Source organism: Pinus tabuliformis, chromosome Q (genome assembly GCF_031772625.1).
Source record: "Pinus tabuliformis cultivar Carrire ecotype Pingquan chromosome Q, CPIR1, whole genome shotgun sequence".
NCBI lineage: Eukaryota > Viridiplantae > Streptophyta > Pinopsida > Pinales > Pinaceae > Pinus > Pinus tabuliformis.
The window spans coordinates 118,250,276-118,322,364 of record NC_142296.1 but is presented as its reverse complement, the minus strand read 5'-3'; positions in this window follow the sequence as shown (position 1 = coordinate 118,322,364).

Genomic DNA, 72,089 nt, shown 5'->3' with positions numbered 1-72,089 from the left:
CCTAAGAATTCAATGAGGACTTATGTTTTGCACATAAACAGTTATGTTGCATGCTTCAACCCACAATTGCAACGATAGGCCCTGAACATGTAACATCACCCATGCAACTCCCACAATACTTATGTTCTTCCTTTCATCCACCCCATTCTATTGTGGCTTATGGGGTGCTATTAACTCTTGTTGAATGCCTTCTAATGCACAAAATTTCTTGAATTCATTCGACACATATTCTCCACTATTGTCACTCCCGAGAGATTTAACTTTCCTTCCATTATCTTTCTCCAAAAGTTCTTTAAATTCACAAAATTTAATGAACGTCTGATCTTTTTCAATATGAAGAAAATCCAACACTTACGAGAAAAATAATATACAAATATTACATAATAAATGTGCTTGGTTGTGGAATATGTCGATAATGGTCCACTTTTCCACATCTGAGTGAACTCTTTCAAGGATCGCTCGCACTCGACTGTGTTTATCATGAAAAGTAGCTTTGGTGTACTTCCCCAATGTACACCCTCTGCATGTGTCTATCTACTCTAGTATACCCTTGAGAAGTCTTGTAGAAATTTGTTGCATGATCTTCAAATATCCGTGGTGAAAGTGACCCAATGTTCTATGCCAGAACTCACCGATGTCTCGGATCCGCACCTTCTTTGCTTTTGTGCTCAAATAAACACAGTCTTCTACATCTAATTTCTAGAGGTTCTTCACTTGAACCTCGATTCGCTTCACTTGTCTTAAGGATATGTGATGAAGGAAAGCCTCCCCCTTGCTAAATATCACATCGTAGCCACGGTCCTCCAACATGGTGACTAAAACCAATTCTTCTTCAAACCTAGAACATACATGACATCTTTTAATATGAGAGGAAAACCAGACTCCCTTTGAAAGATAATAGTATCGATGTCGGTTGCGTTATATTTCCCATCAGCTCCCATTTTGATGTGCATCTGGAGGTCCTTATCCTCTAAGTCACTGAATAACTCTTTAATGTCGATCATATGGAATGAGGCTCCATTATCCAGGTACTACACACTACCCATCACGGATGTCATCGTGCAAGTGATGAGGGTGAAATCGAGCTCAAATTGTGAAGCAAAAGCTTCACCTACTGTTCCTCCTGAGGGATTCTTGTCGACCTTCTTGTGCAGACACTTTGTGGCATAGTGTCCCAGCTCGTGACAGTGAAAACGGTTAATCTTTGACACATCCTTCTTATTTCCGCCCTGACTGGAATGGGATAACTTCCCCTTCCTTTTATTCACCTTTCAAGCTAAAAAACAGTTCTCCTCATCATCATGCTTGGATGAGGATCCATCTCTAGTGTTCCACTAAATCTCTTCTTGCACCAAGTTGGACCACAAACACTCCCACTCTAGTAGCTTCTCCCTCACATTAACTGAGTCTTGGTAGTTGTGCCATCTCTTGGGAAGGTCTAGAAGTGCTAGGCTCACTAGATCATCTTTAGTAACTATAACGCTAACACTTCCAAGCTCATCCCAACATTGGGTGAACTTGGTCAAGTACTTAGATATTGTGTCGCCCTTCTCCATCTTGATTTTTCTGAGCTTTTCCTTCAGTGCCACTTTCCTATGGTCACTGTTGTTTTGAAACAGGTATGTCAAGGCCTTCCACATCATATATGGAGTCTCCTTACCATGGAGGTTCAAGACAATATGATCTCGAACTCCTTCTAGGATAATTCCTCTCCCCTTTTCCACACATTTTCTCCACTCTGCTAGATCTTGGGCATCAACTGTTGGGGGCTTAGGAATATCTTTGTCTATGAATTCCTTAAGCCTATTATCTTCCAATATTTCCTCCATCCTATCCTTCCAAGCAATGTAGTTTAAACTACCCTCAAGGGCATATTCGAGTCTCATTCCATAAAATGACATCCTGCTAGCTCTAAAGTATGATATTGTAAATTTGATTTCACCTACAAAAGACAAACTCATATTCTCCTCTTCTATAATGATTTCAATTCTGATACCATGTAGAAATTCCTTGTAGATTCAAACTGCTAATTGTAATATGCTAAAAAAAGTGATTTGAATCTATTCTACTCATCAACAAAAACAATTAAATTATTCCGAAATCATGAAGCATACAAGAGAAATAATTCAATCAACACATAACACAATGATTTCCTAAGGAAATCCATAATTAAAAACCCCTGCTATCTGTGTATTTCATTTGTTAGAAAATATGAGAATATTACAATGCTTTGCTCAAGCTCGAGAAACCTCTGCATTATCTCTATCTGTCTCACTACTTCCTAGACAAGCCTTCGACAATAATTAACCAATTTCTTGCTTGCCTGAGTCCCTATTTCCTTGTGTTGTTCCCCAAGGAATTAGCCCCCATTTAATTGGGAAATTCCTCAATTATGAATTGTGCAATCCTCATAGGCCTTCCTCTGACTGCATGTATCATCTGTACAATTAGGATAATTATACAATTGATAGTACATTATCCCTAAACTCCAATCTCAATTGGTTCTTTCTCTTATCTGACATGCATGAATTAATTATGAGTGAATCTTCATTTTATTGGTTGATCACTAGAGGCAGCACCACACTTCACTTTAGGCAGCACCACATTGCACTTCAGGCAACACCACACTGCACTTCAGGCAGCACCCCACTGTACTTTAGACAGCACCACACTACACTTCAAGAAACACCCCACTATACTTTAGGCAACACCACACTTGAATGTAGCCAGCACCACACTACTAGACCTCCCACTAGTTCCTCCATCAGTTGGAACTAGTTTAACCGATTTTAACGTAGTTAGACTGAATTAATTAATCACAACTCAAAATAAAATTAACCAGTGCTCCTAATTGTAGGAGACACTCAACATGACTCTAGTTATACCCTCAAATTGAATTGACTAAGCCAACTAAGTCAAATTAACTTAGTTAACTAATACAAGTTGTCATGAGATTCAGAAGTACAATTTTATACCCAATTTAATTCAAGGACAAAATTAAATTAGGATTTTCTTGTTTCATTTTCAACATGACCCTCCTAGGTAAGGGTCTAGGCTTATCGAGGACACTAAGTTAGCTCTCCCCCCTGTCTGAGCTCCCAGGGTGAGGAATTGAGTCGTAGAGATCTTGGCATTGAGGTACATCTAGATTTAACAGAGTATATCCTAGTTGGAATTTGTGTTTCCCACCCATCTAGACAATGGGTGCTTGTTGCTTGAGTTAGGCATGATCCTTGCTATTTATGGTAAGTGGAATCTCGCTCAAGCTAGAGATGCGGGTTTCTACCACATGACTCTTAAGAGTCATTGCCAAGAAGATCAGCAAGAAATAGGATGGTTGTGATCCTTACCTAAGATAGCAACTGGTACCTCTCCCATTGATTGCACAATGGGATGGTTGTGATCATTGCTTGGTAAGTGGTACCTTTCTTATTTCTCAATATAGGGTGGTAGTCGGATGCTCCCCTATGTGAGATGACTTGAGGTGAGAGTGTCCCATAGGACCTTCCCCATTGTCGCAGACATGAGGTGATAGTGTCACATAGGCCCTTCCCCATTGTTGCATACATGAGGTGATAGTGTCTCATCAAACCTTCCCCATTGTTGCATACATGAGGTGATAGTGTCCCATAGTACCTTCCCCATTTTCATTGGATTCTGGATGGTAGCATTGGCTCCGCGATGACGAGTTTCTCTGGTTGTAGCATTGGGCTCCCCGTTGGTAGAGATTATGGGTGGTAGCAATGGCTCCCCAATGGATAGAGAGTGGTAGCTTGAGCTCCCTTCCAATGTCAAATTCTTCTTCTTTTAGACTCAAGAGTGTTCTGCATATGGGAAGAGATGAACAAAGACGACATTTGTTGACAAGATATTTGTGATGGGGCATATGTTGCAGTCGGTAATTTCTCCCTAGTTGAGAGGGAGTGTTAATTTGGTAGGTTAGGGACAAATTCTCTCCTTTGGAAAATCTTCCTCAACAAGAGATACCCCTCCTAGTCCTTGGAAGAATGTAATTTGGTTGAGGAAAAATATATTTTTAATATGGAAACCCACATGTGCACAAAAGGACAAGTTGGCCTAAAAGGAAATTGGACACCCTAGGATGGCTATATATACAAGTCAAGTGACTCTCATTTGGAGATCATCATTAAGCATCTTCTTCTTTTCTCTTCTTTGGTTTGGCTTGCATAGGTCTGAGGTAGTTCAGGGAGATTGGTTCATACAAGTCTGAAATTGTAGGGTTGGAAGCTTACACTTGAGAATTAGGGTTTTTTATGTAGCCGCAAGGATGCTACAGATAAATTTCGGCTGCAACCACTTACATGCAAGCATATATGATACTGCATAGATCTCGTATTTTCTTGGCTTCTGTGCAGGTTCTAATTTTGGCATTTGGAGCTGGAATTGGAGCTTACAAGCTAAAGAATGAGCGAAGTGCATGAAGGATTCTAGGTAGGCCTCACTCTATCATCTATTTACTTTAAGTAAAATCATTGTGTTCCTTGTCTCTCTGTTGTTCTAGGTTATCCACTGACCTAGGGGAGATACTTTTGTCTGCAATCATAAATCCCGTATAACATCTATGTTTTGGTTATAAATGTGTATATCATTTCATTCCCTTCATAAATTCAAGATACTTAGCTCAAACTCATTGTCACCCACATCCTTGGTGATGGTGTAGGTTCCATAGCAAACAAGTGAAGCTTCTGATGGAAATTTTCAATTTGTTCCTTCTACAAATGCAACCAAACCTTATCTCCCACTTAAAATTTGTATGGCACCGAGTGTTGATCATCTCGTCATTTGCACTTAGTATTAGATTTTTGTAAGATATCACGGACCTCCTGGTAGATCTATTGAATTCATTCATTAAACTTGGTAACCTTGTCGGCTTCATATTGAACAAGTATAGTTTTTTCTAGTGTAGTTGCAAGGGGAAGTGTGACATCAATGGGACCCAATGGTTGAAATCCCAAGCCCACCTTAAAGGGGTTGTGGATAATTGAGTTATGGAGAGCTCTACTGGAGCCACTACTATATATAGTAATAAATTTAAACATAAAAGTGCTACAGTACGGATAAAATTGGTTGTCCCATCCAAAATCATAATAAATAATGTCATTTTTTAAATTAATCGGCCAGAATTCATCAGTCTTTGGACAACGTGTCTTGAACGTGTAATAATTTCGAAAGTATTATTCATACCATCGCAAGAGAAATAAAATTTGATGATCGTTGCAATATAGATGAAAATCTTTTTTATCTTTTCTTTGCACTATATATGGAAGGTTAGGTTACGTTTTCACTAGTCAACTTTGACTTGGTCAACCACCATCAGAATTTTGACGGTAAGAAAAATTATAAATATGTTTATTTTGAGAGACGTCGCAACATTTTCACTATAACTACAATGGTTATAAAAGTTTATGAGGTCTTCTTATCTTGCAAAAAATAGATTTATTCTTATATATAGCAATTGCATTACAAAATACAATAAATATAGTACGCTACTCAATTTTATAACATAATCATCATTAATTTTTTGTGGGGAAGAATGTTTACAAACATTAGTTGGGGGAGAATCAAGGGGATGATGGTAGATGTTATTGCCCTTGCGGTGAATGTGAGGGCTTACATACCATACGAGTGTTTAGTCAATTTAGTATGTCCTAAATTGCTACATTAATTATCAATCTGGGAGTCATAAACTGATGAAGTGTGATGCACTGTATGTGCAAGACAACCTCTTTCTTACTTTTTCAATTTTATTTTGTTTTGGGGTTTTGTCTTTGTTTGTCTCCTATTGTCAATGGAAATCCTATCCCTAAGTTTTAAGAATACTTTAGAAGGCAAGTATGGATATAGATTCAAGACAAGGTTTTATGTCTCTTATGATAACTTCCAGAGTTTAACACTTCAAAGGATCTCAAAACATACTAGTGATAAAATGAGTACTTGAACAGGAATGTAAATGTGCAACTATTCAAATCAAACAAATGATGAAATACTGATCATGAAATCACTGTCTTTGCTGCTCATCTAAATACAGAAATGAAAATTAAACTATTGCACTCAAACAAACCAAAAATTGCAGACTAATGAAAGTAAGATCAATTGACTTCACTTATAATCCGATAGCTCACCAAGTAGCTTTTTGAGGTTAAGCCATGGGTTTGGAGATAACGTCAATAACATGAAGAATTGATATCTAAATTACCTACTTGTAAATGAAAGTAAAATCAAGTCACTTCACTTATATTCCGATAGCTTGCCAAGTAGCTTTTCGGGGTTAAGCCATGGCTCTGGAGATAACATCAATGAAGAACCTGATATCTAAATTACCTACTTGCAAATGAAAGTAAAATCAAGTCACTTCACTTATAATCCGATAGCTCGCCAAGTAGCTTTTCGGGGTTAAGCCATGGCTCTGGAGATAACGTCAATAACATGAAGAACCTGATATCTAATTGCAGGGATGAAAGTAAAATCAAATCACTTCACTCATAATCCAATAGCTCGCCAAGTAGCTTTTCGGGTTTAAGCCATGGCTCTGGAGATAATGTTAAATGACATGAAGAATTTGATATCTAAACTAACTAACAACAGCAAATAAATAAGACTGAAATCAAAGCATAATTGAAATTGAAAAGCTAAGAAAACAAAGTCAGCAGAGAGGCCAATCACATGTCACTATTTGATGCAAAAATTATATGAAAACGCTCGAGCATAACCTATCCTGAAACACACTGATCAGTGTTAGCAAAAATATACAGTGTTGGAAAATCATGTACAGGAATGAAACATTAACATCATAAATGAATTAGGAAATATATACACAGATGAACAAGCTATGAAATATTTACAATGGAAATAAGAAAACGATACATGAAGACTTTACAGAAATAAAGAAACAAAACCTTAGCCAGCAGGGGCCCTCTGCACGGCCTTGGTTAATACGCTGTCAATCCGAAATTACACTCACACAGTCATAAGAAATAGAGTCTTTATATTGCAAAACAGAGGAAGTATCCTCTCATTACAACAACAGGACTAATGCTACAGCAACAGTATATAAACTAACAACAAGACTATATCAAGACTAGCTACATGCGTTTGCAAACGCGTTATTTATAGAGGAAATTACATAACTATTTTTTCTATGAAAAACCTTCAGCAGAGGACACGTAAAAAGACAGAACCCATGAGCTTAGTGTCTTGGTTGCCATGATCATTCAATCTACAAAAGGTGGATGTTGGATTTGCATCGTGGAGACGGTCTACAGCTGTCAAAAGGGATCCACGGATCTAGGAACGGTCTCAGACCTTTCACGTGCTGAAAACAGAAACCTGTTTGCTGTAGGACTCCTTATTTGACCGTCGTTTGACCAAGGCTTTCCTTTACGAATTTGGCTGAACAGATAGGACCTGGTCCATGTCCAGCTCATTCCTGAACTTCCCACGTGCCTCGTTTTACTTGCCGACACCTATAACCTAGAGATCAATAAAAACAGCTGTGGAATCACGAGTTAGCTGCAGAAAGTGGCTGCATTCCGCAGCTGATGAACAAAATCTAAGTCAAATAGCAAACACAAAAATATAGTTAGAAAACCACTTAAATGCACTCTTATAATCAATATGTAATGATCTTTGATAGCTTATGAGGCACTGGTGAGGGGAAAAAGGTCTAGGAAAGTATGTAGAAGAGAGGTAGTTTTAGGGCTCAACATACCCCCACTGTGAAGGTGTTGCATGTCCTCATGCAACCAAAACTATGACCATCCTTCCTTCAGTTCATTTGTTCTGAGACCTCTGCTAATACATCCAGCCTTCTTTTCTTCTTCCTTGGTACCACTGTCATCCTAGGCTTCCTCATTAGGCACCTGTATTTGAGGTTAATAAGAGCTCTGCTCAACTTCCTGCTCTTTTTCTTCAATTTCCTATTTTTCTTCTACCACAGCCCAAGATGCAACATGGTGTTGTCGTGGATAATTTTATCCAACCTGCTCTGTTCTTTCAATGTTTCATTTTCTCTTTTGATGTGTCTATTCAGGACTTCCTACTTTAGTGATTGGATTAAAACTTCCTGGGCTGTATTAGGCTGAGTAGATGAAGTGCCTTGATCTGTTGCAGTCTTCTCCAACGATTCAATAAAATCATACATTTCTTGCTGGGTTGGATCTATTTCAGGTGTAGCCTTTCTTGGACTGGCCCCAAAATCTGGTTGAGAAGGACTGATCTCAAAATCTGGTTGAGAAAAAGGAGAATGTTGTGGGCTATGGCCAGGAGGGATTGCTAGAGATTGTTCTGGTGTTTCCCCTCCTAAGTCCACAAAGTGGGCCCCTTTAGTTTGTACTTTCTTCAGTTTACCTTTAAGTCTGGAGCTCCTCCTTAGATTCTGTGAGCTGGTGTCTCCTTTCTCTGCACTCTGTTTTTCTTTCCCTTTTCCCTTTGTTGTAGCTGATTGTTCCTTAAGGTAGATTAGTCTTTCAAAAAGTATTTGATCCTCTTCTGAGGAAGGTTCTGGGGTTTGATAGACAACTTCAATATTTCTTTTCCCCTTTAGTTTTCCTTGCTTCCTAACCTCAGTTCTTTCTTTCCTACTTTCAAACAGTTTCTCTTCCTTACTAGTTTCTTTAGCTATGTTAGTAGGAGTATCCTGAATGTTCACACTTGTTTTCCTTCTCCTACTTTTCCTTGATGAGCTACTTTCAAGTGTTTCAGGTGGGTCCTGAAAGAAGTTTCTAATAAAGAACTGTTCCCAAGTGTCCTTTCTTTCCTTCAATTGTTTTTCAATCATAATTTTAACAAGGCCGTGATGGTAAAGGTGAGGTTCTACGTCATTCAAATTCTTTTGTACAGTTGTGGACATCTTTTTCAGGCTACTCAACAGGAAATAACGCAAATTAATGGTTTTATTTTCCAGAAAATTCATTAGTAACCTGATGTGGTACATGTACATGGACCCAAACCGTCCTTCACATGTAATAAACTTCTAAATTATCAATAATAAACTAGTCCACTTTTCCTCTAGAGCAGAGACAGGGATTCCACATTTGAAAATGGTTATATCCATACCAGGATTGCACAAGATAATCCTCCAAGCCCTCTCATCAAAGTCTTTGTTTTTGAACCACCGTTCCCCCTCCTGTGGGAGCTCCATTGCTGCCGCAATGGATTCCTCTGTGACTGAAAATTTGAGATCTCCAACCTTAACTTCCAAGTTGTTAAAAGACCTTGCAAATGTCTTTGTGACTTCTTTATTGTGACCTCTGAATTTCTGGATGAATTGTAGCCACCATGCTTTCCTTAATATGCTTTTTAAATTTGGATAACCCTCCATGAATTTAGGTCCATCTGGCTCTATTCTTACCAAAAGGCCCATTCCTTCCTCCTCCCTTAAAAATACCTCTGTGGGTGATGGACTATAGGTGTTGGATTGATGGAGGTGGAACGGTTGTGTGAGCAGAAGATGGAGAAGGATTGTGGAGCAAACTAGTAGTTGTAAAACAAAAGGACACAGAACATGCAGTGAAAATGAGTTCACGGAGTGGAGGCTTGTATAAATAGGCCAATACTAACAAACGCAATCTTCAATGGGAGAGTATGGAAACAGAGTGGGTCTGGCAGAGCTTTGAATTAAAAGGCTGTGGAGTGGACATTAGCACGTTCATAAAACGACTGCAGATTTGTGTGGCAGAGAAGAGCCGTGGTCAAATAGATTATGTCTTCATAATTACCTGGTTCAACAGGTGGAATGCGGACGTACAATTAAGGACGGGTTAGATTCGGAGACGGATCATGAGGCCGTTAGAAATTGATGCAGAGTTCGTGGTGGAATTATGCAAAGGTCATGGAGGAGTTATGAAAGCTATCAATGTGAATCATTACACATAATTGAGCTGGTGGTTTCTCAACTATATAGATTATGTGCTTTAAAATGCTATTTGAAATAAATTTTGCTCATACCTTAGAATCTTACCACTTCCATCTACTGACCTTTGATTGGTTGTTTCTTGTTGGTGCTTTAGGTGCTAACATATTCAAAATATCTTCCTCTTCCATTCTTGCATTTGGTTTTTATCATTATTTGGCTAACATCTGACTGTCAGTGCTGAGTAACAGAGTATTAGCTGCGGAATCAACAATTAGCTGTGGAATCATAATTCAGTTGCGGAAACTGACACAATGATCATATGACTGAATGGAGATAGATGGAAATGAATGATGATTGAATGAACGATACATGAAAACTAGACATGAAAGGACTTTTATTGGTGAAATGTGATGATGAATGGAATGAAGTGAAGTGAAATGACATGAAATGACATGAAATGGAACAACTATGAATTAAATGAGAGGGATTTCCTTTTTGGAAAATATAGGACGTCAGAAGTTTCTGATTTTCGCCCTTTATTTTCTGTATAAGAATGCCAATCAGTGATTGGCTTTCAGGCTTATACAATTTTTTTTCTTTTCTTTTAAGAAACAATGAAAAGAACAAAGACTAGGCTGGTGGAGAAGAAGGATTCTTCTTCACCAGCCTTATTTCAGAATTATCTTGAAAAATTTTGACAAATTCCTCCTTTGAGAGTGGCTTATGATAGATCTTCAATCTGTGACCATTCACAATGAGAGGAGTTTGATACTCATCAATGGTTTTGATTCTTGCTGCTCCATTACTAAAGACTTCATTAATCTGGTATGGCCCAAGCCAATGAGTCTGAAATTTACCTTTGAAATCTTAGAACTTGGAATCAAATAGCAATGCCCAATATCCTTCTTGAAACTTTTTCTCCTTGATGTATTTTTCATGCCACTTAGCTCTTTGATATTGAACTAGATCAGTTCTTAAGATTGCTTCTTGTCTGATCTCATCTAGTTCATTCAACTGCTCCATTCTATGCTTTTGAGCTTCTGATAGATCCATTCCCAATTGAACTGACATCTTGAAGGTTCTAACTTGGAACTCAATGAGGAGCAGAACTTCTTTCCCATAAACAAGTTCATAAAGAGAATGTCCTATTGTGTTCCTCCATGTAGTTCTATAGGCCCATAAGGCTTCAGGAAGCCTTTCTGCCCAATCTCTTCTATGTAGATGAACAGTCTTGGTAATGATTCCTTCAATAACTTTGTTTGTGGACTCCACTTGACCATTTTCTTGCGGATGGTAAGGAGTAGACTTTCTGTGCTTAACCTTGTACTCTTCCATCAGCTTCTCCACTAGTTTGGATGTGAATTGACCTCCCTGATCTGTCACAATTTCTCTTGGAACACCAAAGCGAGTAAAAATATCCTCATAAAGAAAACTAACAACTGAGTGCTCAGTAGCAGAAAATAATGCTTTGGCTTCTACCCATTTAGTGACATAATCAGTACATACCAATATATACTTTCTCTGTTTAGATGGTGGATTAATAGGTCCAATAAAGTCTAAAGCCCATTTTTCAAAGGGTTCGATGAGTACTTGTGGTTGTAATGGCATCTCATTTGAGAGGGTAGGCTTCCCTACTCTTTGGCAGCTGTCACATCTTTTGACATATTGTTTTGCATCTTTGAAGAGGGACAACCAATAACATCCTAAAGAAAGGATTTTATAGGTTGTCCTCTTGTCAGTAAAGTGTCCGTCGCATGGTTCATCATGACATGCTTTGAGAATATCAGGCATTTCATCTTCCCTAACACATCTTTTGATCACAAGATCTAGCCCTGTCTTAAACAATTCATTAGAAATCCATGAATATTTTGAACTCTCCTGAATAATCTTTCTTCTTTCACTAGGAAATAAATGTGGAGGTAGTTTCCCTGTAACCAAATAGTTAGCTATATCTGCATACCAAGGAATCTTAGTAGTTACTACAAATAAATATTCATCAGGAAACTTGTCCTCTACAGGAGAATATTCTTTAATATTCTAAATCCTAGACAAGAAATCAGCTACTGTGTTTTGTTTCCCTGGTCTATCTAACACAGTAATATTGAATTCCTGTAAAAGTAGGAGCCACCTTGTAACTCTGCCATTAGTAATGGGTTTGTTCATTATATATCTAATTGCAGAATGATCAGTATGAATAAAAGTTTCATAGCCTGTTATATAATGTCTGAACTTATTGATTACATGAACAACGGCTAAGAACTTGTTTTCAATCACAGTATAATTCAACTCAGTGGGAGTTAAATTTTTATTGGTATAGTAAATGGCATAAGGAACTAAATCTTTTTGTCCCAACACAACCCCTAGAGCTGTATCTGAAGCATCTGTAGAAATATGGAAAGGAAGTTTCCAATTTGGTCCTCTCAAGATAGGCGCTTCAAATATTCTTGTTTTCAAAGTTTCAAATGCTGATTGGCAATCAGGACCCCATTTGAATTCACAGTATTTTGTAAGTAGTGTAAAGAGTGGAGATGCTATTTTGGTGAAGTTTTCTATAAATCTTCTATAATATCTAGTAAATCCCAGAAAAATTCTAACATCTTTTTGACAATTTGGAATAGGTAATTTGGAGATGACTTCAACTTTTGATCTATCAACTTTAATCCCATCCTCTGAAATATGATGTCCTAAAACAATATCTTCAGTAAACATCATAAAGCATTTTTCATGGCTTAATGAAAGGTTTGTTTCTTTACATCTTATAAGGACTTTTTCCAAATTTTTTAATGCTTCTTCAAATGAATTACCATAAACTGTAAAATCATCCATATATACCTCTACACAATCATGGATTAGATCAGAAAACATTCCTAGTATTGCTCTTTGGAATGTTGCGGGTGCATTACATAATCCAAAAGGAAGCACTCGATAAGCAAAATTTCCCCATGGACAAGTAAATGCGGTCTTATATTGACCTCAGGTGCTACCTGAATTTGATTATAACCACTAAAACCATCCAGAAATGAAAATTACTTTTTGCCTGCTAATGTAGCTAATACTTGATCGATAAAGGGAAAAGGAAAGTGATCCTTCAAAGTTGCTTTATTCAATTCCCTGTAATCAATGCACACTCTCCATTTACCATTCTTTTTGGGTACTATAACCAAAGGAGAAACCCATCGGCTATCTGAAATTGGGTAAATGAAGTTTACATTGAGTAGTTTTTGGAGCTCTTCTTTCACAATCTCCCTAAGATTTGGATTCATCCTTCTCTGAGGTTGTTTGATTGGTCTACTGTTTTCCTCGATATAGATATGATGGATGCAAGTCTTAGGGTCAATACCTTTCATATCAGTATATTCCCATGCAAATGCAGCAAAGTGTTTTTGCAAGATTCTGGTTAGCTCTTCTTGTTGTGGTTTTTTCAATTTTTTGTTGATATTCAATGTTTTACCTGGAAAAATTTCAACGGTAGAACTACCAAACTCTTCCATAGAGTAAAGATACATTTGCCTTGATGAAAAATATTCAATATTAGAATCTAACTGAAATTGTGTGTGGTCATATTCTGAAGATGTTTCAAAATTTTCTAATGTGTTCAAAATTTGACTATCTCCACTAATTTCAGAGATAGTAAAGACAGGCTGTATAATATCTTCATCATGGACCCATTCATTGTCTCCTGCTTCTGTAATTGCTTTTTCTGGAGGATACAAATTGAATTTATTTGTCGAACTACCATCAGAAATGTACATATCCCCAGATCTACAACTAATGAAAACATTAGCTGTGGCCAGCCAAGGTCTTCCTAAGATAAGTGGGTGTCCTCCTAGATTACTCTTGGGAGTCAAAATCATGAAGTCTACTGGATATTCCCAAGAATCTAAGGAGATTGAAATATCTTCTAATACACCATCTGGTTTGATTATTGATCTATCTGCAAGTTGCAGTAAGGTGGGTGTAAAAAGAAGATTAGGAAGTTTAAGCTGTTCCATAGTCTGTCTACTCATAATGTTTATAGCAGCCCCTAAGTCAATCAAAGTATTTGGAATTTCTATCCCATTTATGTGTGTCTTGACAATTGGACTACCTGGATCCACATATTTCTACATGGTAATTTTTCCCATCATGATATCTGCAATTTTTCCTACCAAGTGGATTCTTTTTGTATCTCTTGGTTTCCTACCTGGTCTTTTGAAACTCAACTCCTTTATTGTTTTTGCTAGAATAGGAATCTCTCTAATGGCTTGTAGCAAGGGAATCTTGATACAAACATTCTTTAATTCATCTAGGAAATCATAGTCAGGCAACAAGATTTGTTTTTCCACCCCTTTGTCAATTTGTAATCTTTCAGGGAAAGGAGGCGTGGATGCAGATGTAGGTTGCTCAACTATAGGAGTTGTGGGGGTTGACTCTTTTTCTTTTTCTTTTTGAATGATTGGGTTTTGAGGAGATGCTTCCTCAGAACCTTTATTGACTCTAAGAGAATCCTCCTCAGAGGCATCTTGCTCTTGAACATCTATAGAAGGTTTTTCTAAAACTCTACCAGATCTGAGTTGAACATCATTAAGAGGAACAATCATATAGGTAGGAAATTGTTGTCCTTCTACCATGTAAGCATTCTGAGGATTTTTGTTGTTGGGATTTGGTAATGGCTGGGCTGGTAGTTGATTTGTCTTTTGTTGAAATGGAAGCAAGAGTTGAGAATTTGGATTTTGTTGAGAAGGTTGTTGTTGTGGAAATGGCAATGAAAGTTGTGGGTTCTGATTTGGAAGTTGTGGATTTTGTTGTTGATTTTGAAAAGATGGAGGGTATTGATAAAATTGAGAAAATCTCCCATAAGGATTTTTCACCCCTTATGCCCATGATTGGTATGGATTTTGAGGTTGGGGCCAAGGCTGTTACCAAGAATTCCAATTTGGGGAGAGATGAAAATTCATAGGATTGTTAAATCCTTGATTTTGTTGCCCTTGCCAAGGTCTTCTTGAAACAAAACAAAGGGATTCTACTGAATTTGGATCTTCCTAAAAGACAGATTTGAGCCCAGGAATTGAAGGACAATCCTTGGTCTCATGACTTTTTGAGCAAATCATACATGTTTCTACAAATTTTGCATCGAAGGGGCATTCCCTTATAGCATGTTTCTTTCTACATTTTGGGCAAAAGATGGCCAAGGCATCAGCTTTTGCTTTCTGCTTGTTTTGAATTTCAAGGGTGTATAGTTGTTCACTAAGGCTCCCTAGAATATCAGTTTTGAACTCATCAAGCATATTGCCAATCTCTGCCCTACTTACTGATCCAGTTGCAGATTTGTTTGCTCTAATAAGAGAAGGATCTCTAGGCCCTTTTCTAGTTTTAGATTTTCCCCTTGAGAGATGGACACATAGTTCTGCTATGTCACAAAGTCGGAGTTGAGAAATGTCTCCCTTCCCCATCATGTTTAAAATATCTATCCATTCATCTCTAATGGTTTTCAATAGAAGGGCTTTCAAGGTTTCCTCGTCTAAATTACTCATTTTCGCTCTCTTTAGGTTGTATTGAAATCTTTCAAGTAAATCCTCCAAGTTTTCATCTTATTTTTGCATTGTTTTGAATACCTCATCCTTATGATTAGTGGGCATACAATAATCTAGGTATCTATCCAAAAATGTTTGTTTCATATCATTCCAAGTCCTAATAGATTGAGTGACTAACCCCATGACCATTTCAAAGCAGCTCCTTTCAATGTTGAAGGAAAAAATTTGAGTTTTTGAGAGTCTTCCATATAGTCATAGGTTTGGCACAAGACTTCAAACTCAAATAGAAATGTTTCAGGATCCTCACTTCACAACCCATAAAAGTTTGGGAGGACAGATGGTGAAATAATTTTCATGGTTGTGTGGGTTTCCTCATCGGCTATAGGGAATCCAAATGAGTCATATCCTTCCCTATTTCCCCCAATATTACCTCTACCTCCTCCATTGTTACCTCCATTATTTCCTCTTCCTCTACCTCTACCCCCTCCTCCAAATCCATCTACTACTTCTTCTGTCATGATAGTTTCCTCGGTGTCTTCTGGTTCTTCTATTAATGGCTGACGAGAGAGAGTTTCTCCCTTTCCTTCTTCTTCAGGTGATTCTACTTCTTTGATTACAATATGTTCCCCTGTAGAAGTGAAGAAAGGTTCTTCTCCTAGATCAGATTTAGTAGATAGTGTGGGAGAATCTTCTAATTCAGCTGCTGCCCCTTGAATTCCAGGAATCCTAAGGCTGGGAGTATGAGTCTGGGATGGAGGTGTATCTTGTTTATGCCTTGAAGTAGCTGGAGTTGTGAAAATCAAACTTTTGGCCCTAGCTATGAACCTTCCCCTAGAATCTCTTGCTCTATGCATGTCATTATATATATATATATATATATAGATATAGATATAGATATAGATATAGATATATATATATATATATATATATATATATATATATATATATATATATATATATATATATATATATATATAGATATATATATATATATATATATATAGATATATATATATATATATATATATATATATATATATATATATATATATATATATATAGATAGATATATAGATATATATATATATATATATATATTTAGTTGGGCTAATAATTCTCTTTCTGATCTTCCAGATCACACTAGGTGCAAGAAGAGAGCATACTCAAGAAATTATTGAACTAATAACTCTCTTTTCTGATCCTCTAGATCACACTAGGTGCAAGAGGAGAGCATACTTCAAGAAGTTATCAATTTTTCTTTTTTTTTATGTAAGAGATCAGTTACCTAGTTACACTTCCCCGGCAACGACGCCAAAATGTTTAGTCAATTTAGTATGTCCTAAATTGCTACATTAATTATCAATCCGGGAGTCGTAAACTGATGAAGTGTGACGCACTATATGTGCAAGACAACCTCTTTCTTACTTTTTTCAATTTTATTTTGTTTTGGGGTTTTGTCTTTGTTTGTCTCCTATTGTCAATGGAAATCCTATTCCTAAGTTTTAAGAATACTTTAGAAGGAAAGTATGGATATAGATTCAAGACAAGGTTTTATGTCCCTTATGATAACTTCCAGAGCTTAACACTTCAAAGGATCTCAAAACATACTAGTGATAAAATGAGTACTTGAACAGGAATGTAAATGTGTAGCTATTCAAATCAAACAAATGATGAAATATTGATCATGAAATCACTATCTCTGCTGCTCATCTAAATACAGAAATGAAAATTAAACTATTGCACTCAAACAAACCAAAAATTGCAGACTAATGAAAGTAAGATCAATTGACTTCACTTATAATCCAATAGCTCGCCAAGTAGCTTTTCGGGGTTAAGCCATGGCTCCGGAGATAACGTCAATAACATGAAGAATTGATATCTAAATTACCTACTTGCAAATGAAAGTAAAATCAAGTCACTTCACTTATCATCCGATAGCTCGCCAAGTAGCTTTTCAGGGTTAAGCCATGGCTCTAGAGATAACGTCAATAACATGAAGAACATGATATCTAAATTACCTACTTGCAAATGAAAGTAAAATCAAGTCACTTCACTTATAATCCGATAGCTAGCCAAGTAGCTTTTCAGGGTTAAGCCATGGCTCTAGAGATAATGTCAATAACATGAAGAACCTGATATTTAATTGCAGAGATGAAAGTAAAATCAAATCACTTCACTCATAATCTAATAGCTCACCAAGTAGCTTTTCGGGGTTAAGCCATGGCTCTGGAGATAACGTCAAATGACATGAAGAATTTGATATCTAAACTAACTAACAACAGCAAATAAATAAGACTGAAATCAAAGCATAACTGAAATTGAAAAGCTAAGAAAACAAAGCCAGCAGAGAGGCCAATCACATGTCACTATTTGATGCAAAAATTATATGAAAACGCTCGAGCATAACCTATCTTGAAACACACTGATCAGTGTTAGCAAAAATATATAGTGCTGGAAAATCATGTCAAGGAATGAAACGTTAACATCATAAATGAATTAGGAAAGATATACACAAATGAACAAACTATGAAGTATTTACAATGGAAATAAGAAAATGATACATGAAGACTTTACAGAAATAAAGAAACAAAACCTGAGCCAGCAGGGGCCCTCTGCACGGCCTTGGTTAATACGCTGTCAATCTGAAATTACGCTCACACAGTCATAAGAAACAGAGTCTTTATATTGAAAAACAGAGGAAGTATCCTGTCGTTACAACAACAGGACTAATGTTATGGCAACAATATATAAACTAACAACAAGAATATATCAAGACTAGCTACATGCATTTGCAAATGCGTTATTTATAGAGGAAATTATATAACTGTTTTTTCTATGAAAAACCTTTAGCAAAGGACACGTAAAAAGATAGAACCTGTGAGATTAGCGTCTTGGTTGCCATGATCATTCAATCTACAAAAGGTGGATGTTGGATTTGCATCATGGAGATGGTCTACAGTTGTCAAAAGGGATCCACGGATCTAGGAACGGTCTCGGACCTTTCACGTGCTGAAAACAGAAACCTGTTTGCTATAGGACTCCTTATTTGACCGTCATTTGACCAAGGCTTTCCTTTACGAATTTGGTTGAATAGATAGGACCTGGTCCATGTCCAGCTCATTCCTGAACTGCCCACGTGCCTCATTTTACTTGCCGACACCTGTAACCTAGAGATCAATAAAAACAGCTGCGGAATCACGAGTTAGCTACGGAAAGTGGCTGCATTCCGCAGCTGATGAAAAAAGTCTAAGTCAAATAGCAAACACAAAAATATAGTTTGAAAACCACTTAAATGCACTCTTATAATCAATATGTAATGATCTTTGATAGCTTATGAGGCACTGGTGAGGGGAAAAAGGTCTAGGAAAGTATGTAGAAGAGAGGTAGTTTTAGGGCTCAACAACGCGTTTTAAGAGAAACAGCTAAAAGACTTTGTAAGAAACATGGGCACATTGAAGGGTGGTCGAAGGAATATCCTCCCTTGGTAAGCTATATATTCATTATCTATTATGTTTATATTAATTGTATTTGTAAATATTTATATTTTTATAATATTTGTTATCTAGGCTAATTTTAATTTGCATTATTGTTTCTAATTATAAAGTCAAGTTAACCCCTTAGTCGGTGTTAAAATTCCTCAAGTAGTAGTAGAAATGTTGTACATGTTGAGGAAAATGGAGAAAATATTGAAGATCAAGTTAATGATCCTATGGAAGAAGATTACAATAATGACATTTCAAGATGACGATACAAATGAATTGATCCAGGACTTGTTTGCTCGACCAATCAATGATGAGGATGAGGAAAATGATGATAATATGCTTGATGAACCTTTGCTAGCAAAGGTAATGACACCACTTTATGAAGGCTCAAAAGAAATTATTCTCTCTACTACATTATTGGTGAACTTAAAGGTTTTGAATGGTTTTTGAAAACTTCTACGACACAGAGCCTAAGGCATGTAATATTTTTCATCACACATTATACATAAAGGTTGATATTTTTCCTTTATTTTGTTAATTAATGTGTAAAATAAGAATGGAATATTTACGATTAATATTCTTTACACTATTTAGCAATTTTTTTATGGTGTACATTGTTAGGTGAATTTATGTTACCATCGTCAAATATGTTACCTCGCACATACTAAGATTTGCGTGCCATTATGAAAGAAATTGGAATGGAAATTAAAGTTATAGATGCATGTCCTAATGATCATATTATATATTATGGACAACATGCATTGAAAACAAATTGCTTGAAATTTCAAAGCAGTAGATATTGAATCAATCAAATAACAAAAAATGTGTTTCAAAAGGTTCTTCTTCATATTCCCATAATTCCACGTTTGCAGCGATTGTTCAAATGTGAAAGCATAGCACAATTTATGGATTACCATGCACATAAGAGAAGTGGAGATGGTGTTCTTCAAATGCCTGCAGATGGTTATCCATTTAGGTAAATTGAGCAAAAATGGCCGCATTTTAAGAATGAACCTCATAATGTTAGGCTTTCATTAGCAGTTGATGGTGTTAATCCATTTGGAGAGCTCATGTCTATTTACTTAGTGTGGCCAATTTTTGTTATCAACAATAACCTTCATCTATGCATGTCAATAAAGAGGGATCACATAATGTTGACAATGATTGTTCTAAGTATTTGTTTACATTAATTTTTTGAATGTAACATTTTCATTTGTCTTGTTTGTTGCACAATATCTTATATTTTTTTATTTACCTATATACATACATATCATGGTATCAATTATGAGTAATTTCAAACAATTGCTAGGTAAGTACCAAGTTAATGATATGAATGTATATATCGAACCTCTTATTGACAAGTTACTAAAGCTATGGGTCTGAACCACTATGTATGACATTCGCAAACCAATAAGGCAAAGACAATTTCAATTCCATGGAATACTAGTATGGAAAATTCATGATGCCCTGGGACTAACACATTTTTGTGGTATGTAACGTTCTAATATTGCACTTTAATAGTATATAATTATTTGAATATATCATGCATGTTTTTTAAATCCTATATTCATATAATTAACATTAATTCATATTTTAATGCATGTCTTCGAACAAAGGGTAATTTTCATGTCCAGTTTGTGGCCCTAAGATGAAATATCGTCGTTCAAAAAGTTTACAAAATGAGTTGTTTGATTCGTATAGGCACTTCCTCTCTAAGAACCATAGGTATCGCACTACTTTTAAATGGGAAAGAAGAGACTAGATTAAAACCATGGAGAATGATACCATGGAAGTTGGAATATAATAGAAATCGTCAAGGTATGCAATTTGTTTATGTATCATATATTTAATGTTTTGAATTTTTATTTTTTTTATTTTATATTGTTTATTTTATTGTATTTGATAATTATTGTTGTGATTTCTTCTATGCTTCATCATGAAGGTCGTGAAGGTATTATTAATGGGCTTCCACAAGGAATCAAAAGTTATCCCACTCAATTCATAACGTTTCTCTACTATGAAGACCTAAAAATAGTTCATTTGTTTGATACAATTCATATTGGAAAGAATGTGATGAAAATGTTATGGTGAATCATAGATGGTAGGAGGGATAAAGAAATAATCTTCAAAATTTGTAGTGACATTCAAGAATCCAATCAGGAAATGCAAAGTGTGATTCGGTCAAGTAGTGATGGGGACCGAAATAGCCTTTCATGGTTATTAATAGAGAAAAAAATGATGTAAAAGAGGTCATTCAAATAATTAAATTATCACAGGTTTTTATTAAAACATAAAAAAAAAATATCTTAACAAAGAAAGGTGAATTTGGTGGGGTAAAAACACATGATTGACATACCTTCATGAAGGTAATTATTTTGTTATATATATTTCAATTCCGGTATACATATTCATAGTTTTTTTTGTCTAGTTTGGATTAAACAAATAACGAATCATTTTTATTGGTGCAATGTGTTCTACCTCTATCTCTCCCAAATGACTTCGACAAGAATATCAAACAAATTATATATGATCTTGGGAAATACATGAGATAAGTAGTGATTTATATACAAAGTGTTTTTTCAGTTTGTTGTTCAACTTAATGACATGTGTTTTGTTTGTAATGTGATATATTATGTTTTGTTGAAACATGTTATTTTCTTGTATCATTTGTAGGTGGTTTTCCTTGAAAGAGATTCATAAAGAAGATATAAATTATTGCAAGAGAGAAATTCCTCAACTAATGTGTGAAATACAAAAGTATTTACCTCCTACATTTTCAATTTGCAACAACACTATCTCATACACCAAGTTGAGGAGATTGAATTGTGTGGACCTATACACACCAGGTCAATGTGGGTGGTGGAGAGGCACTTGAAATCATTAAAGGCTTTGGCTAGACAAAGAGAACATCCTGAGGGTTCTATAGTGGAGGGATATATGTTATATCAATCTATGGTGTATATTAGTCAATATCTTCCTAAATTAGCAGCAAATATGCATGTGGACCGCATTTGAGATGTGAACTTCATTGAAATATTTGAAGGGGAGTGCCTATTAGGGAAAGGTAGAATAATCAAAGTGAGAGGAAATTAAATATTTTAATGTGGATATTATTTATAAAACATATAAATTTTTATTTTTTTAATATTATTCTTCTTTAATTTTTATTCTTGCATTAATTATTAATATTGACCATGGTAACTAAAATTTATTGGTGAATTTTGATTTTTCTAATAAAGTTGGCCATGAGCACCCAGATGCGGGTGTTAATGCTGCGCATTTATGAGGGTTCATTCATTGCAGGCATTTGTCCCTGCACCTGGCTCACGGACGAGGATTGCATATCTCAATGGCATGCGATATCAATTGGACATAGGACGGAATTATGGTCGCACAAATCGTCTTCAATGCGCGCTTGGTTCGAGAGTTTACGCTCGATGTTTTATTCATGGCCTGGTGTCTGGTTCATGCCATTGCCCTCGGCTCTTTTCACCTCCGCCTGATTTTCTTCCCGCACCCCTGTTTCATTCAGGTAGTCTAGAAGCACGCTTGGGTTTTAAGTCTTGCCTGGTTCGTCTGTGCTCAGTCCTTCCCCCTTCAGCTCTGCCATTTTCCCTTACTTAGTTGCTCAGATAATTCAAAGATGCCTCGCTGTCGAGGAGTCTCTCGCCGTGGAGGAAATACTGGTAATAGAGGCAGGGCCTCTCATTCTGCTCCTCAGAACGTAATCCCCATTGCTTCTGCCTCCCCATCCTCTCCGCCCTCCGGCCATGCTAGACCTCTCCTGCACAACTCCTTTCAAACAACCTGCTTCACCTTCCATAGCAGGCTCAACAGGCCAGTGTTGTCAGCCAGTATCACTGTTATTCTTGCTGAGGAGGAGGATAAACCCAGCAGCTCGGCCCACACCACCACCTCTTAGTCTCAGGATGACAGTGTCCTTCAGGGGGAGATGGCTGGGGTCGTGTTTAATGAAGACAACATGCAGGAAGATGGCACTGTTCCTGAGGCGCCTCAGCCTCCGGCAGAATCGAGTCAGCGCGAGGTCCTTGCTTGTGGGCCGGTTCATCATCCAGGTAGCATCTTGAATCTGGTAATTCCTCCAGATGGTGGCATCGAGGGGAATGCAGACAATGAATTCGTCACTTGGATTGCCTCGTCCAGCCAGGTGGACAAGGATGCGCCCGACTCTCCGCAACATGCCAAATGATGATGGTTCATTGCCTACGGGTGGCACTCTTGCCTTTGCTCTGTTTTATTTTATTTTATGTGTCTACGTTTTGGGTCTCTGGTTACGAGTCTGGTCTCAGTTCTCGTCTTGTATCGGTGCGAGCCAACTTGATCTGATGTGCAGCAACAATTCTTGGCTCGGCAAGCTTTGTTTTTGCCTCAATTTTGTCCATGGCGGGTATGACAGAATGTTTACCAGTAAAGCCATTGTAGGCGATAGTAATGCTATGTTAGACTCAGAATAGGATTATTTTTTTGCATGCCAGGGTCTAACAAATCATGTTTTGAAGTCTCTTAATCCTGAAAGGGTAGATAGTAGGATAGGTATGTCTCAGAATCTCTGGCTGAGGGCTGGCTTCTACCCCCTCTAAGGTCTCAACCTCCATGTAAATATTTTTCTCTTTTTTAATAGAATTAGTCTTTACGCAAAAAAAAAAAAAAAAAAAAAAAAAAAAAAAAAAAAAAAAAAAAAAAAAATTGGCCATGAGTGGGATGCACTACATATGTACATTGCAAACAATCTTCACTAGATGAAGGTATGGACTGAAATATGTATACAACATGATGGTAGGTTATCATGGGAAGAGGTGTCTACATTGGTTATAGAAGCTCATCATAAAGGAGATACCAATATTACGCAGAGGGAAATTGATTTAGTAAATAGTTTGAAAGATAAAGAAGCAAGCATGCATTTTCATCCTACAATATTTTATTAAGTTATTTTATAAATGATTAAAGTGAATGAGAGTGTGTTTTTTTTCAGATACTTTCCAATTTATATAAATATGTTTATTAATTGACAACTCCTTTCATTATGTGTTTGGCATATTGTAGTTGAAACACCACGAAGCTATGTGGTACAATGGCCATAAATTTTGCATCAAAATTTTGGATGAAAACATAAAAACTTATGATTGTGGGATAACAACACTCTTCCAAGTCACTAATGTTTCCTCTAGAAGTGACACACATCCACAAGTCTCTGAAAATTGATACTATGGTTATTTTGATGACATACTAGATTGTGACATTAATTCCTTCAAATTGGTTTTGTTTGACGTAAAATGGTACAGGATACAAATGAATAATGTGATCTTGATAGAATTGTTATTTAGCATGATAACAAATTTACCATGGTTAATACAAGGTCATTTGAGTCAGGACCAAATCACTATATTCTTCCAAGCCAATGCGAACAAGTATTTTACTCAAATGTTCCAGGTAGAGGTGGTTGGTATTATGTTGTTAGATATGATCCAAGAGGAAGGTCAGTATAGTATAATGTAGCAGAAGAAGATGACGTAGAGGATCAATTACTTCATGTGTCAAACAAAGACATCTAAGAAGTTCAATAATATGTTAATCAAGACATTTTTTTGGATGAAGATAATATCGACAATGTACAATCAGATGAAGAACTTTAAGAAGTTGAATAAAACTTAGGAGACAATGTCCCTAATGACGATAACGAAAATCATGTGATTGGAAATGATGACATTGATGATGATGTTGATATTGCCAATCCTTTAAACATAAATTCTGAACTAGATGAAATAGATGTTGACCTGGATAAAGAATAAGATTAATGATATCAAAATGTTGAAATGTACGAGGTATGTGATAATATGTTTTCAGTTGATTTTTCCTCATTCATTTGTCTTAAATTTATGTTTTCTTATTAATTTGTAGCTATGCTTGATACTTATTATGTTTCTTTCAAATATTTTTAGGTAGATAAATTAGGTATTAGGGAATTGAGAGTGATGTGAGGGTAGTGGAAAAGGACCATATGAGCTTCCACCTTCACGTGGTTGGACTTTTTCAGTAGAGAATATATTATTCTTGAAACTATGAGAATCTCAATGAGGTATGTATTTAGACTCATCAAGGGTTAAGCGCTCGATTGGTCGAGTACCCATCATCAAAGCACCTTAATTTTCTATTGAGGGACCACAAGTTCAATTCTCTCGACGCTCTTAGGGTCAGGTAAATGTTCAATTCACTTAACATTTGGGAATCAGTGGAAAATATGCTTTGATTAATTGACCCCAAACAATTCAGGGGTTGTGAATGGGGCCAACGTTGAATTTTTCTTTAGTTTGTGTTTGTATGCACTGAAATTTTCCATGATTATAGTAGATGCATGTGTTGACGGTATGTGAGGGTTCCCAGACTCAAATATGAATCATAGAAAGAATTCAAAAAAATTATCACATAAATTTCGAGATGAAATTATTGATTATTTATCATTGTCGTTATCATCTTATATATTTACTAGACTAGTTGAGGCTTAGGCACTCAATTGGTCAAGCACCCATTGTCAAAGCAACTTAATTTATTATTAAGATGTCACAGGTTCAATTCTCTTGATGTTCTCATGGTCAAGTGAATATTCAATTCACTTAACATTTAGGAATCGATGGAAATTATGCTTTAATTAATTGACATCGCATAGAGTTGGGGTTGTGAATGGGGCCAAAGTTGAAATTATTTTACTTTATGCTTTTATGCACTGAAATTTGACATGCTTATAGTATATGCATGCATTGAAAGTATGGGAGGGTTCCTAGACTCAAATATGACTCACACAAAGAATTCAACAAAATTATAAGTCAAGAAAATGAAATTATTGATTGTTTTTTACTATCCTTGTCATCCTATGAATTTACTATCCCTATCAAGGGTTAGGTGCTTAATTAGTTGAGTACCCATCATCAAAGCAGCTTAATTTTCTATTGATAGGTCACAAGTTCAATTTTATTGATGCTCTCGAGGTCAGGTAAATGTTCAATTCACTTAACATTTAGGAATCGGTGGAAATTATGCTTTAATTAATTGACCTCACTTAGAGTTGGGGGTTGTGAATGGTGCCAACATTGAATTTTTTTAAGTTTGTGCTTGTGTGCAGTAAAATTTGACATGCTTGTATTAGATGCATGCATTGACAGTATGGGAGGGTTCCCATACTCCAATATGACTCACACAAATAATTTGACAACATTATAACATAAATGTCAAAGAGATGAAATTATTGATTTTTTTACCATCCTTATCATCCTATGTATTTAGTAACCCCATCAAGGGTTATGCGCTCGATTTGTCAAGTACACATCCTCAAAGCACCTGAATTTACTATTGAGAGGTCACGGTTTCAATTCTCTCGATGCTCTCAGGGTCGGGTAAATGTTCAATTCACTTAATATTTAGGAATCAGTGGAAATTATGCTTTGATTAATTAACCCCGCACAGATTCATGGGTTGTGAACGAGGCCAACGTTGAAATTTTTTCAGTTTGTGCTTGTATGCACTAAAATTTGAAATGGTTATAGTAGATGCATGCATTGATGCTATGGGAGGGTTCCCAAACTCAAATATGACTCACACAAAGAATTCAACAAAATTGTAACATAAATGTCGAGGAGATGAAATTATTGATTATTTTTTACTATCCTTAGCATCCTATGTATTTACTAGCATTGTTGAGGGTTAGGCACTCGATTGGTCGAGTTACCATCATCAAAAAACCTTAATTTTCTATTGAGAAGTCACAAGTTCAATTCTCGCATTGCTCTTGGGGTAAAGTAAATGTTCAATTCACTTAACATTTAGGAATCAGTGGAAATTATGCTTTAACTAATTGACCTCCCACAAAGCCAAGGGTTGTGAATGTGGACAATGTTGAAAAATTTTCAGTTTGTGCTGGTATGCACTAAAATTTGACATGATTATCATAAATGCATGCATTGATGGTATGGGAGGGTTCCCAGGCTCAAATATGGCTCAAACAAATAATTTGAAAATTTTATGACATAAATGTCAACGAGATGAAATTATTGATTATTTTTTACTATCCTTATCATCCTATGTATTTATTAGCCCCATCGAGGGTTAGGCACTCATTTGGTCAACTACATATTACCAAAGAACCTTAATTTAATTCACTTAAAATTTAGGAATTGGCAAAGATTATGCTTTAATTAATTTAACCCACACAGAGTCAAGGTTGTGAATGGGCCAAATTTGAAAAAAAATTCAATATGTGCTTGTATGCACTGAAATTTGACCTCCTTATAGGAGATGATGCATGCATTGATGATATGGGAGTATTCCAAGACTAAAATATGAGTCACACAAGGAATTCAACAAAATTATAACATAAATGCCAAGGAGAAGAAATTATTGATTTTTTTACTATGCTTATCATTCTATGTATTTACTAGCCTCGTCAAGGGTTCGCTACTCGATTAGTCGAGTACCCATCTTCAATGCATGTTAATTCGCTATTGAGAGGTCACGGGTTCAGTTATATGGACTCTCTTGAGGTCAGGTAAATGTTCAATTCAATTAAAATTTAGGAATTGGTGGAAATTACGTTATAATTAATTGACCACGCACAGAGCTAGAGGTTGGGAATGGGGCCGACATTCAAATTTTTTCATTTTGTGCTTGTGTGCACTAAAATTTGACATGTTTATAGTGGATGCATGAGTTGATGGTATGGGAGGGTTCCCATACTCAAGTATGACTCACACAAAGAATTCAACAAAATTATAACATAAATGTTGAGGAGATGAAATTATTGATTATTTTTTATGGTCCTTATCATCCTACGTATTTATTAGCCCCATTGATGGTTAGGTGCTTGAATGGTTTAGTACCCATCACCAAAGAACCTTAATTTTCTATTGATATGTCATAAGTTCAATTCTCTCGACACTCTCGGGGTTAGGTAAATGTTCAATTCACTTAACATTTAGGAATCGATGGAAATTATACTTTAATTAGTTGACCCTGCACAAAGCCAGGGGTTGTGAATGGGGCCATTGTTGAAACTTTTTCAGTTTGTGCATGTACGCATTGAAATTTGACATGGTTATAGTAGATGCATGTGTTGGAGGTATGGGAGGGTTCCCATAATCAAATATAATTCACACAAACATTCGATAAAATTATAACATAAATATCGAGGAGATGAAATTATTGGTTATTTTTACCATCCTTATCATCATATGTATTTATTAGCCCCATCAATGGTTAGGCACTTATTAGTCGAATGCCCATCATCAAATCACCCTAATTTCTATTGAGAGGTCATGGGTTCAAATATATTGACACTCTCATAGTCAGGTAAATGTTCAATTCACTTAACATTTAGGAATTAGTGGAAATCATGCTTTAGTTAATTGACCCCACACAAAGTCGGGGGCTGTGAATGAGGCCAACGTTGAAATTTTTTCAGTTTGTGCTTGTATGAACTAAAGTTTGACATGGTTATACTAGATGCATGTGTTAACGTATGATAGGGTTCTTAGACTTAAATATGACTCACACAAAGAATTTGAAAAAAATATAACATAAATGTTGAGGAGATGAAATTACTGATTATTTTTTATTGTCTATTGTCTATTAGGTCCCTATAATACTAGTGTATTCCCCTTATTGTTATTATTAATGTATCCCCCTACTGTTATTGTTGTGCCCATGTATCCCCCATGTTGTTATTGTTGTGCCCTTACATTATTATTGTTATGTAGTTGGCTCTAATTATATTGTGACCCCTTAGAAACCTATATATACCAAGGAGGTCGTATCATTTGTATCATACAATAATTGTTCATTTATGTAATGTAAAGGACGTTTACCCCTCAAAGAGGCCAATTTCTAAATAGGTGATCTATATTTTCTTATATTTTGTGAGTTGGTTGCATAAGATTTGGTATTAGAGTTTTGCATTCTAGGGTTTTGCTTCTTCAAACATACCATATTGGAATTTTCACTATAATTGTTTTTCTATGATGCCTCAGAAGCTAAAATTGTAAACACATGGAGCAAAAATATTGGTGAACATTTTGTATGAATTTCAGATCTTGGTTCGCTATATTTTTGGAGATATGATATGAGTAAGTTAGTGTTTTTGCAGGCTCCAAAATTCCATCTCAAACATGTGACCTAAGTGTTATGTGGAATTTTGCATTTACGGATAAATACAATTTCCCTAGGTGGGTAGCTACACCTAGAACAACAAATTTAAAGTGTTTATCCTTTTTCTATAGAAGATAAATAAGACAAGGGATCTACTTGTTATCTTTTGCTTTCCCTTTGTCTCCTTTGTTTGGCTCCCATGGCTCCTTCTCGAACTTAATCTGCTTGACAACCTGCAATCATAAATAGAGGACAAAAACCAATCAAAGATAGAGATATATCTACTATAAGCAAATGGAATCGAAAGCATGTACACATATAATCATCATACATAAAGACAAGAATATGGGAAAAGGTGTAAACAGCTTTATTAAGTAGAAGGAAGAATTACAACCATGAAGTCTGATCCATTGTCACTCCTCCAGCTTGGGTTCCAACCAACATCACATCAAAAGCACAACACTCTAGTAGCATAACAATACTTTCTTACAATCTCAAACCTCACACCAATAGTATCTCCTTACAAATTCTCAAAGCCCAGCCCCTAATCACTTAGTTGAGTGCTCAATTTATAGGAAAATGGAGGAGGTTTGGTCATAAATGAGGGTATTGAATGGACTTTCAAACTGTTGTGGCCAGCAACAACCCCCCTTTTTATTTAGTTTTATTACTAATACCAAATAAATGGGGACCCTTCTAAAAAATAAAATGTAGCACTTATATTCCCCTTTGAATAAAACATACTATCATAAACTTAGGAAACCACCCGCAAAACCAAAAGAACTTAAGTTTTATGATAAGTTCTGAATAAAATCATTCTCTCTACAATAAGACATCACATCACAAAGGGTAATGGAGGGCATCATATAAGCAAACTACCAAAATTACGAAAACGCGATGCGAGATCGCATGCCCTGAAGACTCATCGTGCGTCACATCTTTCACATGCCTCAAGTATCACTTAAGGTAAAATATCCCGACCCAGCAATATGCGATAGGGCATCTCGCAAATCACATCTCGCAGAAACATGTGGATAAATGATTGTTATGATATTGCGATCTGCGATATTACGAAGCAAATTGCAAAATCGCTTTATCACAGATCTACAAGGCTCATCGTTCGATAAAGTTTATCTCATAATCCGATACCAAGTTATATGCATTAATGTCGATTTAATGGGTTAGTTGATGGTCATTAATGAGATAAGATTTAGATCTGATCGAAAGGTCATTTCACGTAGGGTGATATATTTTATATGATTTCGGCATTAAGAGCTTTCCTGTCACCTTATCTCTTATCATTATTCTTTCCTTACTTGTAAATTTGCAGGAGCGGAAAGCAAAAAAATATACGCAGCAGTTTTCAGAGCGTAATGGGAAAGAAGGGAAAAGCTCCAGTTGCTGAGGATAAAGAAATGACGCCCTTATACACAAACACCACCTGTAACAGAGATGTCGGCATAACTACTTGGGAAGGCATGTACAGTCTGCTCGAAGAAGAAAGTCCCAGAGTAATGGAGGTTAAAGCAACAATAGACTCACGCGGGTCGTCTGAGGCATCAATCATAGAACTTGCATGTTTGTTCTTGCACCGGATAGCGGCAAGACCTAAGATTCTTCCATACACAGACATGGTTAAGTGGGTACTAGACAGTGCTGATATAACAGACAGATAATTCAAGACTCGGAGCCAAGACCTCATTGGGTCATTCTCTCCACAAGATTAACGATTTATGTATCATCTACCAAAATCGTGCAAGAGGTGAAACTAGCATCAAGGAAGCCCGGATCGGGAAAAGGAGGCAGTTTCCGATGCGCGATTAGCAAAGCCCCTCGAGAAGGAAAGCCTCTGATCGCTCAGTCACCTGTAAGCCTGAAAAACTATAGGAAAAAGTGCTAAAATCTAAAGGCGAGACCCTACCACTGACCCTACTAAAAATCTCACTAAGTTATCTCAGATCACAAGAGCCTATGCTTCTGCTACCATTAACAAAACATCCGTGGTACAGCAATTACTGAAGGATAGAGAGGAACAAATACAAGTTTTGCAGCAACAGTTATAGCAAGCTAGTGCCAACCGCGAAGCAAAGGAAAATTTAGAAAAGTTACAACAAGATTTTCAACAGATGCAGCTGGGATACCAAAAAATTTAGCCGAAAAAGAAAACCAATTGCAGCTTATGCTAGAGATGCATAGAGATGATCCCAAGCTTACAAAGTTTGTCACAGAAGCCCTTGCCTTAAACAACCAACTCTTGCAACAGCAAGAAGCATTATGCCAAAGAATATCACAATGGAGTTCCCATTGCGAGATGAGAGACAGAATTACCAATCAAGTTGTGGAATTGTGACATGATTATGATTTAATTCACAAAAGAATTTCTGATTATTTGGCTTGGCAGGAATCGAAAGAAGGAAAGAAGTCAGGCACGCTCAGAATCAACGAAGCCCACAAAGAAATGCTCTTTCATAAGTGGGACACACAGATTAGGAAGGCAAAACAGGCAGCAGAAGAAGCAGCTACAACGGCAAATAACGTCATTGACTGTGTCAATGAAAACTTGCACAGAGAAAATCTCATACCAGACACCGCTTTGGGATTTCTCCCAAAGGCATAGCATCTACAGAAAAGCTGGAGACAAAAAGCTAAGGAAAGAGCAGAGTCCATCAAGAAGTTAACCAAGTTGAATTGGGATTCTTACTGGCAGTACTTGGTTAAACCGCACAGTCAATGCATGACTCTCAAATGCCTTACAAACTCTACCGAGAAGATAGCGCCAGCGCTTGCCGATTATGTTTTCGCAAGGCAACTAAAATCGGAGGTTGGCCAACCGACACTCCTCAAGCCGATTGTTATAGACAATTTTGTGCCTTACAGCAACAGACATGAATTGTCAATAATCCAAGGGATCCAAAGTTCCCTAAACATGATGTTCCTACCCCTAGAGGAACAAGGTCAGCAAACCAACAGCTCTCAGATCAGTTCTCCACCTGAAAATACTCAAAAACAAGCAATCCTGAAATCAAAGCAGGTGCTCCACTAGGTTTCTGCGCTGAAACTCAGTTGCTCCATGGTGTACCTGCGTTGCAAAGCAAGTGGGACAAAGGCCACCTGCGCTGAGCGAGATGGGACAAGTGGCACAATGAGTCATTGCTCTGGAATCTTCCAAAAATGACACTTGGATCAGGGATTTCGCCTTGTGATGAGTCAGAGGCTCTGTTTCTCCAAGTGGAAGCAAGGTTCTCCAAGTGGACTCAAGAACTGAAGATCAACTAAAGATTAACTGAAGAGAGAGAGGACACAAGGCAGCTACACATCAGTTGCAAGCTGACTCATCCTTTCTCAATTCATCTATATATTGAGCTCTCTCCTATGAGCTCAGGAGGCTGGAATTTGGTGCAAAGTAATGATATGTTGTTGGTTTCATTCTTGAGTTATTGGGTGATTGTTTGAGAGAGGTGAAGAAGAGCAATTCTTTCTGCTGGGAGGTGTTGCTGGGTTGGAGCCTGCAATGGTTGTAATCCTCTCAGAACCTTTATTTCTTCATTAATAAAAGCTATTGAGGTTCTTCTATGTGCTCTTGTTTCAGTTATATATTGGGATGATTGCATGTTTGGTTTACACTAATCCATGAACCAGTTATGATTGCATGCCTCTTGTAGTTTCCTTCTTTGTCATTGTGCAGGATCTCATTGTAGCTGGGCGAGCAGAAGGACAAAGAGCTAGGAACAAGCGGCCAAAGAGGAGAGTTTGGATTCGACATTAAGCGCAAGGCAACGGTTAGTGCTTTCTCCATCCTCTTTTTCTTTCATAAAGAAGTAAACCTTCAGTAGTTTGTTTTACAGTTGTTGCTAAGGAACTGTCACCCTTAGAGTGGGTTAGGGTCATCCGAGTCGGATACTTTTCCCTACAACAAACTGGCAACTCCACTGGGGATCGTATCCGTTTGATTGTGTTTGTAGTATCTTTGCTATTCATTTCCTGAAGAAAAGAGTACCAAATCGAAAAGCTTTTGACTATATCAAAAGCGAAGTAGAGGGCAGCTACTCTTGCTCATTTTCTGAGCAGATTCATGATTTGAAGAGCTGATCTACAAAGATCCTTGTAAGCTCTTAGTGATAGCTTTGTACCTTCTAAATCATCCCTTTGAGTATGCTTGACTGAATGCTTCTGATTTGAGCAAAAACCGTGCATTTTTGAGAAAATTATGACCCGGAAACTGTGAAAACGCAACTCTCTTTTTCCAAAGCAGGTAGTACACAGGCTACCTGCTTTGCAACGCAGGTCCCGAACTAGCTACCTGCGCTGAGAGCCAGTTTGACTGTGCAGAGCCTGCGTTGACCCAAATTTGCTTAGTGCATTTGGGGTTTCCTCCTTTCTCTTGCCTGTTTTCACTTAGTTTTGCTGCTAGGTGTCAGTCTTGTGCCTGTTTTGAAACCAATATTACTTGCCATCATTCCGCCTCTGTTATATAACGAAATTGTACTTGTTCTTTGTATTTCTTACTCATTTACAATTTCCCATAACGAAAAGTAAACTAGTCATGCTTTAGGCCTCTTAGATCTGAACCTGTGTTAGGCGTTTTGCTGGTCTAAAGAGTTAGCTTGTTTGTTGTCCATAGCTGATTAGTCTTTTTACTTTCGTCATTATGGTTTGATTTCATGTATTTCCAGTGATTAAACAAGTAAATCTTAAGGTGTCTTTTGATTTTGGACAAGCTTGTTTGTTTTCGCTTTAAATCGAAATCAAAGTTAAATAACAACTTTCTTTTTGTAATACATCAACATTAAAAAAGGGAAAAGAAAATACATGCATTGTGCATTTTGCATTTGAAAAAGTTTGCATGATGATTTAGGAGAAAGTGCATTAGTTTGTGCTGTATGAACTGTGTGAAAAGATATGCCTTTCTTCTCCCTCAGTAGTTAAGATTTTCATCAGTCAAAAAGATTTGAAAAAGCTTGCTTCTCATCTTAGACTGCATTTAGGAATTTGTATCAAACATCTCGTGGTGATCCTTAAAGGCAAACTGCTAAACAAGATCAACATTAAAATAAATTCAATTTACATAACAACGCTTTGTAACATAACGCAAACACATAGAGGTCTAGGTAGAGACGTGTTCCGGCGTCGTTAAACATAGTGACTGTCGATCTCTACGAAGGTGGGTGATTCCTCCGGAGAGTCGGTGGCACTAATACGGACTTGTGCTCCCACGTACCGTCGCGTATATATTGGGAGACCCCTATAGGAACAAAGCCTTTATCCATAGGAAGCCGTGTCGGCCGCCCTACTGATCGCGACGCAGTGAACACAGCATTCACGAAGATCGACCACCCGTACCGTAAAACGTATTCTGTGGTTTCGCGAAACGTTTGGCACACCCTCTGTCTAGAACTCCAGAGAAGTTTCTTTTGGCCTTTTTCAAACTCTATAACTGAAAAAGTCCATCCGAGCATTTGTCACTTCGGGCTCGTTAAAACATCGAAGGAGACTAGAGTCATCTTTAGCTTTTTCTCGACTCTTAAAACATGAAAAAGCAAAGTTGTGTCTAAAGCGTCGTTAATAAAATTCATTTTAAACGGAACATAATCACCTCCTATTCCTGTGTTGATCTTCGAAGTTAGTCTTTTGGCATCGTAAGTTCTTGTAGAATCGCTAAAATCTTTTGGATAGACTCAAAATGTCTGAACAACCGTCAACATCTAGGACTGTGTCGTCCGACACAGCAACAGCAGAGCCTCCTGCTGCTACTCCAACGATGTTCGCTGGTATACCATCTGTCCCGGCAAATTGTCAACAACAAGCCAGAGTCCCATCAGGGATGACAATATGGTTAGTTCCTATTTCTTCATCCGGATTATCATCTGGTACTTCTTATGTTGAAACTCGACAAATTGATCCAATGTGTCTTCAAAGGCCAATTTACCCTTTAAGTACTGGATTTCCACCATATGGAGGGGAGTATGCTCTTTCATTGTTCCCTCCTAGAGAACAACCATATGAGAGTTTACAACAAGGATCAGGTCAAACTGGAATTACATCCAGCGGTCGGGTACCAATGCTGCCTCAACAATCAGGAGTTGCATATTCAATGCAACCAGTACACCCTGTGTCGAATATTCCCACCACACCTGCTATGGCGAATGCGCCGCAAGCACAAGCGCTACCTGTTGTAATACAACAACCTCTTGTCTCAGCGGCTCAATCACAATCTCAGGGTAGTGCCTCCTTATCTGGAGCGACTCAGGCTCAAACAAGTACTGTGACTCCTCATCTTGGTCAACAGCAAATGGTCCAACAACCAGAGCTGGTTCAATCTCAACGACCGCCATTCCAGCAATCATATCAAGGACCTGAGCAACAAGTCTTTGTGAGTAATGGGCAACCATGCTATAATGGTTATACCCATCAACTTTGTCAAAGTTGTCAGCATTATGCTGGTCTGCAAAAACCCATTGCTCAGGCGATACCATCTTATCCTGGATATGCTTCGCCTAACCTGAGCCAACAGTTGCCCTTTGTAGCGACTCTAGAATTGCCAGATCTAAACCGGCTGACGAATGATCCAATTGCTTATGCCCCTTGGTGGCCAGCGATTCCGCATAAACTTCCATCGGACATCCCTAAATTCAATGGAAATCCAGGTGAAGATCCGTCGAATCATGTGATGACATTCCACCTATGGTGTTCATCAAACACCCTGAATGATGATTCGATAAGACTTCGCCTCTTCCAGAGGACATTGACAGGTCCAGCGGCTAAATGGTACATTGAATTGCCAAGAGCCTCTTTCGACAATTTCAGCTCCTTAGCCACGACTTTCTTAACCCATTTTCAATTACCGATAAGGTATGAAACAGGAACAGAACTCCTTACCAACTTCAAACAGACAACGGCCACTCACATATCTGATCATATACATGAGTGGCGACGTCGTCGTAGGATGGTGAAAACTTACGTTCCTGATCAGCTGTTAGCTGAATGGTTTATAAAGTCGTTACTTCTGGCTATAACGGAAGATGTGGCCAAGGGAGGAGTCGTAACAGAGGAGCAAGTCATTGCTCGTGCTCAATAATTAGACTTAGTATATACTCAGTCAGGCACGCTTTACAACAAAATACCTGACGCCCCTAGACCTGAATTTTCAATTCCTCCCCCTCCTGAATCGAATACTAACTCTCACGCCAATAATGGCGTGACTGGCAAACGCAAAATTTCTAGTCAAAATGCAAATGAGGAACTTCTTGCCTCGGAAGTAAATGCCATGTCGACCGACAAGGGCAAACAACTGAAGCAACCAGGGGGCAAGAAGATAAAGAAAAGGAAAGGGAGACCCCCGACAGGGTGTCATATATGCGATGAGGATCATTGGACGAAAGATTGTCCACATATACCTGAAGTTAAGAAACTCTTCAAGAGTTCAAAAACCCCAGCAGTATTGACTGATCCATTCCCTAATCCAAGCCAAAATCTGGTTGCCAATCAAAATGCTTCCCGATCCCAAGTGCTTATGTTGTCCACCTCAAAGCAGCAGAATAATGCTTTGACAAGGAATAAAGGTTACCGGAATCCACAGCGGTCGAATAACAAGGCTGATAAACAGCCTAGCAGTTCGACAACAACTTTGAACGAAGTTGTGCCACCCATCGTTTCTAAACCAATGATAAAGTCACCAAAGGGAGTAGTACACAAGTCTACATTTAATCCTCGTGAAAAAATAACACAGGATTATAATATAATAGAGGACCTGACCCAATCGTCGTCCGCTATGTCGACACTTGAGGTAGCACAAAATTGCACCTCCCAAGAGCAAGCTTTATTATCAGCTATAGGTGGGATTGGCCCAATGGATTCCAATCTTGTGGCCTTTGATCATAAAGGATATGACCCTAAGTTACCAGCTCAACAAGCTTTCCTTATTAAAGTGAAAGCCCTCAACAAAACTGTTCATCGAACAATTATTGATGAGGGGGCATCTACATGTCTTATGTCGATGAGTTGCTGGAAAAATTTAGGCTCACCACCCTTGTCGAAATCGTCAACGACATTAAAAGCATTTGATGGACGATCATACACTCCATACGGGATTTTAAGTAACTTGCAAGTTGAACTGGGGGGCAAAACAGTAGAAGTTGATGTGGAAGTAATCGACGGAAACCTCGATTACAACATCCTACTGGGAAGGCCTTGGATATATGCCATGGCTGCAGTTGTGTCGACCTACTACAGGAGAATTGTATTTCCTTTTCAAGGAAAAATTACAATCGTCGACCAACAAACATTTCTCCCCAACAGTTCTCAAGTTACGGGAAGCAGCACAATGATCCATGAAAGTAATCAATCACTCCAAAATATCGGAGTAGGTCTCCTAAAAGACCCTGCCTTAATGGGTATTTTGGCCCTACCGCCGGCAAGTAATCTGGCGGAAGTAGCCACAGTGGAAACCTACAATATGAAATCTTCTATATCCAACGGATTCAGAAGATTCCTAAATATTTTGTCAGCATGGATCGTCGCCCTAATGGAAATACTGTAAATACAGTGGGCTCCGAGGACGGTTCTTATCTCATGTCAACCTCGTTAAAAAATGAAACAAGGAGTCATGAGGATAGTTCTTTTACTGTGTCAACCTCATTAAAAAATGAAACAAATCCCCTTTTCAAAATTCAAAGGTAAACCTTCATTCCAACCACCAAGTTGAATGCAATGAAGCTTGGGGGGCACCCTCCTTTGACATGCGTTATTATGATGCTGGGGGCATGCAAAAGAACGAGCAGTTTTGGCATAGTTCATGCTCGTTAAAAAATAAACGCAAAATCGAGCAGTTTTAGCACACAGTTCATGCTCGTTAAAAAATAAACGCAAGATCCGAGCAGTTTTAGCACATAGTTCATGCTCGTTAAAAAATAAACATAAGTTGTGAGCAATCTTCCCCTAGAGTTCAAGCTCACCCAGAAAAAATGAACCGGTAAATAACCTTGGTAAATGTAACCTTTGACAGCCATATTAAAGCCCTTGGTCGTGTTCTTGCAGTCTCACCTCCATCCGTTCATTTGGCCAATCGTTCATCTCCATATGTTTGTTTACCCATTTTGAGGAACAGCTGCGAAGAGTGATTTCACTTAGCCATCCTTGTGACACTACCGTGATTGGAAAATTCCAACCTGTACCTGGAATCTGCTGCCATCCCTGTTTATCACTCGTTCCTCAAAAGACGAGTCTTCTTTGAGCTCTTTTCACTGACTCGTAAAATATGAAAAGTTTGCCGAGTTTTGGCCTTCCAGCTCGTTAAAAGGACCGGAAGAGCTATCCCTCCTCTAGATTTTAATCTTTTTGGACCTGAGGGATTATTGCACAAAAAGACCGAGCGCTTGTTTTGTTCGGCTCGTTAAAGAAATCGAAAATTCATCCCTTTTGTATTGTTTTATACTTTTTCGGACTTAAGGGATTAGATGACGAAAAAGGAATTTTGGAGTTAACTTTCCGTACCTTTTCAGACTCTCTAAAAATGAAAAGGACCGAGTTTTCCTTGTCGTTAGACTCGTTAAAATGATTAAATAGCGACAAACTTGTCTTTAGACGAGAACGAGTTTCCCTATCGCTAGGCTCGTTAAAACATAGCGATGGGCTTGCCCGAAGGGCAGGTTATAGAACAAGCATATGTTATCCTCCTCAAGCTTGACAAAAATAAAGAGGTACTGGTCAGCAATGACTGGGGAAAAATTGGGAGAACCTCACAGCATTAATGGTAGCAAGTCGCTCTTGAACATGACACTTTGTCCTCCGTATCACATCGGGTTGGGTTGTTTCATTCACCGGTCTCATAACCATGGTCCTCGCCACACCATCCGCAATTGGGGTAATGCTACCAATCCATCACATCAGTGTCGTTATATGTTCAAGAGATGTGGTTCTGCAAAGAGTCAACCGTGTCCCATCCACTGCCATACATTATCCTTCATCCACTTCATGATCGCCACCCTGAATCATACATCACAGTTTGTTTTCACCTCATCACAATCACTAGCTCCGTTCCGTGTCACTGATGTGGGATTCATTAAGGCCCTCCTTTGACGGATCGCTCCTTGTCGACATCAGCTCATTATCCAAGGAGTTGATCTAGGAACACCCCCTTCAGTACTTTGAAGCTTGCATGCCTCAATGGCAAGTTCCTCACTTCCGGCGACAGGTATACATCAATGACCTTCGACCAGAAGATTTTGCATGGTGGTCGACGCCAAGTCATTTATTCCCGCCATGTGAATTGTACTGCCGTACCTTGAGGGTCATCATCCTTATCGGTGATTCCTCTCGCGCTTGTTAACGGTTTACATCATTGACCGGTAATCAAGCGATGTCTTTCCATGTTCGACTTCAAAAAATTCTCACATGGATCGACTTGTACATCGAGTGAAGATCGGAAGAGATTGAAGACCCCGGATCTAGTTTCATCCATCCGAGCTGCGATATATATTCAGGACATAAAGACATTTGATATGTACATCATTACAGCAGATGATCATCCTTCTCAAAGGATGATAATTTCAGCAGAGAATTATCAGTCTACAATCAGACGATCGTCTGTTCTATGTACCAAAATGTATTTATAAAGCTGAGCATGGGAATGCCCGCCTCAGCTAGATCATGAAAATGTATGAAAAATAATGTATTGTATTGTATCTTATTACAGGACACTTCTCAGCAGATTGAATGAACTTCGGATCCTCTCAATAAAGCATTTCACCCGATAAACGACCTCATACTTTAGGGGGCATCTGTTATAGACAATTTTGTGCCTTACAGCAACAGACATGAATTGTCAATAATCCAAGGGATCCAAAGTTCCCTAAACATGATGTTCCTACCCCTAGAGGAACAAGGTCAGCAAACCAACAGCTCTCAGATCAGTTCTCCACCTGAAAATACTCAAAAACAAGCAATCCTGAAATCAAAGCAGGTGCTCCACTAGGTTTCTGCGCTGAAACTCAGTTGCTCCATGGTGTACCTGCGTTGCAAAGCAAGTGGGACAAAGGCCACCTGCGCTGAGCGAGATGGGACAAGTGGCACAATGAGTCATTGCTCTGGAATCTTCCAAAAATGACACTTGGATCAGGGATTTCGCCTTGTGATGAGTCAGAGGCTCTGTTTCTCCAAGTGGAAGCAAGGTTCTCCAAGTGGACTCAAGAACTGAAGATCAACTAAAGATTAACTGAAGAGAGAGAGGACACAAGGCAGCTACACATCAGTTGCAAGCTGACTCATCCTTTCTCAATTCATCTATATATTGAGCTCTCTCCTATGAGCTCAGGAGGCTGGAATTTGGTGCAAAGTAATGATATGCTGTTGGTTTCATTCTTGAGTTATTGGGTGATTGTTTGAGAGAGGTGAAGAAGAGCAATTCTTTCTGCTGGGAGGTGTTGCTGGGTTGGAGCCTGCAATGGTTGTAATCCTCTCAGAACCTTTATTTCTTCATTAATAAAAGCTATTGAGGTTCTTCTATGTGCTCTTGTTTCAGTTATATATTGGGATGATTGCATGTTTGGTTTACACTAATCCATGAACCAGTTATGATTGCATGCCTCTTGTAGTTTCCTTCTTTGTCATTGTGCAGGATCTCATTGTAGCTGGGCGAGCAGAAGGACAAAGAGCTAGGAACAAGCGGCCAAAGAGGAGAGTTTGGATTCGACATTAAGCGCAAGGCAACGGTTAGTGCTTTCTCCATCCTCTTTTGCTTTCATAAAGAAGTAAACCTTCAGTAGTTTGTTTTACAGTTGTTGCTAAGGAACTGTCACCCTTAGAGTGGGTTAGGGTCATCCGAGTCAGATACTTTTCCCTACAACACCGATGCTGAATGCTTGTGATTTCAGAGAACAGATACATAGATAGTTAATTTCTAGATTCAGTTTTAGTTTTAGTTTTGATTTATTTTTGCATTAGATGAGGACAGTCATTTAAACCTCCTCCTATATTTTTGTAATAAACTATTTTTAGTATTTAGTTAGTAGTATTTTAACTAGAGAGGGGTCCTGAAATTTGTCAAAAACGTTTCCTCAGAACATGCACTTCTGCACCCTCGGAGGAGGTTTTGATGAATGAATGGAACGAGATTTATTGATATCTGTGTTTAATGTCTGCTACTGAAATGCACTTTTGTACTCTTAGTAGATGTTGAATTAGGAAGAGATAAATCTATATTGCTGAAGCTCATGAGTAGAACTTGTTATTAATGGTAATTTTATCTCTTAATGATTTCTGCTTATGTGTTAAAGTGAAGTTATTTATATATGAACGCTTGAATGTTTGAGTTATCATTTGGCACTTTTGTACGGTGATGACTATTATGTTCATGCTTAATGTCTGAATGACTTATTATGCGATATGCTTTTCAAAATTGTTTCGACTAACTTTTTATATGAAACAATTTATTTTTATTGAATTCTCTTCTCGTAGCAATTGAATGATCTTTATTATCAATTGCTGTTAGAAATTACTTTAGATCGCATAACTGAAAATTTAAATCCCAAGTTAGTTTTAGAATAGATATTTCTCTTCATTAGAATACAATTGCATGTTTTAAATTAGACTTATATTAAAAGCATTTTAATTAGAAATCATTGGAAAGGAAATATCAATTCTCATCACACACACAAATTAGGAAACTGGTCCCATTATCCCCAGTCGAACCCACCATCCAAAACGGAAAAGGAGTTGCTTTCAAGGTCCGAACCGGGTGGGTATCCCCCTTGTTGTAGACCCAATTTTCGGGGCTTCAATATAATTGGCGCTAGAAGGAGGGCCCCGAACTATGAATGGCTAGTAAATCCAAATCTAAATACCATTCTGAGAGTAAATTGCCCTCAACATCTCCCTCGACTTCTCCATCGCACTTCGAAACTTTAAATCTTGAGCAAGAAGTCGATAAAACAACAACCACTACCACAAACCCAAACATTTCAGAGAAAGCTACTGTTGAACCTCCTGAAGTTGAGTCTTTGATTCATCAACTTCAAGGATTTTCCATATCACTGCAAAAGTCTGAAATATCTCAAGGTAGTGTGACTTCGCATTACAATCCTTCTCATCCCCTTACCAGATTGCAAAGTGAAAAGTTTGGTATTGAACCAACTGAATTACCTCTACCTAAAAGGAAAAGAGCAAGGAAGTCACCTAAAGGGTCTGATAGTGAGACTCTTTCATCATCATCATCCATTTCAACTTCTCCATTGTGAAGTCAACCATTCACCCCTCCACTTCAAATTGTTGTCCACCAAACTACTGGAACTTCAACATCTGCTTCTCAATCATCTAGAACTTTAATATCCTCATCTTCCCAACCACAAGGAACATCCTCTGTGCTTTCCTCTGTTAATAGTTCAGCGATGGCCCAAACCCCATGGAATAACCCAGGGGCAGTCTTAATGCCTGCGCCCTTGAGTCAAATACCAGCCCATCCTGAAAAATGGCTGCCAAATTTTAATCCTGAAGCAGGCATGCTAGCAGAAGAACACATAAACAACTTTATGTTATTTGTAAATATAAATGGGGTTACTAATGAAGATGTTGTTGTCCAGCTCTTCCCTTACACTTTACAAGGAGCAGCCGGATCCTAGTATTTTTCATTACCATCAGGATCCATCACTAGTTGGGACATTTTCCAAGAGAAATTCTTGACTAAGTTCGGTGATGATAGATCTACAGCAACACTGATCAATGATCTATCGAATCTAAAGAATGAGTCGAGAGAACCTATCAAATATTTTAACTTGCATTTCAACAAGCTTTTGAATAAAATTCCGACCGCTTCCAAGCATAGTGAAGAAGTTCGAAGTGAATGGTACATATCTGCTTTACCATCGAACATAGCGATCTTCATTGATAGGGATGCCAAGACAACATTGGCTGAAAACATGAAGGAAGCAATAGCGGTAGAAAAATGTATCTTAGCTTTAGAAAAGAAAAATATTTTCGATGAAAGAAAATCTAAGAAGGTTACTTTTAGAGATGATCCTAAGAAAAAGCAATCAAAAGACCCATTTGATTTAGAAGGATTGCAAAAAGTCCTAAAAACCATGTCTAACGAAATGGTTGACATTAAGAGACAAGTAGTAGAGACTTCTTCTAAAAAACCCTACAAGCCTTATAGAAAAAATCCTTCAACTGATTCAAAGTCGCCCAATGCTATAACAAATGTAGAATTTGAAGGAGAAGAAGAGGAAGTTTCTAACGAGGAACCTACTAATGAAGATGAAGTTGTAGAAGTACAGGGAATGTGGGACTTCATCCTTCCAGACGAAGAGGATCAAGAGGCATCACCAATCAGTACCAGAAGTAGAAATCAGCTTGATCCTCCACAACCTAGTCCTAAACATAAGAGAGCAAGCTCAGCATCCAAAGATAAAGTCACAGGTAAGAAATCATCACCAAAAGCGACTCAAACAAGCCCAGTCCAATCCAATTCACCAACTCCGTCTAAAACACTGATTGTTTCTGATGAGATGGAGTATAATATTGTTGAAGACATGAAGAAGACTAGGGCTAACATTACTTTTCATGAATTGAGCAAACTAAAATATCAACAGAAGCTACTTTTGAAAGAGTTACATGCAATTCTCGTTGCACCTCTTCCTGCTACTGTAATCTCGCAAGCTTCTCATGAGATGGGAAGACATCCAACTAATATGGCAAATAAAGTTGATCCGAATGATATTGCTTTAATTGGTGGTTGGTCAAAATCTCATACTCCATTCCTTCTTATGAAATTTTCAATAAAAACTTTCATAATTGTTTGATAGATTCAGGAGCTTCATCTAATATCTTACCTAAAACAATATGTGCAAAAGTTAAATGTCCAACCTCAAAAATCTGCAGTATGCATAGTTCAGCTGGACCGATCGCAAGTGGAAGTAATCGGTGAACTAAATCAAGTTACCATAAGGTTGTCATCTAATCCAAAGGTATGTCAAGTCATTGATATTCTAGTTGCAGACATTCCTGAATTTTATGGATTAATTCTTAGTAGGGACTAGTCTGGAAAGCTTCATGGATACTTTGCGACCGACTGGTCACATATGTGGCTCCCTTACAATGGTAAACCGAATCAGATAAAGGTTGAGCGAGAAAGACACCAAAAATACATAGTGACGGAATTGGAAGGAGAAAATGAACCTGTAGCATACAGCAAAAATATAAATGGAAACTATTCTGTTGACTCTTTCTTAGGAAATTTCAATGCTCATACTTCGCCCTACTTAGAACATTTTGTTCTGTCTCAAGTAGAAAAATTTTCTCAAACAGATAGTTCTAAATGTGTTAATTTTATAGATAGTTGATGAGCCCCAAATTTGGTAACATTTTGGGCTCATTTGGCCTAACTACCCTTGCTCAACTCTTCATTTTTCATAACTTATGCATCATTTTTTAGTATATTTATGTCATTTGTACGAATAAGGGCAGTCACTATTCCTAGGTGGCTAACACGTGCTTATTTCAGGTTTTTTGACATTTAATGGAGCAAAACCACGCAGATGAGGGCTAGGAGACAGCCAAGATGGGGTTGAGGATTCATAGGAGGGTTGTCCACAACATTAAATGGCCTTCCTCGGGATTTTCACCCCCAACTCCGAGCTCTGACAGCCACCACAACTGGATCTAGAAGGCAGCCAAATGGATTTTGAGGAAGCAGCAGTTCACTCCTAGTTTGGTCAGCCAAGCCCCGCTGATTTAGGAGGCCAGCTTGGGGCCTCGAGATGTATAAATGATAGGGATTTAGCCTTCGAAAAGGACCTTTGAAACCTTGTTGCACATTCTGGACTACAAGCTGCTAGCTCTGTTTTGCTCTTTTGTAGCCATTATTGGCATGTTATGTGACTTATGATTATTATCTTTTAATGGAAAGCAGGCAGATCTGAGTTCAGTTCTGAGTTCTTAAAGGAGCCATAGCTCTCGGGGTTGGGCCCAACCTGAGAGCCTAAGGCCTCCTTCTTCTGTATTGTTATCCTTTCCTTCAGCATTATGGTTTTTTTCCCTTTTCATGCATTCAACCACAGTTTGTTGAGTTAGATTTCTTGGTGTGGTTAAGTAGGACATTGGTAGAAGATAGAGTTGCTTTAGCCATTTAGAATAAATTGAAGAGATTGGAGTTGATAAAAGTTCCAGAAAAGGGTTGCTTGCACTCTCATTTTCACCTCTTTCTAGGGGCTGGAATTGTAGACAGTGCTACCCACCAAAAACATCGGTTTACATGTTCATGCAATCTTTGATGCAATATCTTGTTTGTAGAAGTGTCCATGCATTTAGATCTCTCGAAATGTTTCTTTGTTTCAGTACCATGCATGATTCTCCTTAGAAACAATGTTGTTGTTCATTGGTTTTATTAAACAGTTAGAATAGGTTAATAATATTTCAGTTATGTGCAGGACGTGGATGATTTGTTTCGTTTACACTGTGAAACACTACTCCCTCACTCTCTTGTCCTTCTAAGACGTGCCCAGGCCAACTACTCATCTCTCAACTAGACCTCTTGTCTTTCAGCTACTCTACTACCCACATTATCCTACCTTTTTCGGCCTTCCATTCCCTCTACCCTCCTTTAGACAAGCCAGCTTAGCACACCCCCTCTTCATCTCATCTCTCTGTCGCTGAGTCATTACAAACTCCCCTCCTACCTCCCTATCCATCCATGCAGCCTCTTCCACTCACCCATCACCCAAAAATCCGATTGTAGAACATCCTGTAGGAATTACTGAACTTCCTGTAGAAATTCTGAACATCCTGTAGAACCCCTGCAGACTTCCTGTAGAAGCTCATAAACACGGTTGCTTGGCATCCAAACTTTGTGAAACTCTCTGAAAGGATGTTAGGGACTCCTTAGACCCTCTCTGAGCCTTCCTGACCTCTTCCAAGCATTTCCCCCCTTGACCTACCCCTGCACAGTAAAAATCCAGTTAGAATCACATGCATAATAATTCCAACAACTTGAACAAAAAATACAAAAATATGTTCTCTTCAGATCAAAGTAGTCTAGACACATGCATCTCACCTTCCTAGAAGTAATGGCATCTCTTTCAGTAGTTTGCATTCCCACCTTTGCATCAGTAGGAATAGCTGGTAGAATTAGGGTTTGCTAGGGTTTGTGTTCCTTGTTGGCTTTCAGTTCCTTTCTGCAGTAGGTTAATTTCCTTTGAGTTAGCTTTCGTTCATCAGTTAAAAAGCTTCTTCTAAGAGCTCATAGAAGTTGGCTTGAGCCCTAGCGGACTTGTGCCAGCTGACCAAGTGACAGCTGCGGCAAGAGCTAGTACTTGTGCATACAGCACCGTCGCTTCCAAGTTTGTTACGAACTACCGGGTTGATAAAATTAGAGAAGGAAGCTCCAGGAGTTGTAGCATTATTGCTACAATACTGGAGCCCACCATCTTTTTGGCGCCGTTGCCGGGGAAGCGTCAGAGTATTGGTGATTGTTGCTTTTCTTCTACTTTCCTACTCTCGCCTTCTGCTAAGTAGTATTTCATTTCCATTCTGCAATTTCCTTTCTGCAAAAGTAGCATAGACATTTCCTGCTTTCATAGATTAACATTTCAATTCCGCAATTTCATTCCTGCAAGCATAGATTAGCATTTCAATTCTGCAAAGCATAGCTTAGCATTTCATTCCTGCAATTTCATTTGAGCAAAATAGATTAGTTCTTTCATGCTTTCATTTCAATTCCACATTTCCATTTCAGCAAGATAGTTAGTTGCAGTTCAATCTGTTTTAGTTTTGCAGGTACCAGAAAAACAAAAGCAATTAGAAGTCTTTTCATTTCATGCCTCGTAGAAACCGAGATAAAACAGGCAAATTCCTACCCAACACCCCCACCACATCACTAAGTCACCCTTCTCTCTTCTTTGTTGACAGTGATCCAAAAGAACCTATAGGTGAACCTCCTGAGATATACGAAGATCCTATAGCAGAAGAAGAGTTAGAGACCACTCCATCTGAAGCTATGGCTAACAATAGGGGAGAAGATGAGAGAATTGAAGGTGCCTTCCCCATCCGAGAGACCAATGGGGACATGAAAATGAAGAACATCAACCCCTCCGCTTTACCTCACTTCCATGGGCTGACTACTGAAGATCCTGATAACTTCCTGTTTGAGTTTGTCGTCCTTTGTCGAACCTATGACTATACCGAGGATGAGCAAAAACTGAAACTCTTCCCCTCTACCCTTAAGGATGCAGCACTACGCTGGTTCATGGGCTTACCTGGGAACAGTATCACCACTTGGGCCCAGATGCAGCAAGCTTTCAATACCAAGTATCGGGACTACTGTAGGTCCAAGGAAACCAAGGGAGAAATCTTTCGGATGACCATGGGGAATGATGAGTCCTTAGAGGATTATGAGGAAAGGTTCCAGCTTAGCTATAAACGGGCCAGGTGCACACTTGACCCTGAATCTCTTAAGTTGGTCCTGCTCTGAGGAGTCCCGGAAGACCTCTTAGATACCCTTCACATGCTAGCTGGAGGAGATATTTACCAACTGCCTTATGAGGACATAAAGACTGTGTTTAGAAACCACTCTAGGGCAGCCCAGAAAAGAGGTAGAGGAAACATCCTCTCAGCTGGTATTCCTTTCTCCAAACATGAGTTTGCAAATCAATTAGAGGATCTCAAGAGTGAGGTGAGACAGACCATCGCCATGTAACTTGATACATTCCGAATCCAGCAGAAGAAAGAGGAAGCTGAGAGGGCTTTGGCTATTTTCTGCCCTAGGTGTACAAGGAAACACCCTAAGAACGAGTGCCCATTACATTCGGTTGAGGTATGCTTTGTCTGTGAGGAGGACCACCCCATGAACCAATCTCCAACCTTACCTGGGCTTAAAGCCATGTATCAAGGGATAGAAGCGCCCACTGAACCTCTCTATTTCCTCAACCAAAGGAGGCCACATGGACCTAGACCTTACCAACAGGGGATGCAAGGGACACCCCAAACCTATTACAGCCCCAACCAATCTGCTCCTATGCCTTCCTGGGGACCCCCTGTTCATCCTTCCTGGTCTATACCTCCTCCATGGTCTTACCCACCTCAGTACCATACTCAGCCCACTACTCCTCCGTTTCACTCACATGCCCAGCCACAGCCTTAGTGGAATGCACCTCAACCGGGGTGGAGGCCCCAGTACAATACTCCTCCTGCCATTTTGCCTCCACCACCGGCTCAACCACAACCATTACCTCCTGCTCCTCCAAGGCAACCCCAAATGCCTGCTCAACCGAACCCGAACCCCAACAACCGATAGGCCCAGCAGGTATATACTGGGGAAACATCATGCCCTACCTATGCTGTGGAGATCCAAGAGATCAATCTGCGATCGGGGAAGACTCTTCCGGATCGCTAACCTCCTCCCCCAGAGGACAAGGAAGATAAACAGGAAAGTGAACCAAAGGCCATTCCACCCTTTCCTGAGAGACTAACAGCCACCACACAACCCAATCCAGAGGAGGATGAGCTTCTGGGAGAGCTCAAACAGTTGTGTGTGAAAATACCACTTCTCCAAGCCATCAAAGATGTACCGATATGCAACAAACTGGTTAAGGAAAAGTGTTTTAGACACCCAGGCAGGCGAAGAAGAGATGCTTCAACCATCAATGTCATAGGACAACTGTCTGATCTTATGTTGGGACAAGTCATCTGCCCAAAGTATCTGGATCCTGGGAGTCCTGTAGTGGATGTACACATCAATGGCACCATCATACCTCACACATTGATTGATCTGGGGGCTGCCATTAATGTGATGACCAGAGATACCATGCTCAAACTCAACCTTCAGGGTTCCCTGAGAAAGACCTCGACAGTCCTACAACTAGCAGATCGCTCCACTGTGACTCCCGAAGGGATCGTAGAGGATGTATTGGTCTCGGTTGACTCTTGGGAGTACCCTGCAGACTTCTTGGTTCTGCAACCAAAGGCAAAGCTTACTGGATACCCTCTCATTTTGGGAAGGCCTTGGTTAGCCACTGCAGATGCTTACATAAGCTGTCGTGCAGGAAACATGACCATCAAAAATGGTCCTATGTCCAAGCAACTAGTCCTGTACCCTCCTGCCCAACCCTCATTAGAGCATGACTTACCACTTTGGTTGGAGGAAGGAGAAGAGGATGAGGTGTACTCAGCACCTTTGTGCACCCTAGACACCACTAGGGGAGGCCTCCCAACTGAGGATGATTTGATTGAGACCTTGATCCAGACTCCACCTCCCAGTGCATTGTCCTTAGAGGAATTGGTGGAGGATGCCCAAGCCAGCACCTTAGTGGACCTTTCTGTGACCGACCCTGTCACTCCCAAAGTCAAAAATGTGGAGTTCGGTCCTGAGAGAACGTTAAAGATCAGCTCCTCCCTATCTCCTTCCCAGGAAAAGGAGTTGTGTAGTCTGTTGGCCAGTCATCTAGATGCTTTTGCTTGGAGCTATAAGGAGATGAAAGGAGTCCATCCTGCGGTCTGTACCCATCACATCTACATCAAAGAAAACTATAAACCGGTTAGGCAACCCCAAAGGAGAATGAATCCAGCCCTTAAGGACATCGTCAAGGAGGAATTACAAAAACTGTTGGATGCCGGATTCATTTACCCCATCTCGGATAGCGAATGGGTGTCCCCTTTGGTGTTGGTTCCCAAGAAAAATGGGAAATGGAGAATCTATGTGGACTACCGAGAACTGAACAAAGCTACCAAGAAAGACCATTTTCCTCTACCTTTCATAGATCAAGTGTTGGATGGACTGGCAGGAAAGAAGTTTTTCTCTTTCCTGGATGGGTTTAGCGGGTATAACCAGATCCAAATCAGCCCGGAAGACCAAGATAAGACCACCTTCACTTGTCCTTGGGGTACCTTTGCTTACCGAGTTCTTCCCTTCGGACTATGCAATGCTCCTGCCACCTTCCAGAGAGCCGTCTTGAGCATCTTTTCTGAGCTAGTCCATGATTCGGTGGAAATCTATATGGATGAATTCACTCCTTATGGGTCCAACTTCCAGGAAGCATTGTCCAATTTGGGAAAAGTCCTAGCCAAGTGCATTGAGATGAACCTATCCCTTAGTCCTGAAAAGTGTGAATTCCTGATGACTGAAGGGACCGTGCTAGGCCATACCATTTCTTGCCAAGGGTTACAAGTGGATCCTAACAAAATTGCTCTCATAAAAAAGGTTCCACCCCCTCAAAAGGTAAGAGATGTTCGAAGTTTCTTAGGATTAGCAGGATATTATAGGAGATTCATTAAAGACTTCAGCAAGCTAGCCTCGCCATTGTTTAGCCTCTTGGCAAAAGATGTTGAGTTCAAATGGACTGACGATTGTCAGAAGGCTCTGAATGAATTAAAGGACAAGTTGGTGTCTGCCCCAATCCTGAGAGGTCCAAACTGGGCCCTACCTTTCCACATCCACACTAATGCCTCGAACAAAGCCATAGGGGCAGCCTTAGGACAAGTTGAACAAAAACTTCCATATGCCATCTACTTTGTCAGCAAAAACTTATCCAAGGCAGAACTTAATTACACTGTAACTGAGAAAGAATTCCTGGTCGTGGTCCATGCACTGAACAAGTTCCGACATTATATCACTGGCTATCAAACATTTGTACATACTGATCATGCTGCAATTAGATATTTAATGAATAAACCAGATGTGAATGCTTGTATTATTAGATGGTTACTTTTGTTGCAGCAGTTTGATTTGACTATCGTTGACAAACCAGGTAAAGAAAATGTTGTTGCTGACTTTTTGTCTAGATTGGATTTACCTACAGATGAGGATGGAACAGTGGATGACCAGATGCCCGATGAACATCTGTTTGCTATTTCAGTACTCTCTCCATGGTTTGCTGATATAGCAAACTACCTTGTTTCAACACAGTTCCCTCCGCACTTATCCTCAAGAGAAAAGAGCAGAATCGTCAGAAAGAGTGCCTCATTCACTTGGATCAGGGGCAACCTGTTCAAGCTTGGCCCTGATCAGATCTTGAGGCGTTGTGTAAGGGAGGAGGAAGTCTTTGATATCCTCCTCACCTATCATGACAGGCCTTATGGAGGACATTTTGCAGCAAAGAGGACTGCCTTCAAAATCCTGCAGGCAGGCTACTATTGGCCCACGCTTCCTCAAGATGTCAGAAGGTATATCAGCCAGTGTGACCGGTGCCAAAGGATGGGGAAACCGACTCTAAGGGATGAAATGCCTCTCCAACCTCAAGTGACTCTTGAGCCATTTGAGAAGTGGGGTATGGATTTTGTGGGTCCAATCAATCCTCCTTCGAGGCAAAGGTCTTACATCATTGTGTGCATAGACTACCTGACAAAGTGGGCAGAAACCAAGGCAATCAAAGCAGCAACAGAAGAAAAGGTGGCCGAGTTCTTAAGAGAAAACATCTTCTACAAATTTGGCTACCCAAGAGAGTTAGTCACCGATCAAGGAAGCCAGTTCACCTCCAACTTAATTGAAGACCTACTAGCTCATCACAAAATCAAGCATAGGACTTCCACCCCCTATCATCCTCAAGCAAATGGGCAGGTGGAAGTCACCAATAGAGCATTGGAAGGGATCTTGACTAAAGTGGTGAGCAGCAGTAGAAAAGATTGGGCAGATCGCCTGGTTGAGGCCACGTGGGCTTACAACACCACTTGGAAGACCACAACCGGCTTCACACCTTATGAGTTGGTCTATGGGAAGAGAGCTTTGCTGTCAATTGAGTTTGAATACAACACCTTGAGGATGGAAACTCAGCTGGACCTGGATCTCAGCCATGCCCAACAAGAAAGGTTATTGCAGTTGAATGGATTGGACGAGCACCGAATGCAGGCCCTTCTTCACTCAGAAGTGGTTCAACTTCAGAGGAAGGTGTGGCATGACCAACACCTCAATGACAAGCAATTTCAGCCGGGAGATTGGGCACTGTTGTATGATTCCAGGCATAAAGATTTCAAGGGGAAGCTGAGAACCAGATGGCTGGGACCATATGCAGTGGAAAAATGTAATGACAATGGATCTGTTATTATTCAGACCATTGATGAGGAGGCCATCCCTATGCTTGTCAATGGGCATCGGTTGAAGATCTACAGAAAGCCTCTGTCAAGACAAGAATCCATCAAAACTGTGGAAAAACCAGTGCTGGTCATCGAGAAGGGTTCTGCCTCTGTTTTGGGCATACCCTGAAGATATTAAAAAAATAATAATAATAATAAAGATCCTTGGGTGAAAACCTCTCTGAGGCTCCCAAGGCAGATGGTAGGGGTGAAAACCTCATAGAGGCGCCCCTGCTGTCTTTCAAAAAAAAAGGGGTTTGAAAAATACCCTTGAGTGAAAACCTCTCTGAGGCGCTCAAGGCAGATAGTAAGGGTGAAAACCTCATGGAGGCGCCCCTGCTGTCTTTCAAAAAAAAAAAAAAAACAGGGACAGCAAGTTCACAATGTGGCAATGCATGCAGGTTGCAGGTATTCTATGAAGGAAAAGAGGTCCCTCAACTCAAAGACAAGGGTCCTTACTATGTTACCAGGTGACCTCACCAGCACTCCCTCCAGAAACACTCATCTCTTCCAAGATTTGGGCACGATTTGATCACAATTTAGTCTTCTACAGGAAGCTATAGGACTTTCTATAGGAAGTTCTGTATTTCTACAGGAAACTTCCTGTAGAAGTTTTGGACGGCCCAGAACCAATTGTGTGGGGAGATCTAATGCCCGAGGTCCGACACGAAGGCATGCAAGCTGATATTTTCTCCATCACGCACTGCTGTCACCTCCTTCTACCACCCTAGTTGCCATGCAATGGAAATACCTGCACAGTCAAATCAGATCACTGAATTGTCAGAGGAAGTGATTCTCAAATGGGAAAATGATGCAGAGATACCATGCAATACTTATCAAAGCCATCCGAGGGCCCTGCGATCATGACCGTGATGCCACTGTCTCCACCGTTCAGCATGCACCCGAGGAGGAAAAACTGCTACAGGACATCCTACAGGAATCCCGTAGCAGTTCAGCCAGCTAGAGTGTACACCATCAAGACGCCTGCAACACATAGAGTGGGCACCTGCAGCCGAGTCACAAGCGTCGTAACCATCAGCAGTCTGCGAAGAGGAACCCCCGTTCCTGTGCATGAAGCAGCAACGAGCAAATCTAATCACCATCGTCCTGAAACCTGAAAATCATGTCGCGGCCGCACAGGTAAGTGCCTCGCCCTTTCTTTCGTCAAATTACATGAATACTACTCTAGAATGTTTGCAAGTATGGAAATGAATGGGTTGAGCAGTCGAATGGCCATTCAACTGGCCACGACGACCAGTCAGATGGTCTAGTCGGATTTGGAAAGTGGTGGTCGTGGCAAGCAAAACGGGTAATAGACACATGAGGAATGTCCAGTCGGGGAGAAGCGGCGATTTAATGGAAATGGCGGCAGCGGATCTGCGGGGAATGATGCGGCAATCAGGGAGATTTGCAGTGAAATGAGTAGGTGATGTCGTCCAACGGTCCGGCAGGGACAGCGCACCCCCGCGCCACGAATTCCGCAGGGATTCAAATCCACCGGCTAGATCGCCACTCCATTCATTTATCATCCGTCGTTTTGAAGTCGAGTGAGCGTCCGAATTTCTCTGAAGCTCGTTACTCCAAGTCTTCGGCTTGTTTGAATGTCTGGTAGCGGCACAGAAGGCGCAGAACCACTGCCGTGCTCTCCAGAACCCGTGTGCTACTTCTACAGGAAAGCTACGCTACAGGAAGCTCACTGCCACGAGGAAAATTGGTCCCTTCACGTCAAAGGTGGCGAATTGGAAAAGGTAAGCCTGAACCTGTTCCTCCCATGCAATTGGTTTAAAGGGTGGCGAAGTCGACGTCTTCAAAAATGTAAAATTACAGTCTGAGCACAAAATTGCAAGCGTCGTCTTCCTTTTGCATGAATTATCGTCGAAGTATATGTGGGGTTTTCTACAGGATGTGATTTATAGTTGAGCCCCTGTCAAGGCTCATCTGTAGATAATCTTCACGAATTGTGTGCGTGAAAGAGGCGTAATAATACGCTCTGTCCCAAAGAAATTTGAAAGGCCGTCTTTTGATACGCACCCGCCACCTCCGGTTAACATAGCAGGCTTTCACCATGCCGGGTGGATTCATCAGAAAGGAACCGACGAACTCAAAGAAACTAAGGGAGAACCCTGAGGTGGTGGAACTATTCACTCGTGCGTGATGGATGTCGTTCTGCAACAAACTTCAAGGTTATGATGATGAGGTGGCAGAGGAGTTCTTGCGAGCTATGAAGCCAAAATCAAAAACACTGGCCACTGTCAATTTCAGGGGTTTGAGTCTCAGACTCACCCCACAGTTCATCAGTAGAGTCACTGAGCTCCCGATGGGGGTACCGTGGGACAAGGAGGAGAGGAAATTAGGCCAGAAGGCTAAAAAGGAGTTCTTTCCACCGGAGGAGACATTCTCAGAGGATAAGAACGGGGTTCACAGAGCTAGCTTACAGCCACTTTGGAGCGAGGTCAGCCTCCAAATTATGAAATACATCACATGCGAAGGACGGTTCAGCATTGTATATGGGTACCATTTCCGGCTACTCACAGAATTAAGGCATCAGATGGACCTACCTGCAGAAAGCAAACTAAGTATTCCCTACTTTCTCCTGCAGTCTATGACTGAATGTGCCACCAAGTTAAAAGAAGGCACGCCAGACCAGGTAGCTCATCATGGGCTCATTAAGCTCCTCGTGGAGGATGCACTCCACACATACAAAGTCCCTCTCTCGTGGGAAGCCTTCCGGAATCTGACTAAGGATGGCGATATCAAAATGTTGACCGAGGAGCTCACCTCCTCCAGCAGCGAGGAAAAGGAGTCAGTACGCACAGAGAAGAAAGGGAAAGGCCAAGAACCCACGGCCAAAGCACCGAAGAAAGAGCAAAAAGGGAAACAAGAGAAAAAGGTTGCCGAAGAGAAGGGTGACAACTCCACATTGACACCCAGGGAGAAAAGGTTACAAAGTAGGGTGGACAGGACTGAGCAAGTCCACGTCAGTAAAGGCACCTCGACAGCAGCCTCAACCAAGTCAAAAAGCAAAGCACCCGCAGTCAAACAAGCTAAAACGGTGCCACCTGTTTCTACAGGAAAACCAAAAACGACTTCTATAGGAAGCCAAAAATCAGCTGATACAGGGCCTTCTACAGGAAGCCCTGAGAAAGGAAAACCAAAGGAAAAGCGAGTCAAAATTCTTGCAAGGGAGGCAGCAGTCGTGCTGGCCACCCTTAGTACACCTCCTAAGATGAAGGAAAAGCGAAAGAGGGAGATCCCTCTGTATTTTAAAGCCCGGAGAAGTGTGAGAATCAAAACAGGTAGGCCACAACCTCCATCCAGCAGCCCAATTACTATAGAGGATGCCCCTACTTCGCCCAGGGAGAGGTCCCCCTCAAAAATATCAGTCACTTATGAGCGGGGGAGCCCGAAGACAACCACGTGGAAAGAGAGAATGGACAGGTTGGCTTCACAAGGCCAGCTACAGGATGCTGAGGCCGCTCTACAGGAAACCTTAGCCCGGCTTAAGGAGACAGAGAGAATGGAGGGAGAGGCACCCTCATCACCACCTAGGGAAGATGAAGTAGAGCCACCAAGAGAAGAAGAGAAAGAGCATATTCCGGAGCCTAGTCCCCAGCCAAGTTTAAGCTCATATTATAACTTCTTAGAAGCTGGAAAAATTATACCACAGAAATTCACTGTGCCACTTTTCTTCGCGTTGGAGGAAGAAAGAGTGAGAACTCACACGTGGATGAAAATAGATAAATCAAAAGGAGTGGCTGATATAGGCCCCTTGGAGGAACAACTCAAGGAGGCACGAAAAGAATTAGCTATGGACAAACACGTGGCAAACTGCCAGCGGGTGTTCCTACAGGAAGAAAACGAGAAACTTAGACTGCAGCTACAGGAGCTGAAGAAGGTAAAGGGCACATCCTCAGGGGACACTACAGTAGAACATCAAGGCAGAGAAGGACTGCAAGTCGGTCTTGGGGAGCAAACCTCGCATTTATAGGAAGGGGAACTGCAAGCACAAATCGAGATAGAAGCTCTCAAACAGCAATTGCAGCAAAAAGAGGCACAACTGGCTTGCATGGCCAGTTGGGCCATGGATGCTATACAATGCAGACAGCTGGCCAAATCCTATGCCCTGTACCTACGAGACCAATGGCTGCAATTTCAAATCAACACATTAGCACAAAGGAGTATCTCCCAACTCCAAGACCCGCAACAGTTCACAGCGTTATGTAATAGCAGTTCATCAGAGGATAAGGCCAAACTCTCGAAGTTCTATCTCCATAATTTGGCCCTTCCTAACGTGACTACATGGGATCCCAACACAGTTGTAGGGGATATGCAATTGATGGCATTTGCCTCATGGTTGAACCATGAAGAAAATAGGGCAGCAGAAGTCAAGGAGGTCATGGACCAAGAATTACATGAGCCACTGCTGATCAGAGCAGAGCCAGGGGATCCCACTGCGTTGATAACGGCCCACCAACACTTAGCCACCAACCCTCAAACTTTATTGAAATACATGGATCAGCAGGCACAGGCCATAGCCCATTTCGAGGATATGGAGCGACTATTAGGGGACAACTGTGTTCATGCTTGCACCCGCCGATGGAACACATTGTCCCACAGCCTTAAAATCAGAGAATACCATACTCCAACTCGAATGAGGGAAGCTCTAGCACGGGTGCCCCTTTACAAGAAATCCATACAGAACCTCCAAGCCAATTGGATTGGCCTCAAGCTAAGCCCACCTCTGTTGTTAGGATTGATGGAAGGCAGCACAGAAAAAGAAGAGAAAAAGCAGTGGGAGGAGGTGGAAAGGAAGGCTGGGTTCCATGCCAGTGAGGAGGAGACCACTTCAGAGGCCTGGGATGTGAGGGTGGCAGTGAAAGCAATGAAGGACGAGGAGCTGGATTAGTTGCTCAAGGATGAGCAATCATTTTAGCTGGGGGGTGATGATGAGCCCCAAATTTGGTAACATTTTGGGCTCATTTGGCCTAACTACCCTTGCTCAACCCTTCATTTTTCATAACTTATGCATCATTTTTTAGTATATTTATGTCATTTGTATGAATAAGGGCAGTCACTATTCCTAGGTGGCTAACACGTGCTTATTTCAGGTTTTTTTACATTTAATGGAGCAAAACCACGCAGATGAGGGATAGGATACAGCCAAGATGGGGTTGAGGATTCATAGGAGGGTTGTCCACAGCATTAAATGGCCTTCCTCTGGATTTTCACCTCCAACTCCGAGCTCTGACAGCCACCACAACTGGATCTAGAAGGCAGCCAAACGGATTTTGAGGAAGCAGCAGTTCACTCCTAGTTTGGTCAGCCAAGCCCCACTGATTTAGGAGGCCAGCTTGGGGCCTCGAGGTGTATAAATGATAGGGCTTTAGCCTTCGAAAAGGACTTTTGAAACCTTGTTGCACATTCTGGACTACGAGCTGCTAGCTCTGTTTTTCTCTTTTGTAGCCATTATTGGCATGTTATGTGACTTATGATTATTATCTTTTAATGGAAAGTAGGCAGATTTGAGTTCAGTTCTGAGTTCTTAAAGGATCCATAGCTCTCGGGGTTGGGCCCAACCTGAGAGCCTAAGGCCTCCTTCTTCTGTATTGTTATCCTTTCCTTCAGCATTATGGTTTTTTTCCCTTTTCATGCATTCAACCACAATTTGCTGAGTTAGATTTCTTGGTGTGGTTAAGTAGGACATTGGTAGAAGATAGAGTTGCTTTAGATGTTTAGAATAAATTGAAGAGATTGGAGTTGATAAAAGTTCCAGAAAAGGGTTGCTTGCACGCTCATTTTCACCTCTTTCTAGGGGCTGGAATTGTAGACAGTGCTACCCACCAAAAACATCGGTTTACATGTTCATGCAATCTTTGATGCAATATCTTGTTTGTAGAAGTGTCCATGCGTTCAGATCTCTCGGAATGTTTCTTTGTTTCAGTACCATGCATGATTCTCCTTAGAAACAACGTTGTTGTTCATTGGTTTTATTAAACAGTTAGAATAGGTTAATAATATTACGGTTATGTGCAGGACGTGGATGATTTGTTTCGTTTACACTGTGCAGCGCTACTCCCTCACTCTCTTGTCCTTCTAAGCCATGCCCAGGCCAACTACTCATCTCTCAACTAGACCTCTTGTCTTTCAGCTACTCTACTGCCCACGTTATCCTACCTTTTTCGGCCTTCCATTCCCTCTACCCTCCTTTAGACAAGCCAGCTTAGCACACCCCCTCTTCATCTCATCTCTCTGTCGCTAAGTCATTACAAACTCCCCTCCTACCTCCCTATCCATCCATGCAGCCTCTTCCACTCACCCATTACCCAAAAATCCAATTGTAGAACATCCTGTAGGAATTACTGAACTTCCTGTAGAAATTCTGAACATCCTGTAGAACCCCTGCAGACTTCCTGTAGAAGCTCATAAACACAGTTGCTTGGCATCCAAACTTTGTGAAACTCTCTGAAAGGATGTTAGGGACTCCTTAGACGCTCTCTGAGCCTTTCTGACCTCTTCCAAGCATTTCCCCCCTTGATCTACCCCTGCACAGTAAAAATCCAGTTAGAAGCACATGCATAATAATTCCAACAACTTGAACAAAAAATACAAAAATATGTTCTCTTCATATCAAAGTAGTCTAGACACATGCATCTCACCTTCCTAGAAGTAATGGCATCTCTTTCAGTAGTTTTCATTCCCACCTTTGCATCAGTAGGAATAGCTGGTAGAATTAGGGTTTGCTAGGGTTTGTGTTCCTTGTTGGCTTTCAGTTCCTTTCTGCAGTAGGTTAATTTCCTTTGAGTTAGCTTTCGTTCATCGGTTAAAAAGCTTCTTCTAAGAGCTCATAGAAGTTGGCTTGAGCCCTAGCGGACTTGTGCCAGCTGATGAAGTGACAGCTGCGGCAAGAGCTAGTACTTGTGCATACAGCACCGTCGCTTCCAAGTTTGTTACGAACTACCGGGTTGATAAAATTAGAGAAGGAAGCTCCAGGAGTTGTAGCATTATTGCTACAATACTGGAGCCCACCAATAGTCCTGTAAATAAATCTTTATTTTGGAAATTATTTTTGATGCTTCTAAGTCTAACAATCGAGCAAGAGCAGGATGCGTATTAGTTAGTCCAGAGGGAAACAAAACTATGCTAACATGTAGACTCAAGTTTGATTGCACAAACAACACTACAGAATATGAAGCCCTAGTCCAAGGACTGTACAAGGCAATAAGATTAGATATCAAGTATTTACAAGTCTTCGGAGACTCTGAGATTATTATTAAACAGGTACGAAATACAATACATTGTCTATCAGGTCATTTAAAACATTATCAATCTTTAATGCAAGATCTGACTGAACATTTTATAGCATTCAATATTTCACCTATTCCCAGACTCCAAAATGCTAGTGCTGACCTCCTGGCAAACATAGCTTCCAAGCTCATTCCCCCATAAGACTATAGCCCAGACAGATTCTTAATCGAATTTATCTTTAGGCCCTCGATCCCTGATAATGTTACAAACTAGAGAATTTTCAACGATGACCCTAATATTGTAAGTTTCCTAACATCCGAAGGATCTTACACTAATCAAATAATTGATGAGGACCAACATGACAAGCAGTTACAACAAGAAAGTACTAATAATGCTATACCAAAATCTATAGTCAAGTTGGAAGACCTATATGATTTGAAAGACCGATTTAAGAGATCTACCAATTCAAAGCTTCAGAGTTCAACTCTGAACTACGAATTAGTAAATCTAGGAATGGATACCAAGCCACAGAATATCAACCTAGGTCTTGGCCTAGCCCCTGAAGAAAAATTAGCCTATGTTCGTCTCCTGAAACAATTCAAAAGTGTCTTTCCCTGGAACTACGATGACCTTAAGACTTACGACACTTCAATCATTCAGCATACTATCCCAATGATAGCTGATGAAAAACCTGTCCAACAAAAGTTTAGGAATATCCATCATAATCTGGAAAGCCAGATTAAATTTGAGCTCAATAAATTATTGAAAGCCAAGATTTCTTTTCTCGTTCGACATTCTAGATGGGTTTCCAACTTGGTTCCCATCAGAAAGAAAAATGGAGACATTAGAATTTGTATTGACTTTCGAAATCTTAACAAACCCTGCCAAAAGGATAATTTTCCCCTGCCTCCTATGGAACAAATATTGCAAGTGGTTGTAAGATCAGAATTAATGTCCTTTTTGGATGGTTTCTCCGGCTACAACTAGGTTCTAGTCCATCCCGACGATCAACTGAAAACCACGTTCAGAACCAAATGGGGTACTTATGCATATCAAAAGATGTCGTTTGGTCTAATTAATGTTGGTGCCACATTTCAAAGGGCCATGGACATCACATTTAAGGGATTAGTAAACAAATCAGTGGTGATTTACTTGGATGACATAACTGTATATTCTAAAAAATGCGGTAATCACCTTAAAGACTTAAAGCAGATCTTCCAACGTTGCCAAAGGTATGGGATTTCACTTAATCCAAAAAAGTCCTTTTTTTGCATTAAGTGAAGGAAAACTTCTTCGATTTATAGTGTCAAAATATGGAATTCATATTGATCCTGATAGAATTAAGGAGATTTCCGAAATACCCTTGCCGCATAACAAGAAAGCCATGCAATCCTTCCTTGGCCAAATTAATTTTTTTAAAAGATTTGTTCTAGACTTCTCAAGGATTGTGTCACCATTACAAGCAATGATCAAGAAGAATTCACTTTTCAAATGGGGCCAAGAGGAATATGAAGCGTTCAATCTGATTAAGCAAGCGATTGTTAATGCCCCATCCTTAGCGACTCCAAATTTTTCCAATCCTTTCATTTTGTATACATTTGCCTATGATAAATCATATGTTGCGATACCCACTCAAGCCAATCAAGACAAGGCGGAAGCCCCAATTGCCTTCTTCAGTTCAAATCTACAAGGGGCTGAATTAAATTATTCCGACGTTGAGAAACAAGCTTATGTTGTTTTCAAAGCAATCAAGCATCTTAGACCCTTTCTTCTTAAAACCCATACAAAAATCATAGTACCCTTTCCAGCAGTAAGAAATCTCTTAGTACAGAAATACGTGGGTGAAAAGAGAGCAAATTGGGTTACTGCCTTACAAGAATATGATGTTGAGATCAAGCCAACAAATATTGTAAAAGGTCAAGGATTTTGCAAAATGTTGGCTGGAGCATCGCTTATTTCCGAAATACCATCTTCAAATCAAGAAGTACAAATGTATGAGGTAAGCCTAAACGATATTGAATCAATATATGTTGATATCATATTTTATCTAAACAATGGATATGCTCCTTCAAATATGGATTATACAAAGAAAAGAGCTTTAAGATTGAAGGCTAAGCAGTATCAACTCGTAAACGATGTACTTTTTAGGATGAAATATGATTCTATTCTCCTTCGATGTCTTGAGAAATCTGAAGCTGAAAAGGTGTTGCAGGAACTCCATGATGGACCAGTAGGTGGACATTATGCAGGAGATGCTATAGCACATAAATTTTACGCGCAGGATACTATTGGCCTACACTATTTAAAGATGCACATAGCTATGTAAGTAAATGTCAAATTTGTTAAACTGCTGCTGGGAGACAAAAGAAACCATCATTGCCTTTACAACCAGTCAATATCGATCAACCCTTTGATCAATGGGGATTGGATATAATAGGTGAGATCATTCCTCACTCTTCTAAATAGCACAGGTATATTCTTACAGCTACAGATTATTTTACTAAATGGGTAGAAGCAGTGCCTCTCAAGACAGCTAATGTTGAGCACATCATTGATTTCATAGATCAGTTCATAATCACTAGGTTTGGTTTACCCACTGCTTTAATGTTTGATAATGCATCATATTTTTCTGGCAATGCTATGGCTGAATTTTCACTTAAAAGAGGTTTTAAGCTTAAATATTCTGCCAATTATTACCCACAAGGGAACGGGTTGGCCAAATCAATGAATAAAAACTTAATCAGAATCATTAAGCGAACTATCGATCAGAATCATAAAAATTGGCACAAATCTTTGATGTATTCTCTTGGGTAGACCGAATAATGCAGAAAGCCTCCATTGGCACTTCTCCCTTTAATTTAGTTTATGGAAAAGTAGTGGTTCTCCCAACTCACATAGCAATTCCTTCTTTGGCCTTAGTTCAATTTATTGACAAAACACCAACTTCATCTTTACAACTAAGACAACTACAAATCCTTAAGTTAGAAGAGCAACGAGAACAGGCTAGAATCACACATGCTCATCATCAAGCATTAATGAAGGCTTCTTTTGATTCAAGCATGGTATCTAGAAAGTATTTTCAAATTGGAGATTTAATTTTAAAATGGGATAAGGCTCATGAAGAAAAGGGAAAACATTCAAAATTCCAACGAATGTCGCTTGGCCCATTTCAAATTGTGGAAATCATAGGCCCATCCACTTTCATATTGCAAGATTTAGCGGGAAAAAGAGAATCTTTACCTATTAATGAGAAAATCCTCAAAAAATACTTTCCATAGTAGATGACCTCTTCTATTTTTTGTAAACTATTGTTTATAGCTTTATTTTGATAATAAAACAAGTTGTAAATGGTTAGGTTTGGAATTTACGAAAAAGACTAGTGTTTCTTTTAGATTATGTTTTTTCACCTATATAAATAGCATTGATTTGGAAAATTGGTATTTATTATTAAAAGATACACTCAAATGCTATAAGCCTGGAAATGTTACTAGTTTCAGCATTATTAATTTTGATAAAAAGCAACCTTTAGTGGGAATTTGTTTTATATCAGTCAATGAAAAACATCAATAACAAAAAAAAATTCTCTGTAGAAAAGCTCTTTCCAAAAACTCTATAATTGTCGTTCGGAGCTATTCTTAAGGAACCAGTGACTTCCTCCCCACCTAGAGAATTACGACTTTCAAGGAATAATCCAAAGATACACTATAAAATTAAAGAATAAGAGGTCTCATCACGAGCTGACTTATCATGATCATAGATATTATAACTTGCTGACATTGCCAAAACTGCATACCAAAATAGGGCAATTACTCAAGATTGTCGCAATGAAAAGACAAGGGGTCTCATCACGAGCTAGCTTGTTCAACAAAGTTATAAATCAAGTGAATGGCACTGTCATAATTTGGCTACCAAACCAAGACATTTCGAGGCTATGAACGCCTGCTGGCAGCAGAGGCTCTACCTACGACAAATGAGAATACTTAAAACTGATCTACGAAGAAGTCTTTGTTTTTATCTTTATAAACCAAGTAATGGCCGATGTAAATACGATGACTAGCTTTGGGAAGTAAATAATCAGAGTTAACACAGGAGAAACAAACTACTATTAACGGTTGAAAGCATGATGCACTTTATATTTCTATAATAAAGTTTGATTTTCCAGAAAACTTTTCTATTTTGGAAGTTTAGAAAATTCAAAAGATAATCAGAGATAACTGGTTCTTCCAAGTGAATCGCCAATTGTTGTGGCCAACAACAACCCCCCTTTTTATTTAGTTTTATTACTAATACTAAATAAATGGGGACCCTTCTAAAAAATAAAATGTAGCACTTATATTCCCCTTTGAATAAAACATACTATCATAAACTTAGGAAACCACCCACAAAACCCAAAGAACTTAAGTTTTATGATAAGTTCCGAATAAAATCGTTCTCTCAACAATAAGACATCGCATCGCAAAGGGTAATGGAGGGCATCATATAAGAAAACTACCAAAATTGCGAAAACACGATGTGAGATCGCATGCCCTGAAGACTCATCGTGCGTTGCAGCTTTCATATGCCGCAAGTATCACTTAAGGTAAAATATCTCGACCCAGCAATATGCGATAGGGCATCTCGCAAATCGCATCTCGTAAAAACATGTGGTGATAAATGATTGTTAACATAACGATATTGCGATCTGTGATATTACGAAGCAAATCGCTTTATCGCTTTATCACAAATTTGCAGGGCTCATCATTCGATAAAGTTTATCTCGTAATCTGATACCAAGTTATGGGCATTAATGTCGAATTAATGGGTTAGTTGATGGTCATTAATGAGATAAGATTTAGATCTGATCGAAAGGTCATTTCACATAGGGTGATATATTTTATATGATTTCGGCATTAAGAGCTTTCCCGTCACCTTATCTCTTATCATTATTCTTTCCTTACTTGTAAATTTGCAGGAGCGGAAAGCAAAAAAATATACGCAGCAGTGTTCAAAGCGTAATGGGAAAGAAGGGAAAAGCTCCAGTTGCTAAGGACAAAGAAATGACGCCCTTATACACAAACACCACCTATAACAGAGATGCTAGCATAACTACTTGGGAAGGCATGTATAGTCTGCTCGAAGAAGAAAGTCCCAGAGTAATGGAGGTTAAAGCAACAACAGACTCACACGAGTCATCTGAGGCATCAATCACAGAACTTGCATGTTCGTTCTTGCACCGGATAGTGGCAAGACCCAAGATTATTCCATACACAGACATGGTTAAGTGGGTACTGGACAGTGCTGATATAACAGACAGACAATTCAAGACTCGAAGCCAGGACCTCATTGGGTCATTCACTCCACAAGATTAACAGTTTATGTATCATCTACCAAAACCGCGCAAGAGGCGAAACTAGCATCAGGGAAGCTCGGATCGGGAAAAGGAGGTAGTTTCCGATGCGCGATTAGAAAAGCCCCTCGAGAAGGAAAGCCTTTGATTACTCAATCACCTGTAAGCCTGAAAAACTATAGGAAAAAGCGCTAAAAGCTAAAGGCAAGACCCTACCACTGACCCTATTGAAAATCTCACTATGTTATTTCAGATCGTAGGAGCCTATGCTTCTGCTACCATTAACAAAGCATCTGAGGTACAACAATTACTGAAGGATAGAGAGGAACAAATACAAGTTTTACAACAAAAACTACAGTAAGCCAGTGCCAACTGCGAAGCAGAGGAAAAGTTAGAAAAGTTACAGCAAGATTTTCAACAGATGCAGCTGGGATACCAGAACAATTTGGCTGAAAAAGAAAATCAGTTGCAACTTATGCTAGAGATGCATAGCGATGATCCCAAGCTTACAGAGTTTGTCACAGAAGCCCTTGCCTTAAATGACCAACTCTTGCAATAGCAAGAAGCATTATGCCAAAGAATATCACAATGGAGTTCCCACTGTGATAGGAGCGACAAAATTACCAATCAAGTCTTGGACTTGCAACATGATTATGATTTAATTGACAAAAAAATTTCTGATTATTTGGCTTGGTAGGAATCAGAATAAGGAAAGAAGTTAGGTGCGCTCAGAATCAACGAAGCCCACAAAGAAATGCTCTTTCATAAGTGGGATGCATAGATTAGGAAGGCAGAACAGGCAGCAGAAGAAGCAGCTACAGTAGCAAATAACATCATTGATTGTGTCAATGAAAACCTGCACAGAGCAAATCTCATATCAGAGACCACTCAAGGATTTCTCCCAAAGGCACAACATCTACAGACAGGCTGGAGACAAAAGGCTGAGGAAAGAGCAGAGTCCATCAAGAAGTTAACCAAGTTGAATTGGATTCTTACTGGTAGTACTTGGTTAAACCGCATAGTTAATGCATGACTCTCAAATGCCTTACAAACTCTGCCAAGAAGATAGCACCAGCACTTGCTGATTCTGTTTTCGCAGGGCAACTAAAATCAGAGGTCGGCCAACCGACGCTCCTTAAGCCAATGCTGAATGCTTGCGATTTCAAAGAACAGATACATAGATAGTTAATTTCCAGATTCAGTTTTAGTTTTAGTTTTGATTTATTTTTGCCTTAGATGAGGACGGTCATTTAAACCTCCTCCTATATTTTTGTAATAGACTATTTTTAGTATTTAGTTAGTAGTATTTTAACCCCTCTCATGCATTTAGAGAGGGGTCCTGAAATTTGTCAAAAACGTTTCCTCAGAACATGCACTTTTGCACCCTCGGAGGAGGTTTTGATGAATGAATGGAACAAGATTTATTGATATCTTTGTTTAATGTCTGCTACTGAAATGCACTTTTGTACTCTTAGTAGATGTTGAATTAGGAAGAGATAAATCTATATTGTTGAAGTTCATGAGTAGAACTTGTTATCAATGGTACTTTTATCTCTTAATGATTTCTACTTATGTGTTAAAGTGAAGTTATTTATATATGAAGGCTTGAATGTTTGAGTTATCATTTGGCACTTTTGTACAGTGATGACTATTCTGTTTATGCTTAATGTATGAATGAATTATTATGTGATATGCTTTTCACAATTGTTTCGGCTAACTTTTTATACGAAACAATTTATTTTTATCAAATTCTCTTCTTGTAGTAATTGAATGATATTTATTACCAATTGCTGTTAGAAATTATTTTAGATCGCATAACTTAAAAATTAAATCTCGGGTTAGTTTTAGAATAGATATTTCTATTCATTAGAATACAATTGCATGTTTTAAATTAGACTTAGATTAAAATCATTTTACTTAGAAATCATTAAAAAGGAAATATCAATTCTCATCATACACACACAAATTGGGAAACTGGTCCCATTATCCCCAGTCGGACCCACCATCCCGAACGGAAAAGGAGCTGCTTTCAAGGTCTGGACCGGGTGGGTATCCCCTTTGTTGTAGACCCGATTTTTGGGGCTTCAACACAAACCTAGAGTTAGTTTCCATGGAGGAAGGGATGAGAGGATAGGAGGTTACTTAACTCATTCCCTATCCAATTTCGAGCTCATAGGAGATGATAAGTGTGGGAATCTTTTAGAAGGCTCTAGAAGATAAGAATATTCCCAGAACCCTATGAGGATTCCACTCAATCTTGCCCAGTGCAGGTCAAAGTGGGCCTAAGTGCTCTAAAATGCACCCTGATTGTTGGAAATAATACGGAGAGGGGAGGTGAATCAATATTAGTAAAGTCAATAATATTTTTCTTTTTATACTCAGATTTATATACGCTACTTCAATGAAGGTAACCCACGTGTACAGGAAACTATGTTTAAGGCAACCAACGTATATCCAGCAAACTTATGACTCAGTTAATTCATCATATGTTTATCATTAATCAATACTTCATTAACCATATAAATAGTAACCATGTGCAGTAATATCATAACAAACCATCACACATAAGAAACACACATGAACACCAAGATTTAAGGTGGAAACCCAATGCGGGACAAAAACCACCTGCTGTTGTCTTCTTTTAATATAAGAAAAACCTGTTTACAATCTTGTACTTGTGCAGACTCATACCAGTATGCAACCACCCACCTGCAGAAGGCTACAAACTTCTCTCATTCTCCAGCTTCTACGAGAAGGGAGCTACAACCCCCTAGCTCTTGTACTAGCCGATCCGTTTACTAGTACGTAGGCGCCGACCTACTGAAGGCTCCAACCTTCACTCATTTTCCAGCTACTACTAGAAGGGAGTTCCAACCCCCTGGCTCTTGTACTAGCCGATATGTTTACCAGTACGTAGGCACTGACCTACAGAAGGCTATGACCTTCTCTCTTCCTCCAGGGACCATGTTTCATAAATTTTCAGACTGGATACTCCTGGAACACAACACCATAATATGAAGGCCACGTTTCATCCAATTTTCATACTAGACCCATCAACAATATTGAAGCTCAAAATCAATCAACATCGCAATACAACCAATCATTAAAACTAAATTATCAATCTCTGAATTGCCCACAACTGAATGACTAAAGGCCCATCATCATTGAAGCAAATCACAATCAATCAATCTGAACATTCAGAATACTAACATCAACACAGTCACCAGAACACAGAGTAGAACCCAGAATTCTGCAACAACAATCAGATCCAATTGAAACCTCAAATATCAAATCTCCTAATGTATACGCTACTCTGATGAACTGAACCAGCGTGTATACACGCTTTTACCAAATCGAACCAGCATATACATCTGAACCGAACCAGCGTGCATACACGCTTTTACCAAATTGAACCAGTGTATATATCTGCAAATATTAATTCATAATTTTGTAGCTATTCCAGACTTTAGTTATACCCAGATCATAACATTTACAGAATAACGCATGCGTCAGTATTCAAATCTAGATTATACATGATCAAACCATATAATGATAATTCATTTTAAGCCTTAAGATCTCGATCCATCATTAGATATTCTCCCTCATCAACCACTAAGGTTCATCCTTGGTTCAGATCCAGCAAAGCACCATAAGCCAATAACCTACATACTTTGGCCTAATGATCTTCTCCTCCTTTTATAGTTTTAGGCCTTTCTCAATACCATGGACCAATACCTTGGACCAAATACCTAGGGTCAATACCTCGGACCAGATACCTTTGAACCAATACCATGGATCAAAATACCATGGATCAAATACCTTGAACCAAAAACTTAGTTTTCCAACATATACACGATTTTCCTTCTGTGAAAGTGTGTGTGTACGTATACGCTAGTTGTGGTCAGTGAACCTACGTGTATATGCATCTTGGTCAAGGTTAACCTGCATATACCCCTCTTTCTTCTTTCTCTACAATCTGATATGTAATTATTTGTTGTTGTCATGCTGCAGTGTGATCTTTCATCTAAGTGAGTTGCCATTAAGGACAACACCTGTATCATAATGCCAATAATATCTCCCTTTGGACTTGATGGCAACCACAACACCAAATCACTCTCCCCCTTTGACATCAAAGGCAAAGGGCAGACCAAGATGTTCTCCCCTTTTGATATACATTATGTTGTCCATGCTCCCCCTGAGTACATGCTGAATTATCTGATTGAGCTCCCCATTTGTACATGCTGAGATGCACTATTTCATCCATGCTCCCCTTGAGCATATGCAAAGTATACAAAAATATTTTCTAAAAGAATAACATGACTCTATAACTCAACTAAGTGAGTATGACCTTCCTATCACAAATGACTCAAACATACATCCATCTCCCAACCAAGTGGGGATATACCAAATTTGACTCATCCTCCCAACCAAGTGGGGATATACATGATAGAAATTACATCATCCATCCCATGTAAAGTGGAGATACAAATTACATCATATGACCAAAAAGGAATCATCAAAAAACTATGACAGACAGAGACAAATTATTACATCATGGGTCTTTATATGACTTTTACATTGAATGATATACATGAGATTTATAACAGAGACCAAATATCTAAAAAAGACCATGATATGTTAGAATTTAAGCTTCTGTGGTAGTTTTTTGGAGTGGCATGATCTGGATTATCCACAGTATTATGTTTCTTATGTCGACGTTTCGAACCTCAAAGGGGGTCCATCATCAGGACCAAAATTAGTAGAATATGAATGACAGTTATTTTGAGAGAAGAATCTTCTGACCAGAGTATATATACATTGCAGGTCCGTAGTTCTTCTTTCAATCTTTATCCTTGAGATTTCGAGAAGACAGATCTCATTCCATGTATCCCCTCCATACAAGGAAATTATGTTAGACTTTAAGCTTCTGTGGTAGTTTTTTGGAGTGGCATGATCCGGATTATCCATAGTATTATGTTTCTTATGTTGACGTTTCGAACCCCAAAGGGGGTCCATCATCAGGACCAAAATTGATAGAATATGAATGACAGTTATTTTGGGAGAAGAATCTTCCGACCAAAGTATATATACATTACAGGTCGACAGTTCTTCTTTTAATATTTATCCTTGAGATTTTGAGAAGATAGATCTCATTCCATGTATCCCCTCCGTACAAGGAAATTATGTTATACTTTAAGCTTCTGTGGTAGTTTTTTGGAGTGGCATGATCCAGATTATCCACAGTATTATGTTTCTTATGTCGACGTTTCGAACCCCAAAGGGGGTCCATCATCAAGACCAAAATTGATAGAATATGAATGACAGTTATTTTGAGAGAAGAATCTTTCGACCAAAGTATATATACATTGTAGGTCAGCAGTTCTTCTTTCAATCTTTATCCTTGATATTTCGAGAAGACAGATCTCATTCCATGTATCCCCTCCGTACAAGGAAATTATGTTAGACTTTAAGCTTCTGTGGTAGTTTTTTAGAGTGGCATGATCCGGATTATTCATAGTATTATGTTTCTTATGTCAACGTTACGAACCCCAAAGGGGGTCCATCATCAAGACCAAAATTGATAGAATATGAATGATAGTTATTTTGAGAGAAGAATCTTCCGACCAGAGTATATATATATTGCAAGTCGGCAGTTCTTCTTTCAATCTTTATCCTTGAGATTTCGAGAAGATAGATCTCATTCCATGTATCCCCTCTATACAGGGAAATTATGTTAGACAACATCAACTATCATACACCATGTATGATCTGCTCCATAAGTATCTGTCAACAGCATCCAGACCAGCAACCTGTATATGCCCATCATTAGTTCCCAAGATATGACAATGTAAATATCATCAACCTGTGACAAAGTATCTGTCAACAGCATCCGGACCAACAACCTGTATATGCCCATCATTAGTCCCAAGATATCCTCTTGATCTCATCAAGATCAACTTGTTTCGTTTCCTTAGTAGAAAGAGCCTTATCATAACCTTCCATGAATCAACTAAGCATATGTCATGTCTCCAAGCGGTAGCACAAAAACATTCACATCATATCATATGTATGTGAAAACACCATAGACATCATCTATGATCATAACATCATTATCAAGAACTGCATGATCTTTCCACAAGAACCTTCATTATATCATCACTAGGGAGCATCCCACATCATCAACCATGATAATCAACATATGTGAGTATCAACCTATCATCATAAAGTAAAAACTCATCATCATTATGAGACTAAGTAAGACATGTCTTCGAATATCCATATCTTCAAATAGCTATGTCTTCATGAGACCTGCAATAACCCCATTATTTTGGCCAACCAACAATATTTATCAATATGCAACTTAAGTAATCATCCTTGTATCAGTATACTGTATATCCATCAAAGAGATAGCAATATGTATCTAGTAAATCATGAGCTTATGGTCATTTGTCAAGATTTCTTGATATCATCAACAACAACAATCCTCAACCATGTGAGAGCCAAGAAATATAGGAATCCTACATCATATCTGCACCATATGAACTTCATGCATCATCAAAAGTCATTTACAATCATCCATAAATCTGATCTAAATACCAACTTATGCGATCCCAAATATCATTTGAGATTTTATCATGGGCAACTCATAACCGTAACATAGCAAACCATATAAGCATTATCATCATTGATTAGGTACCAAAAACTTCTAAACATAATGCCAACAATGATTTATTAGAAGAATAACATGTTCTACCCCTGAACCTATTCCACCTGTTCATTGTCAGATCTGATCATTGCATATGTCAGTAAGAAGTATCAAGGAATCATCATCAATCAGATACATCAAGTTATTAACAACTTGTGAGGATCAAAATCACTTCTAAATAACATCCACAGACTGTAGTCATCTATCATCATGACAAAAAATATAACTGATAATTGTCTGAAACATATCAAATCAGTTTTTCTGAGTCTGTCCCACTGCATTTTTCTTCAAACCACATATACGTGACTGTGAAGCTTCTAACTCGTGTATATATGCAACTTGTCTTCATGGAACTTGTGTATGAGAGTTAGAACATTGAGGTTCCACACTTTCAGCTCCCTCTAAGTCTGTTATGTCTGTATACTCTGCTATGCCACATCTTTCTGAATGTACTTCCTTTTCCTTCCATATCTTTGAGTGTGATGATGTTTTCTCCCTTAGATATGGTGGCCGAAATTCGCTCATGCATTTCTTTGCTATATGTCCAAACTTATTACAAGAATAACATCTTACATTTTTCATATTCCTTCTACAATAGTCAATGGCTTTGTGACCAAACATATTGCAAGCAAAACAATATCCCTTAAAGAACCTGGAATGTGATGATCTTTTTGTGTGATGGTCTTGAACCATTCTACTTCCGCATCTAGTTGCAACATGTCCAAAATTATGACATATAAAACAT